General features: G+C 40.5%; 7 protein-coding genes and 1 non-coding gene across 8 annotated transcripts; 3 read left to right on the top strand and 5 right to left on the bottom strand.

Moving 5' to 3' along the window:
* Positions 1 to 3486: 3486 nt before the first annotated feature.
* On the top strand, positions 3487 to 4437 carry LOC101604128 (olfactory receptor 2AG2-like). The gene has a single exon (XM_004650708.2). The coding sequence runs from the start codon at positions 3487 to 3489 to the stop codon at positions 4435 to 4437; it is 951 nt and encodes a 316-aa protein (XP_004650765.1).
* Positions 4438 to 10496: 6059 nt separating this feature from the next.
* Positions 10497 to 11447, bottom strand: LOC101603256 (olfactory receptor 2AG1-like). Its single transcript, XM_004650707.3, has one exon. It carries the CDS (start codon positions 11445 to 11447, stop codon positions 10497 to 10499), a length of 951 nt encoding a protein of 316 aa, XP_004650764.3.
* A 9474-nt stretch (positions 11448 to 20921) lies between these two features.
* LOC101604421 (olfactory receptor 2AG1-like) lies at positions 20922 to 21872 on the bottom strand. The gene has a single exon (XM_004650709.2). It carries the CDS (start codon positions 21870 to 21872, stop codon positions 20922 to 20924), a length of 951 nt encoding a protein of 316 aa, XP_004650766.2.
* A 14517-nt stretch (positions 21873 to 36389) lies between these two features.
* Positions 36390 to 37340, bottom strand: LOC101604706 (olfactory receptor 2AG1-like). Its single transcript, XM_004650710.2, has one exon. It carries the CDS (start codon positions 37338 to 37340, stop codon positions 36390 to 36392), a length of 951 nt encoding a protein of 316 aa, XP_004650767.1.
* A 9884-nt stretch (positions 37341 to 47224) lies between these two features.
* Positions 47225 to 48175, bottom strand: LOC101604989 (olfactory receptor 2AG1-like). Its single transcript, XM_004650711.3, has one exon. The coding sequence runs from the start codon at positions 48173 to 48175 to the stop codon at positions 47225 to 47227; it is 951 nt and encodes a 316-aa protein (XP_004650768.2).
* Positions 48176 to 57751: 9576 nt separating this feature from the next.
* Positions 57752 to 58702, top strand: LOC101610090 (olfactory receptor 2AG2). Its single transcript, XM_004650913.2, has one exon. It carries the CDS (start codon positions 57752 to 57754, stop codon positions 58700 to 58702), a length of 951 nt encoding a protein of 316 aa, XP_004650970.1.
* Positions 58703 to 64786: 6084 nt separating this feature from the next.
* Positions 64787 to 65710, bottom strand: LOC101605278 (olfactory receptor 2D3-like). The gene has a single exon (XM_004650712.2). It carries the CDS (start codon positions 65708 to 65710, stop codon positions 64787 to 64789), a length of 924 nt encoding a protein of 307 aa, XP_004650769.2.
* Positions 65711 to 68605: 2895 nt separating this feature from the next.
* On the top strand, positions 68606 to 68712 carry LOC123459644. Its single transcript, XR_006636403.1, has one exon. It is a non-coding gene; the product is annotated as a U6 spliceosomal RNA (small nuclear RNA).
* Positions 68713 to 71776: the final 3064 nt, after the last annotated feature.

The following is a 71776-nucleotide window of genomic DNA, read 5'->3' as shown; positions in this document are numbered from 1 at the left end:
CCCTGACCGTTTCCATGATGTATAGCACAGCCCTTGTGTTTGTCTCAGCCTCTGTGGACAGCTTGGGGTGTGAGGCTTCCATTACCATCAGCAGTCCTCTGTAAATGGACTTTCCTTCTGCCATCTCCGTGATTGCCAGGCCTTTCTCCTAAGCATGTAGAGGTGATGGACGATGAACAGATAAGGAAGGGACACGTGAGTCTTTCTTAAGGAAGGGCAGGTAAGTAGGATGTAGGGTACCGGTCACACCACTTTACTTCAGCCCTGATATGTTCTCCCCTTTGATACTGTCAAAACCTTGGCACTGCAGTACAGAGCCATGTGATCTGCTAATTACTTACTTCTTATTTTTTAAATCCATCATCTTTATTTTTTAAATTTTTTTGTTTATATTTATTTATTTATTTATTTATTTATTTATTTATTTGAGAGAAAGAGGCGATAGATAGAGAATGGGTGCACCAGGGCTTCCAGCCACTGCAAATGAACTCCAGATGCATGCACCACCTTGTGCATCTGGCTTACATGGGTCCTGGGGAATAGAGCCTCGAACTAGGGTCCTTAGGCTTCACAGGCAAGCACTTAACCACTAAGCCATTTCTCCAGCCCTCTACCCATCTTTAATTCAACCAACTCAAGAGCATTTGCAGTCACTTATTTTCCCCTGTATTCAAAATTGGCCTTGAACTTGTCTGTTTGCTGCCAATAAGAAAGTCTTCTAGTCATTGTTTTTGACTATAGCTTTGTAACCATGACACAAGGGGATGACAGTCAAATCCCCATGAATGATGAGAATTTTCTTAAAGACGGTATTTCCTTAGCTGGTTCTTTGCACAGAGTTCACGGTAGAGAAAGGAGAGGCAGAGCATCTGTGTACTGTATCTAGAGTTCCACCTCAGAGGTGCTCTCTCACCTCTCTCATTTGGTTACGGTTTGACATTTTAGACTGAACGGCTCCTGTATCCTCTGCCTCCAGCTTGCATACTGCTTCCTCAAGCAATCATTCCTGAAACCTACACGAACATGCTCATAGTGTGTGGTATTTTTATTCCCCTATCAATCATCAGTATTTGGTGGTATGGGTATTCAAATGGAGTTTCTCACATCTCTGAAAATGCTGTACAATCAAGAATGACACCTGTTACATTGCAGGTATGTAGTAAGTTTTGACTAAGTGAATGAAGGAAGTAGATCATATGGAACTTCCAACCTCGAGTTTTCATGATCCCACCAAAAAAGCCCCAACTCTAATAGCTGGAGTGGTCATGTTAGTGGAAAAAATGGAAATGACAGAGAAGCATAAATACAGTGGTGTAATATCCTCATGTCTGCTGAAGGGAAACTCACGTCTTCAAACCAGATGTGAAAGACTGATAGAGAGCAGGCTACATGCATGTTTACTGCCCCTTCTCATCCTATGTCCATCCCTCCTCAACCGCTTCATTAGTGCTGACCTCCAGATCCAGGGCTCGGTAGAATCAGCATCATTTCTGGCATCGCCATGCTTCGTGATGTAGAGAAATCAACACTCCAGGCGTAGAAAGCTGCTCTGAGTCACCCTCAGTGGCATCGCCCTGGGGCTTTCCTATGATGCCTCCTTTTGTGAATCTCACCTTTTTAATAATATACCCTACCAAAACAGAAACAATTTCTATGGCCACACTAGTCCCATCAATTTGATTTCCCTTGCTTTCTCCTGAGTATATATCTTATTTTTTTAACTGTTAAATAAGCAAACTCCTTTTTCACTGCTGCTATCAGTTAGCCACTAAAACATGTAAGTCACCAAAAAACTTCACATAACCACTCAAATTGTCCCAAAATTCCTTTTCCTCTCTAGCAGAGTGGCAGTGCTCCCAACTGAGGGTAATGATAGTTGAAGATAAGGCATCAAGTGGCTCACAAGCCCAGAGTTTCCTCTGTTGAAGAAACCATGAAAAAAAAGTACCAGAAGTCATCAAACACATTTGGAGAAATGTAAGGGAAAATGACAAAAGCTCTCAAATACAATTTTAAAAATGAATCAAGTCTCATGGATCAGAGCTGAGAATAACTGGCCTTCTAAATTAGATACCTATATAACTCCCTCCAAGGCTCAGTGACCATTGTGAAAGGGGGAGCAGGAAGGATGAGAGAGCTATAGGACAGGTTGAAGTGCTGTCGTCAAAATAGGACATGGCCATTGCATTCATGGGCTCACAACAGCTGTGGGCACCTACACAAGACATGTTCAATATTAAACACTGTCATGGGCAGTGGAAAAGGGCATGAGAACCCCATTCCTATCTGAGGAGTTGTTGGCAGTTAAGAGTTTCTGGAAAGTGGGGGAGACCTTTTCTTCAGTGGTATAGTCACTGGTAACTTGCATGTGTTGTACCAAAAAGCCTCCTACCATTGCTCATGCAAAGCAACTCTAATTAAATTCAATAAGTCTCTCCTGCTGCCCCCCCACCCCACAAACCCCAAAGTAGGAAATAAATTAGCTTGGAAAAAGAAGGTACTGGTGTGTAGAAAATTAATGGGAGGGCTGGAGAGATGGCTTAGCGGTTAAGCGCTTGCCTGTGAAGCCTAAGAACCCCGGTTCGAGGCTCGGTTCCCCAGGTCCCACGTTAGCCAGATGCACAAGGGGGCGCACGCATCTGGAGTTCGTTTGCAGAGGCTGGAAGCCCTGGTGCGCCCATTCTCTCTCTCTCCTTCTACCTGTCTTTCTCTCTGTGTCTGTCGCTCTCAAATAAATAAATAAATAAATAAATAAATAAATAAATAAATAAATAAAAAAGAAAATTAATGGGAGACATTATGTTTAAAATGCATTCTATACATGTATAATAATATTAATGAATTAAAAACTGAATTGAAATCTCAAATTTATTTTAAGTATAAAAACTGCTAGATATTAAACCAATGTTCCATGTCTTTATTTCATATGAGAGAAGAGTGAAAGAGAGAGAGAGAGAGAAACTTTCATCTGGCTTATGTGCTATTGTTCCTTACATGAAGGAAATTCTCCATGATGAGCAATTTTTTTTAAATTTTTTATTTATTTATTTGAGAGCAACAGACACAGAGAGAGAGACAGATAGAGGGAGAGAGAGAGAGAATGGGCGCGCCAGGGCCTCCAGCCTCTGCAAACGAACTCCAGACGTGTGCGCCCCCTTGTGCATCTGGCTAACGTGGGACCTGGGGAACCGAGCCTCGAACCGGGGTCCTTAGGCTTTATAGGCAAGCGTTTAACAGCTAAGCCATCTCTCCAGCCCGATGAGCAATTTTTGACATGCTCTGTTACCCATGTTTTATCAAAATTCATCTAAAAAGTCATATAGCCAAACCTCATATGACATAGCTAACATCAGGAACAGAAATTTCATGGGATCCCTCCTGGATACTCTTCCATGGCCTGAGGCAATTCAAAGGTAGGTAGAATTCCCCCTAAATGCTTTCACTGAGAATCTGTCTATTCCTAGGCAAGTAAAGAAGCTACAAAGAATGGAGCTCTGGAACTCCTCCTGGGCCAGTGGCTTCATCTTGGTGGGGATTCTGAATGGCAGTGGCTCTCCTGAGCTGCTCTGTGCCACAGTCACAGCCCTGTACCTGTTGGCCCTGACCAGCAATGGACTGCTGCTCCTGGTCATCACAATGGATGCCCGGCTCCATGTGCCCATGTACCTCCTGCTCAGGCAGCTCTCTCTCATGGACCTCCTCTTCACTTCGGTCGTCACTCCCAAGGCTGTCGTGGATTTTCTGCTCAGAGACGACACCATCTCCTTTGGGGGCTGTGCCCTTCAGATGGCCCTGGCACTGATGCTGGGTAGTGCAGAGGACCTTCTTCTTGCCTTCATGGCCTATGACAGGTATGTGGCCATTTGTCATCCTCTGAACTATATGATCTACATGAGTCCAAGGGTCTGCTGGCTCATGGTGACAATGTCATGGACACTGGCATCTCTGACTGCAGTCAGTCACACCATGTACACCATGCACTTCCCTTTCTGCATGTCCCGGAAAATCAGACACCTGCTTTGTGAGATCCTGCCTTTGCTGAAACTGTCCTGTGAAGACACTTCCAAATATGAGTTCATGGTTTATGTGACAGGCGTGACATTCCTTTTGCTTCCCCTCTCTGCCATCATTGCCTCATACACTTTAATTCTGTTCAGTGTGCTCCACATGCCCTCAAATGAAGGAAGGAAGAAAGCCTTTGTCACCTGCTGCTCCCACCTGACTGTGGTTGGGATGTTTTACGGGGCAGCCACATTCATGTACGTCCTGCCCAGCAACTTTCACAATCCCAAGCAAGACAATATCATCTCGGTTTTCTACACAATTGTCACCCCAGCTTTGAACCCCCTCATCTACAGCCTGAGGAATAAGGAAGTTATTGGAGCTTTGAGGAGGGTCCTGGGGAGATATATTCTACCAGCACATCCTATTCTTTAAGAAGGAAGCATGGCTTGCTTCTCATTATTCCTTCTCTAAGGAAATTGCTATATTCAGCCATTCTTTGTGAAAAGTGTGTGTGTGTGGTGTGCTTGTATATATGCATACTTGTTCATATGTGGTATGGGCGTGTGTACATACAATGGTCAACATACATAGGTAGACTAGAAGTTACAGTCAGTTGACTTCCTAAATTGCTCTTCCACTTTTTTTTGATTTTTTAAAATTTATTTTAAATTATTTATTTATTTATTTATTTATTTGAGAGGATGAGAGACAGACAGAGAGGGAGGAAGAGAACGGGCACGTCAGGGCCTCGAGCCCCTGCAAACATGCTCCAGATGCATGTGCCACCATGTGCGTCTGGATTATGTGGGTTCTAAAGAATCAAATCTGGGTTCTTGGGCTTCGCAGGCAAACACCGTAATTGTTAAGCCGTCTCTCTAACCCTTTATTTGCATGGATGCAGGGTCTCACTGAATCTGGAACTCAACAATTCAGCTAGACTAGTGTGGTAAATTAACTTGCCTTTGTTTCCCTAGCACAGATATTAGAGGTGCATGCCACCTCTTGGTTCTTAGGATCTGAATGCAGGTCATGCTCATATGGCAAGTCCTTTGCCCACTGAGCAATCTCTTCCTCCATAGCTATTATTTTATGTCATGCTCTGACAGAGTCTACATATACTTTAAAATTTTGCCTTTTATTTTCTGCAGCTGTGTGTATAAATACTTAAACATGAACTCACTTAGCAACATACTGACCTGATTGTCAGCGTCCCACATCAAAATAGGTTAGGAGAAGAGAAAGCTTTGAATGAATGGATGTCTTAGGCTCACGTTCTGATCAGGCACCGTCCTGCCGCATTACCAAATAGCCGGGTTAGGGGATTACTTTCCATCTCGATGTCATGCAGCTGTGTGAAACAGCATCATTTTTGGTCTAAATACTCTGGTAGCCTCTGAGCATAGAAGATTACTCCCTGAATCTAGATTATTAATTACTAATGAGGAGAAGCATGGAATGAAAAACATGTGTTCTTTTTGAATAAAGTGGTTGGTGGGGAAAACAGTAGATGAGTGAACACGTGTGTATTCTTGTTCTGAGGACAAGGCCACATTCATGCCACAAAGCATACTCATGTTCCCATGGTTGGCATAGTTAAAAGTGGAGCCTGGCAGTACTAGTTGGAAGATTTTTATGCATCATTTTGAACTGGTGCAGAACATTGCAAATTGAAAAAGAATGAAAAGTGCCCAGGTTAAACAGAGCACTGAAAGTACAGTGATACTGAGAGAAAGCTGGTGTGTATACTGTTTGTTCCAGTTTTTTAATGTAGCCTTTCAGGTGATACACAGAGGAGTTTTGAAAACCAAACAATTGCAAGCCACTTATATGCTTCAAGTGAGTGTGTGGATGTTCCTGTATCCATAGGAAAATAGGAGTAAAATACATAATTTACTCTCTAACCCTAGTAGACTCCATTTTATTGTATCATTTATATTATGTGGAGTTTTAAAGAAAAGGGAGAACCTTAATTTGAGTGTACAAAATCTCCAAAACTTTGACTCATGTAGATAGGTTTATTATTGATAATAATGCTTAGAACATGGAAACTCTTTTGATCTTTATTGAGGTAATTTTAAATTGCTTGGTTCATAAGACTAAACCATAATATTATAGATCAAACTATTTAGATCAAGTTCCCTAAAATCCAGGGCTGGAGAGATGGCTTAGTTAGCAGTTAAGGTGTTTGCCTGCAAAGTCAAAGGACCCATGTTTGATTCCCCAGGACCCATGGAAAGAGAAATGCACAAGGTGGCATATGTGTCTGGAGTTTGTTTGCAGCAGTTAAAGGCCCTGAAGCACCCATTATCTCAATCTCTATCTTTTTCCCTCTCTTAAATAAATAAATAAATAAGTAAATTTTAAAAACAGAAATTCGGGTATTTAGAAAGAAAAAATACCTATAACATTTTCCTTTTTTCTTTGGAATTTACATAAATATCATTCTGTATTTACATATAACTGTAACTTTAAATTTGGTGAAGCTTGTTCATAGTTACAATGATATTTTAGAGCTTCAATAGAGAAGAGGGGATCATATTCCCTGAGTTTAAATCCTGACCCTATTTATCATCTGTGCATCTTTGAACAATAATCTATATGTTTTTCTACCTCAGCTTGCTGACATCCTAAAATGATGATTGCTATGAGCTTAACATAATGATATTTTGAGATTGATTGAGTACGATAATGTCAGACATTTAGACCACAGTCATGTAAAAGGTACTGAAAAAATATTGGCTATCATATGAGTGAATAGTAGAATCTTTGAAACAGTTGTTATTTTACTGTATTTTTCAGAATAGAAATATTATAATCATCATGATATACAATAGAGGTAGAAAGAAAAGATTTTCTAACAAATTGTACTCTATTTCTCTATCTTTTTTCCTCTGTTTTCCTATGTCTCTTCTTAGATAAGTTCAATAAATTGTTCCTACATAATTATTTGTCAATTGAAAAGAACATTATGGGGTTGGGGATATTGCTTAGTGTTTAAAGGCATTTGTTTGCAAAGTACTGAGCCTGCTGGCTGGGGTTCAATTCCCCAGCTCCCATGTAAAGGCAGATACAAGTGACCAATCTGTGATCACCATGCCCAAGATGATGGGAAACAGAACCATCAAAAGCTGCAGGGCCAGCCTCTCTGAAGTTCCTTTGCAGACTGGCATTGCACCTGTCCATGCAGTATGTTACATGCATAAATATAAATGAATAAAAATTAATTAAAACAGTAAAACATTCAAGGCAAGTCATCTTAGTTTACACAAGGAAAGTTAAATAAAATTAAAATAAAGGGATTAAAAACAGAAAAGAAAGGAAAAACAAATAAAGAAGGGTAAGATGAACTTGAAAGGGCAGGGATAGGAAGAAAAAAAGGGAGGGTGATAAGGATGATAGGTATAGTAATACACAATATCCCTTCTCTACGAGTCCATACAATATTACAAGTAAGCAAATATCCACATATCAGAATAAAACAATGGAACATATATACAAGCAAACATGACGACTCTGAGACAATGTTAGTTTACCACATATCTTTGAACACGTTTATATATTCTAAGAACATTTCTAGGAGCTGTAGATAGAGACATGAAATATAAAGTCTTGGGCTAGAAGGTTGGTTCAGGTTAAGGACACTTGCTTGCAAAGCTTGATGGCCTGTGTTTGATTCCCCAGTAACCATGTAAAACCAGATGCACAAAGTGGTACATGCATCTGGAGTTCATTTGTAGTGACAGGAGGCCCTGATATGCCCATTCTCTCCCATCTATTATCTATCTATCTATCTATCTATCTATCTATCTATCTATCTATCTATCTATCTATGTATATATACATACCTATATCTATTTATCTATCTCAACTTGCAAATACATAAGTAAACAATGTAAAAAATATGGAGTCTTCATGGAGTTTGTAACATATGCTTAATTTCTAAATATAAAAATTTCTGAAATTCAAAAAAGCACATTTATGGGATAAAAAGTATGAGTATGTTGTTATTTGTATTGGTAAATATTGAACCCAGGGCCTTTATATATACTAGGCAAGTGTTTGGTCATTGTTTTATGTACACAGCTCAAATGATTTTTTTTTGAGTATGTATATAGCTGAAAAAAACAGAGACATGTGAAGCAAAAAGATCTATATTGAAAGGTGCCTTGAATCCAAGACTGAAGAACTGCCCAGCATGTAAGTAACAAAGCTGAAGATTGGAGGATTTGTGGGAACGGCCACAGGAAATGAAGAAATGGGAAAAGCAGCTGGTCTGGGAGACTGTCATACTTGCGTCGGGGTTTGCCCTTTGTAGCATATAGACCATGGTTTCCTTATGTTGGGTAGCAAATTCTTTCAAATTAGAAGCAGTAAACAACTAATGCCAGCTTTATCACAGGTAGCTGGACTCAAGATTAGGCCTGATAACCTTTCCCCAAGGAAGGAAGGGCATAGGGAATATCATCGGACCACCATCTGAATCCTCAGGTGCCCACTGTGCCAGCGGTATGCAATGGTCTGGTGGCTTCAGAGCAAGATAACTATACAGAGAGTGAAAGATCTAGGGATAGCCAGCTCCATCCAAGCAGCTATGGAGAGGTGGTCCTCCATGTTGGTCTGAAGCTTCTCAATGGTAAGGCTGCTTTGGAGTCTCCATGATTCATAAATAGCTTCTCATCCTAAGGCTGAGGGAGGAACATCCACTGCGGGGAAGCCTAACATGGGGATCCCCACCTAAGAAGCCATGGGGAGGTCATCATCCATGCTGAGCTGAGCCTTCGCAGTGTCATGATGCTTTAGAGCCATGCCCATGTTCCTGTGTAATCTTTAACCTGCTCAGTAAGTAATCCCAGTCAACCCATTACCAAAATTAGCTTTCTTGCAATCCTGCTTTGGTCTGTCATCTGAGCCCTATCTGGGGTTAATAAATGTGTGTTGATGTCTCCCCAGAGCAAACGTTTCACCTCTGTCACTGTGTACTAAAGGTAAGAAAACCTACATAAAGGTAGCTACTTCCAAAACGAGTGCCTGCATGAAGAAGTGGAAGAAAATTCACCTAAATTAGCAGAAAATATTTCTAGAAAAGGAGATTTTACAAAAACCACCCACTTCTAGCCTACGGACTTGTATTATCTTTTTAAAAGAACTTCCTTTTACTTATTGTACTGTGTACATGAAACATTAAAAATTTATATACTTATTTATATATTAATGGTCTACCATGTTGTTTTTCCATAAGAGCATCTACTATGTGATATTTGAGTAAGAATACATTTATTTCCTCAAATAAGTATCATTTCTTTGTGGTGAAAATTCTCTTAACCTTTTGAATATTCTCTGCATTATTGCTATTGACAGTCTCACTAGTGAGCAACAGTACCTAGAACCCCTTGCTCGTATCTACCCTTAGCTCATGGTCAGCGTTGCCTTATTCTTTTCCTTCATTCCCAACTGTCCGCAAGCTCTGGTTAACCACTTTTCTATTTTCAACTTCCATATAAACAGTTTAAATTTTTTAGTGTTATGAACAAAGCAGTTGTAATGCTACTTTATTGAAGCACAATAAAATAGGGAAAATAATCAGCCAATTTCCACCAACAATAATAACCCTCAAACAGTGCAGATGTATAAACATGCAAGTGTACACACACACACACACACACACACACACACACACACACTCATAATCCAAGCAATGATATCCATAAAGACTAACACTTGAAAAGACATGAAGAGCTAAGATGACATAAATGTCTTCAAAATGGACTATAAGACAAAAATGCCATAGTCAATATTACATTTTTGCAAGACTAGTTGGTTAAAAATTTGTGAAAAATCTCAAGGCTTCTCTCCCACTGAAATCTGGGACTTGCTTATAGCACCCACTAGAAACTATTTTCTCTGGTTGTTAAGTTGGTCCAGTTAGGACTAAACAACTAAGGGGTTATTGTCAACTTGGTAATACCAATAGAACCTCTTACCTAAGCCTCTACTTTGGAAAATGAAGAATAATAATTTTAAAAAATGGGAACAGAGGCTGGAGAGATGGCTTGTCAGTTAAGGTGCTTGCCTTAAATGCCAAAGGAGCCAGGTTCAACTCCCCAGGACCACATAACCCAGATGCACAAAGGGGCACATGCATCTGGAGTTCACTTGCAGTGGCTGTAGGCCCTGGCACACCCATTCTCTCTCTCTCTCTCTCTCTCTCTCTCTCTCTCTCTCTCTCTCTCTCTCTATCTCTATCTCTCTCTCATAAATAAATAAAAATAGAATATTTGTAAAAAGAGTAAGAATAATTATTAATTATAGATAGCGTGAATTATATATATAAAATCTCCAGAGAATTTAAGTTTAAGAGCATTTGCAAGGATAGCTCTATTCCAATTATACTGAATACTCCAAAGACTTAAAGTGACTACTTCATTTATGAGAGAAATCCTGTGATTTTGAAGAAGAATTACTTTTAGAAGGTGGCTGGCAATTAGAACTACCTAGGAGGTTGAGTGTGCTGTCAACAAGCATTTTCCAATGACCCTCCTAAAAGCACCCAGGATTTCCTTATTCCTCAGGCTGTAGATGAGGGGGTTCAAAGCTGGAGTGACAATTGTGTAGAAAACAGACATGATATTGTCTTCCTTGGGATTGTGGAAGGAACTGGGCAGGACGTACATGAATGTGGCAGCCCCATAGTACATCCCAACCACAGTCAGGTGGGAAGAACAAGTGACAAGGGCTTTTTTCTTGCCCTCATTTGAGGGCATGTGGAGCACAGTGAAGAGAATTAGCGTATAAGAGGCCAATATGGCAGCAAGAGGAGGAATTAGAAATCCAACACCCATCAAATAAACCATGAGTTCGTATGTGGAGGTGTCTGCGCAGGCCAGCTTCAACAGGGGCGGGATCTCACAGAACAGGTGCTTGACCTTCCTGGAGCCGCAGAAGGGATAGTGCATGGTGTATATGGTATACACAAGGGCACTCAGGGCTCCCACGATCCACGTGATGCCCACCATGAGCCAGCAGACCCTCGGACTCATGAAGATCATGTAGTTCAGAGGATGACAGATGGCCACATACCTGTCATAGGCCATGAAGGCAAGAAGAAGGTCCTCTGCACCACCCAGTGTCAGTTCCAAGAACATCTGTAAGGCACAGCCCCCAAAGGAGATGGTGTCATCTTTGAGCAGAAAATCCATGACTGCCTTGGGGGTGATGACCGATGTGAGGAGGAGGTCCATGAGAGAGAGCTGCCCGAGAAGAATGTACATGGGCACGTGGAGCCGGGCATCCATGGTGATGACCAGGAGCAGCAGTCCATTGCTGGTCAGGGCCAGCAGGTACAGCACTGTGACTGTGGCACAGAGCAGCTCAGGAGAGCCACTGCCATTCAGAATCCCTACCAAGATGAAGCCACTGGCCCAGGTGGAGTTCTGGAGCTCCATTACTTATGGTTTCTTTACTTGCCTAGAAACAGAGGAAAACAGATGGCTCAGTAAAATTTAGTTAATTTAGAACATTGTTTTGTAACATCAAAGGTACCTATGTATACCCAACATGACTCCATAGGATATCTTTGCCATCATTAAACAAATTTTAATCTTGATTTGTAAATTTCTGACTCAAATATGTCTTGATTAAAAGTTCCATCTAAAGAGTAAAGAGGTACCACAGCCATAGCTAAACATTAAGAGATTACCTCATGAAAATGTTTTAGTACAGCAAACCTGAACCAGTGTCATTCAAGAAATATTATATTTTCACTCTTAAAATTAAAGATCTAGTCTGACATGCATGTAATTTAATGTAACATTTGCCTTAAATATCAAGTTAGTTTTTTGCATAGACATGTTTTTAACATAAAGTTCCAAACTGATAGAGATATGAATTTTTAAAAGTTTTTTCCCATATATTCTTGTTTATTTCTTTGCCTTGACAATCAGGAACAAGGGAAAATAGGGTACCTATACATGATGTATCCATATGTAATATGTTGTTAATAACAACAATAATAAGTGTTCCTGGGCTGGAGAGATGGTTTAGTGGTTAAGGTGCTTGCATGCAAAGCCTCAGTATCCAGGTTCGATTCCCCAGGTCCCACATAAGCCAGATGCACAAGATGCTGTCCAGAATTCATTTGCAGTGGCTAGAGGCCCTGGTGAGCCCATTCGCGTGCTCTCTCTCTCTCTCTCTCTCTCTCTCTCTCTCTCTCTCTCTCTCTCTCTTTCTCTCTCATAAGTAAACATGTAAAAACTAATAAGTGTTCTTACTATATAGCCCAGGGTCCACTCAAATTTATGATCTTCCCACCTCAACCTCCCGGGTGCTAGGATTTCAGACATGTACTCTTCTGTCTTTTCTGTTTTTCCACATTTATTAAATCTTCATTTGTTTTATGTACTCAAGGCTACATATACAAGTCTCAATGGAAGAGCACACATTGGTCTATTCCATTTACCTCTGCTGGTCGGTCTCAAATCTCCATGAGCCCAGTAGAGGATTATAGATTGAAACTAGACAATATTGTGTTTGAGAGAAATGTTGCATTTAGAACTAAACCTTATGTGTCACTGTAAACATGGTTGTTGGATTTACCGTATTATGATTTAATGCATACCTGAGGAGAAACAGAAATATAACAGTTTCTAATCAGTTCTTAAGTGGTTCTCTAAGGGAATACATTCATTCTCTGTGTGTCAGGTATAAAGACGCATTATCATAAGCCACTGACATGCATGGGGTCTGCAGACAGATATGCCCAACAGGCAGTAGGTGCCCAGGCCTAGATTATAGCAAAGAATTTTATCCATTCAAACTGATTCTTTTTCAACTGTCAAAAAATCAAAACAGTGAGATTGAGAAAGTCAGTGGTCATCAGAGCCCAAAGCACTACAGAATTTGACGGACAGAGAAATTTAGGTGTTCAGAGCTTACTTTGAACTCTTAGTGTTTAACTGAACATCCGTAAAGGCTTTATATACCCATAAAAAGAAAGCAGATATCTTACTGGAAATGGTGAAAAGCCCAGCTCCTGGTCACCCCAGATCTCAAAGAGGTTGCTTGAGAACTAAAGATATTACAGTACCACCAGAGAAGGAAGATGGGGTTTTCTTTAGCAGTGTACAACTGGCTTAAGTTTTCTAACTTGGCAAAAGATGCAAGGAGTCCACCTAGCGCCAGGTGACAGGACCGTCCTGCTTCTTCCTCTCATCTGCAGATGAGCTCTGGAGATGGCAGGGGACAGTCCGGCAGCTGACAGCCTTGGGGTAGCTTTCTATGGAGCAAGAGCATGGCTCTCCGTTCTCATGCCTGAGAAGAATTGGTAGAGACTGCTACTGCCAGACAGGTTTCATGGAGGGGCCTCTACTTGGACGCAGTTTTCAGAGTGCAGATGATAAGGCTGCTTTATTAAAACTGTCATCTGGGAGCAAAAGTGCATAAAAGAAATGGAAATCAAAAGAGATGCCCAAAAGCCCTATTATGTCCTGCCTCAATGTCCCTTGAGCCAGTACTAAGCCAAGAACCACCTAATCCTGCAGCAAGCTACTCTGTCTTCTGATCCCCTGACATCCTCTCCCAACTTTCTCTTCTGCATATGTTAAGAGGGACTTATCTCTCAGCTGAAGTGGCCTCTCTTGGATATGTTGCTCCAGGAATAAGATGCTAATGAATCCTCTTGGGTATGTTCCCTGCTCTGGTTTCCCTGAGCACTTCTGTTGGCAAATGAGGTCTGTAGCCAGGGAAAGGTCTCTCTCTCTCTCTCTCTCTCTCTCTCTCTCTCTCTCTCTCTCCCTCCCTCCCTCCCTCCCTCCCTCCCTCCCTCCCTCTCTCTCTTGAAGGCAGGAGCCAAACTCTGTAGGGTCCCATGTGCTGGGATTACCATCCCACACAACCACAACCACATATGGCTAGCTTAGGTTTCTACTTAACCCCAAAGGAGAGCTGACTCATTTCAAAATTCATAATTGAAAAATCTGCAGAGGTTCCTTGTGTGGCCAGCACTCTCTGTGCCTCAGAGCATGAGGTGGGGCTCCCAGCTCCTGAAGGATGCTGCCTCCCTTATTTATGGCCCTCTTGACCTCGACTAGTTCTAATTCCATATGACCTTTATGTGTAGTAAGTCCATGTGAGATCTTCCCTTCCTTGAAGCCTGGCCACCCAGAACAGCTGATGTGGGTGATCATGTTTGGTGACACTGTTGTCTGCCAGGTATGCTTTGAAAGAAACACACAGCTCAATTGTACAACATTTGAATTGGAAATTTTAAAGACATCCATATAGAACTAGAGTTGTGGGTTAAATATTAATTAAAATCTTTTAAATGTTCTCAGTCATTAAAACTGTTTATCAACTATGTAATTATGCTGAAATGCCAATGGATTATCCATGGACAAGAGACAGAGGCCTTCAAAGATACTGAGCAATGGAGGCTGATTAGATGGTTATGTGGTTAGAGGGAGAACTTGCAAACATGAGGTTCTATGTTTGGAACCCCAGAACTCAAGTAAAATCCAGGTGTGGTGGTGAGCACATGTAATTCCAACACTTCAGAAAATCCAGGTCTAGCTGGTGTAGCCAAAATAGTGAGCTCCAGATCCCAAGACAGAACTTGTCTCAAAGTATAAGATGGAGACCAACAGAGGAAGGACCCCTGTTGAATGACCTCCATCCTCAGTGTGCATTAACACACATGTTCTCACACTTGTACATGATCATGTCCACACACATGTGAACATGCATACACATTCTTTGTACATACATGCACATGAACAAAGATGCAAAAGAAACAATACTGCATACCTAGCATCTCTAGGCACACACAGCTGAATGATCATTAATAAATGAAGATATGTTAGAAGGTAAAAGAAGTTACTTTCAAAGACTCCCAATAGAATAGCTTCAGCAAGAAGAGTGAGGCGTCACTGACACGTACAATGCAGAGAGCCTCAGTAAGCCCAACAGTGGGTTAAGTGTGCAAACTGGCAAGGCTAACTCCTAAAACTTAGAAATATTTTTAAAAAGAATAAAACCACAAAAGTGACAACTTGGGACTATTTTATGCACACTTAATGAAGGCTACAGTACCAGAATGTTAACAGCTTCATATTCATATCACTCCCCTCTGGGGAGATGACTCTGGATGGACCACTTGTTGCTCAAACTGCATAGCCATGTTCAGATCCCTACCACCCACACAAAAGCTTGAAACCATGACAGACTTCTGTAATTCAGAGCGCTGACAGCAAGGGGGCAGCAGTGAACAAGAATGGACAGGAGGCCTTGTGTCAAACGAGGGAGAAGGTGAGGTCCAATGCAAACAAACACAGTTTTCCCTTCACACACACACACACACACACAAAATCATGGCACCTAGGTTCCCATGTTCACACACATGAATATGCGCACACAACGTGGTTGTTTTGAAGGCAGCATTCACTTTATTCATTTTTAAAATAAGGCACAATTTAAATGTAGTAAAATCGATCCTTTTTATTTAATGTTTTAGTTTTATTTACTTATTTGAGAGAGAGAGAGAGACAGGAATGAGCACACAGGGCCTCCAGCCATTACAAACAAATTCCAGATGTGTGTGCCCCCTTGTGCATCTGGCTTACATGGGTCCTAGAGAACCGAACCTAGTTCCTTTGGCGTTACAGGCAAGCACCTTAACTGTAAGCCATCTCTCCAGTCCCAATCCCTTTTAAGAATATGTATTTTCAAGTTCTAAGAAATAAAATCATACAATAAGCACCCTTTAATCAACATCCTTTCCCTCACCCAGTCCCCTGCCATATATCTCGTCTCTTTCCCAGAACAATATATAAATTTTACCACATTATAAGTTTAGCTTCTTATATTTAGTGTCACTGTTTGAGATGCATCTGTTTCCTTGCGTGTCTTGGTACTTTCCCATTAGCTGCAGAAGAGAATATAGTTGTATGGATATACCATAGTCTGCTTTTCCTTCCACATTCAGTGGATATTTACATTGTTTCATTTGGGTGATTGTGAAAAAGTCCAGTATAAATATTCATGAGCAAAAGTTATCTATCTTCTTGCACAATGACCCAGTAGGAAACTGCTTAGTTACAAAGGAAGAATAAGTTTAAGTTTATGACAGATTGCCCAATTATTTTGTAGCTTGCAGGATCCGCTTGCTTGGGCACACTGTCAGTGGAGTCTTTTCAGTTGCTCTCTGATTGAAAATGATGCCATCTCAGTGGTAGGAAAGTCACTCGTGGTACTAACACCAAGTCAAAAGCCTATGGTTTAGAAGGTCATAGACCACAGAGGAAACCTTATGTTCTCTGACTAAATGAGAGGTTATACACATCAAACTGTCGTCTAGTTGTATAGATGTATGCCATTTGGTCAATGCTGCTCTTAATTTACTCTTAGTTAAAGAATCTACTTTTTTACAGATGGCAATGAACTCTATGTTTACCCAAGACCTATCAGAATGACAGGAGAAATCCGAGGGCCTGATTGGAGGCAAGTTGTCTGAATCATGTCCTCAAGGGCCCAGGAAGCATTGTAGAAAACAGACAAATTAAATATGAGAGCTTCTGTCATGGCTAGCCAGAGAACCTTCTCCAGAGAGATGGTGGTAGAAACTGAGGAGAGTCAAAACTTGGGTATATTGATTTAATTCTATTTTTTATCATTGACAGACATCATTTTATGGTAAACCAGGAGTATTGAAAATTAGTCTTTGTTCACCTAAGTTATCTCCTAAGTTGCTAGGACACAATGTTGTCAACAATTATTTATGGGAGGAAGGGTTCATTTTAATTTATACTTCCAGGTGGGGAAGCCATGGCAGCAGGCGCCTGAGGCAGCTGGCCATGGTCAGCACAGTGAGGAAGCAGAGCACTCACTGAATGCACAGCCAGCTTGCTCCTTTTTATACTGTCCAGGACTCCAGCCCACAGGATGACAATGTCCTCAGTTAAGGTGGTCCTTCCCACCTTAACTAACCTACTTGACATAATCCAACACAGATGTGCGCACAGCACCCACCTACTCTCAGTGGACCTCACAGGACATGGTAGGTTCCATCAACTTAGTTTGCAAACAACATAAACCATCATATGTATTGGGAATTAACACAATATAGTACATACTTGTCTATGCATAAGACTTTCTGAACAGGATGCCAATAACCCAAGAAATAACCGAAGGGACTGATAAATAGGATTTCATGAAATTAACGAGCTTATGTACAGACAGGGAAACAAGAAACTAAAAGAGACAGGCTATTTCGCCACGTCCTTACCAGCATTTCTTGTTAGTTTCTGTTGTTGTTGTTGTTTTAAATATTTTTACATATTTGGGAGAGACAAAAAGAGGGAGTGAGAGAGTATGGGTATGCAGTGGCCTCCAGCCACTACAAACAAATTCCAAATGCATGTGCAACTTTGTGCATCTGGCTTTACGTGGGTGCTGGGGAATTGATCCCAGACTGACAGGCTTGGCAATCAAGTGCCTTTAACAGCAGAGGCATCTCTCCAGCAACAGTTTTCTTGATGATACCTATTCTGACTGAGGTAAGATGCTATCTAAAACTATTTTAATTTGTATTTCCCTGATATCTTGTCATGCTGAACCTTTTTAGAAATATCTATTGGAGCCGGTCGTGGTGGCACATGCCTTTAACTCCAGCACTCAGGACGCAGAGGTAGGATGATTGCCATAAGTTCTAGACCACCTTGAGATTACAGAGTGAATTCCAAGTCAGCCTGGGCTAGAGTGAGATCCTACCTCAAAAAACAAAAGAAACAAATCTATTTGTTATTTGTGTCTCTTCTTTTATGAACTGTTTGTTCATTTCATCACCCCACACAGTAGTACTGAGAACAAAGTCAGAATCCCATGGATCTGATGGCCAGAGACTCTAGAGTGAAGACCCCACTAGTCTTTCACGAAGAGGAGAGGCTACATCTGTGGTGGTTTGATTCAGGTGTCCCCCATAAACTTGGGTGTTCTGAATGCTAGGTTCCCAGCTGATGGATATTTGGGAATTAATGCCTCCTGGAGGGAGTGTATTGTTGGCGGCGGGCTTATGGGCTTTATAGCCAGTTTCCCCTTGCCAGTGTTTGGCACACCCTCCTGTTGCTGTGTCCCACCTTATGTTGGACAGGGGGTGATGTCCACCCTCTGCTCATGCCATCGTTTTCCCCTGCCATTGTGGAGCTTCCCCTTGAGCCTGTAAGCCAAAATAAATCTCTTTTTCCAGAAGCTGCTCTTGGTTGGGTGATTTCTAACAGCAATGCGAACTGGGCTGCAACAACATCCATCAGAATAAATAACTATACTTATCCCTTTTAACCCATGCTCACCTCACTTTGAATTGGAGAATATGTTTCTATAGTTTGGTTGTTATTGCTTTTTTTGGTTGCAGTTGGCAGAAAAACCTGGGAGAACAAAGATCCATCAATACAATAAGAAATGATAGCTGACTGCCTAGCACGAGATAAGCCACCTCTAGCACCTCTGCTAGGGTCCAGGAGAAATTACAGAGGAATTGGCAATTTAAACATGAGTTCTGCTTTCACTGCTAATCTGATGACCAGCTCCAGGGAGACAGACACTGAGGACACTCAAGACTCACCAAAGCAGAAATCCAGGGGTTGCAGAGCTCAAACCAAAGACTCAGGGAACATTGTAGAAGAGGGGACAGAAAGACTGTAAGAGCCACATGGTGGGAAGAAGAACCCTGAGACATCCCCTTTCCTCTTCCTCCCCCCAACAGAGACTGACTGATGCATTCATAACACATGGTGCATACCAATAACTCTACTGAAAATGGCCCTGAGTGGAAAAGATATGACTATAACCTAATGGGGATGTGACCAACACACTCTGTTCATACTGTTAAGTTCATAAATAAATTATTTAAAAGCATAAATTTTATATATTAATGATACATCATATTGTGTTTACAAACATGTGTTCATTTTATAATATTTTATTTCATTTTATTAGAGAGAGATAGGAAAGAGGCAGAGAAAAGAGGAGAAGAGAAGAGAAGAGAAGAGAAGAGAAGAGAAGAGAAAAGAAAAGAAAAGAAAAGAAAAGAAAAGAAAAGAAAAGAAAAGAAAAGAAATGAAAGGCTAGGGCCTCCAGTCACTGCAAATGAACTCCAGATGCATGCGCCACTTAGAGTATCTGGATTACGTGGATACTGGGGTATCAAACCTGGGTCCTCAGGCTTCATAGGCAAATGCCTTAACCACTAAGTCATCTCTCCAGCCCTCATTTGATATTATTTTAATAAGATTGAATATGTTTAACTCCTTGAAGATTTAACATTTATTTGTGGTAAAAAGTTTCAAATTTTTTTTTCAAATCTTTCAAAATGTATTCTGTATTACTGTTATCTGCAGTCCCCTTACGGTGCACTAGTATGCCCAAGCCATTTGGCCTATCTAACCTTAAGTCAGCACCCATTGGTCAATAATTTCCTACACATTCCCTCAGCCCCAACTATCCTCAGCTTCTGGTAACCACTACTTCTTGTTTAATATCTATGTCGTTAACTTATTTTGGTGTCATAAACAAAGCAGTTATAATGCTACTTTAATTTAACTTTAAAATGGGAAAATAATTAGCAAGTTTCCATAAAAAGCAATACACGTTAAATAATGCGGTTCTGTATACACACACATACATACACACAATCTAAGCAATGATATCTGTTGTAGCATTCTGAAAGACCAACACATGGAAAGATGTGAAAAGCTAACATCATGCAAATCTCTACCAGATAGGATATTACAATAGTATGCCATTGTTGATAGCACTTTTTAGCAAGATTAGTTAGTTTAAAATTTGTGCAAATTTTTTTTATTGTGGAAAAAAAAAGGTTTATTTTGGCTAACAAACTCACGGGGAAGCTCCATAATGGCAGGGGAAAAGCATAGCATGAGCAGAGGGTGGATGTTACCTCCTGGACAACATCAGGTGTGCCAAACACTGGCAAGGGAAAGCTGGCTATAATATCCATAGCCCCCCCGCCTCAATCCCTTCTACAATACACTGTCTCAGGGGGGTGTTAATTCCCATATCTCCATCAGGTGGAACACCTAAGTATATGGGGGACACCTGAGTCAAACCACCACATTTTGCCCCTGCCCCCATAAACTGATAACCATCAATGATGTAAAATGCAATGTATTCAGTCCATCTTTAAATGTCCCATAATTTTAATCAATCCTAATGATGTTCAAACATTCCCATAGACCAAGATCTTTTAACTGAGCCATAATACCAAAAAAATAAAAACTCCCCAAACCTATGATGACACAGAATAGACATTCACACTACAAATTTCAACGTTCCTCTCACGCTGATATCTGAGACTCATTTTACCCAAATGAAAATTTTCTTTTGTTGTTAAGATTGTCCAATATGGGCCAAGAAGCTAAAGGGTCCTATCCAAGTTGGAAATACCTTTCAGAACATCTTATTTGAACAGCTTAATTAAAAAATGAAGAGCGACTTTTTTTAAATGAGTGAAAACAATTTTAAATAGTGTCAAACATATGTATAAAACATGATTTAGGGCTGGAGGGATGGCTTAGCAGTTAAGGTGTTTGCCTACAAAGCCAAAGGTCGCTGGTTCAATTCCTCAGGACCCAGGTAAGCCAGATGCACAAGGTGACTCATGTGTCTGGAGTTTATTTGCAGTGGCTAGAGGCCCTGGTGCACCCATTCTCTCCATCTCTCTCTCTCTATCTCTCTCTGACTCTCTCGAATAAATAAAGCTTAAAAGCATGATTTAAGGAGCAATTTAAAAGAATAGTTATGTTCTCATATTGCCCAATAACCTCAAGGATTTACAATAAGTAATTCATTGTTAGAATTCCTGTGATTTGAGGAAGAATTACTTTTAGAAGGTGGCTGGCAATTAGAACTACCTAGGAGGTTGAGTGTGTTGTCAACATACATTTTCCAATGACCCTCCTAAAAGCACCAAGAACTTCCTTATTCCTAAGGCTGTAGATGAGGGGGTTCAAAGCTGGGGTGACAATTGTGTAGAAAACAGACATGATATTGTCTTCCTTGGGATTGTGGAAGGAACTGGGCAGGACATAAATGAATGTAGCTGTCCCATAGTACATCCCAACCACAGTCAGGTGGGAAGAACAAGTGACAAGGGCTTTTTTCTTGCCCTCATTTGAGGGCATGTGGAGCACAGTGAAGAGAATTAGTGTATAAGAGGCCAAGATGGCAGCAAGAGGAGGAATTAGAAATCCAACACCCATCAAATAAACCATGAGTTCGTATGTGGAGGTGTCTGCGCAGGCCAGCTTCAACAGGGGCGGGATCTCACAGAACAGGTGCTTGACCTTCCTGGAGCCGCAGAAGGGATAGTGCATGGTGTATATGGTATACACAAGGGCACTCAGGGCTCCCACGATCCACGTGATGCCCACCATGAGCCAGCAGACCCTCGGACTCATGAAGATCATGTAGTTCAGAGGATGACAGATGGCCACATACCTGTCATAGGCCATGAAGGCAAGAAGAAGGTCCTCTGCACCACCCAGCGTCAGTTCCAAGAACATCTGAAGGGCACAGCCCCCAAAGGAGATGGTGTCGTCTCTGAGCAGAAAATCCATGACTGCCTTGGGGGTGATGACCGATGTGAGGAGGAGGTCCATGAGAGAGAGCTGCCCGAGAAGAATGTACATGGGCACGTGGAGCCGGGCATCCATTGTGATGACCAGGAGCAGCAGTCCATTGCTGGTCAGGGCCAGCAGGTACAGGGCTGTGACTGTGGCACAGAGCAGCTCAGGAGAGCCACTGCCATTCAGAATCCCCACCAAGATGAAGCCACTGGCCCAGGTGGAGTTCTGGAGCTCCATTTTGTGAACTTTGTTACTTCTCTGAAACAAATGGCACAGTAAAGTTTAGTGACAGTGCACTATTGCTTCATAACATCTTACCATGTCCAACATGAGCCCAGTAAGATAATGTGTTTCCCACTTATAAAATTGCTTCCTAATTTCCAAATGTCTGACCTTTAATTATATATTGATAAAAAAAAAAAGTGATCCTTCCTTGGCATACAGCAATGGGGGGTAACCAACTGCTCTTGATTTGGCTAACTGATCTGCTCAGTGGAACAGAACCCATAGCCAAAGCTGGGAAACAAGTCAGAACCCTATCCAAAATATAAGCCTGCTTTCCATTATCAAGCTCCCACCAATTGTGGGCTACAAGAGGGCCCACAGGTATTAAATTCTCTCCAAAGTAATAATGGCTATCCCATCTATCTGGTGCTGACTTTACTCTCTGTTGGAGAATTGGCTTCTCTTTCTGAGATGGATGCAGATCCTGAGGAGAGAACAGCCCATCGCACTTCACCAGGGCCCCAGCTGAAACCAACAGCGACTGGAGAAATGAGCAAGAGTGTTGCTTTCTTGGTGAACCTGGTACCAGCACAAGGGTGAAGGAGATAGACACAGAGAGCACTGAACTCCTATCAAACAAGAGATCCAGAGACACAGAAGCTCTCAAGACCTCATCACTGAAGTAGACCTAAAATGAACCCAACATGGATGGCTCAGGGAAATTTGTGGAAGAGGGGGCAGAAAGATTGTTAGAGCCACAAGTTGGGTCATTATGCACAGAGACATTGTCTCCTACCCATAACTGATGGCTAACCCCACAATGCACGACCCATACTCCCCAATGAGGGGGGTCCCTGCAGAAAGGGGAGGACTGGGAGGAGGCTAACGATGGTACCAACGTGACTGTGTACATAGCTAATAAATAATGATCCCTCTTAATTATAGAGATATGACTAAGAGGTTGCTTCATGAAAATGTTTCATGACACTAAATCAGAACAATTATCATTCAAGATATTTTAAATTATTTCCCTTAAGAATTAAGAGCCATTCAGATATGTATGCAATTTAATGTGACATTTTCTTATTGTCTACAACAAAAAAGGTAATTTTCTGCATAAACATGTTTTAAATATGATATTCTCAACAGATATAGAGATATAAATTTTTAACAAGTTTCTTTTTCTATGTTTTCTTCTTTGTTTGTTCCTTTGCTTGAGAAGGACTCTTTTTCTACTTAGCCCAGGCTCTACTCAGATTCACGATCCTCCTGCATCAGTCTGCCAAGTGCTGGGATTTCACACTTCCCAGCTTTCTCTCTACACTTAAGTGCAAATTTATTTTTTGGACTCCAGACTACAGATACAAGTCTCAATGGAAGAGCACAAGTTTATCTACTTCAGTTACCTCTATTTCTCAACTCAACATTCTCCTTGAGCCCAAGAAAGGATTATAGACAAAAAGTAGGCAACAGAGAGTTTGAGAAAGTGTTACTTTTAGATAAAGCTAAACCTATCTGGTAATTGTTAATATTGTTTGTATATTTGTTTTACCATATAATGATGCAGTGCATGTCTGGGCAGACACGGAAATGCAACAAGTGAGGAACCTTCAGAAAAATGAGTCTGTGAGTATTTATGCAGCAAATGAACAAAACAAAGAGCCATTTTGTGTTATAATCTCCATCCTTCCTTTGGCCCTCATGATCACTTTCCTGCTGCATGCCAGGAGCACAGGGGCCTTGAGCTTCCCTTGTAGAAAACTGCTCTTGGTACATGGTGCTCTGTTTATGGAGAAGCTAACGCAGACAGGCAAGGGTGAGTGTACACGAGGCAGTGCTGTGCGCCATGGACCAAAACAGATAAAGCCAGCTCACAGCATGAAATTAAAGAGGTGAACGCTGAACATTCCAGAAAACATTAATCCCGCCGTGTCATATGTACATGTACATAAACATGGTGTTCCTTCCCATTGTATTCGTCTGGTGTCGATATCACCATAACAATTAAAATATATGGGAACATGCAACAAGTTTATTGTCAGTTTATTGTCATATTTTTACATGGTCTTTTAAAATATTTATTTATTTATTTGAGAGAGTGAAAGAGAGAGAGGAAAATACAGAGAATGGGCACACTAGGGGCCTCTAGCCACTGTAAACAAACTCCAGACACATGTACCTCCTTGGGTATCTGACTTTCAAGGGTACTGGGGAATTGAACCTAGGTCCTTACACTTTGCAGCAAGTACCTTAGCCATCTCTCCAGCCCTTCATGGTCTTTTAAATAAAAATGTAGTATTAGAAGCCAGTGACATCCACAGAGTCTAAAGACAGCTATTAATATTCTTTCCAGGAAGAAGGCATTGAAGTCTAGGCTACAGCACAGATAATTTTGTCAGTGTTAACTGAATATCTTTTCATAGTCAACAAATAAAAACAGGGAAATTCCATGGTCAATGGAGGCCAAACCATCAGAGAAGCTTATAGTCACAGTAGTTTAGATGCTAAGCCTTTGCTATGGACTGTTAGTTTTTGATTTAACATGGACAAATGCAGTGTATTTCCAAAAGAAGAGGGACACGGTTCCCTTACCTCAGGTGTTGGAAGCCTAGATTTCTGCTCACCACAGCTTCCTTAGGGATTTCTTGAGTTCTGAAGATATTATTACAGAAGCAGGGAGGGAAGAAGAGGTTTTGTTTACCAGTACTCAACGGGCTAAGTCATCAAGGTTGGTGAGGGATATCAGATGTATAGCTAAAGCCAGAAGGGATGGCTCTGCTCTTCCTTCCTCTCATCTGCGGATGTGCTCTGGAGGTGGCAGGGGCACGGCCAGGCAGCTGGCAGTCTCTGGCTAGCTTCCTCTGGAACACAAAGATGAATTTCCTAATCTAGCACCTGAGCAGAATGGGTAGAAACGGCTTCTGCTGGACAGGTTTCAGGAGGGACCTTTAGCTTGGCAGCAGCTTTCAGAGTGCATTCTTGCCTGCAGACGACCAGGCTGCTTTATTAATACTGCCATCTGGGTGCAAAGACCAGAGCTTCATGTACGAAGTGGAAATGAAAAGAGACGCCCAAAGGCCCTGTTGTGCTCCACCTAAATGTCCCTGGGGTTAGCACTAAGCCAAGAACCACCTAGTCCTGCAGTAAGCTGCTCTGTCTTCTGATCCCATGACCTCCTCTCCCTGCTTTCTCCTCTGCATATCCTCAAAGGGACTTATCTCTCAGCTGAAGTGGCCTCTCTTGGAAATGCTGCTCCAGGAATAAGATGCTAATGAATCCTCTTGGGTGAGTTCCCTCCTCTGCTTTGCTAGAGCTTTTCTGTTGGCAAATGAGGTCTGAAGCCAGAGGAAAGACTCTCTCTCCCCCTTCAAGGAAGGATCCAAACTGCTTAGGCTCCTGTGTACTGCAACTATCATCACACAGAACCACAACCACACATGGATTTGAGGCTCGATTCCCCAGGACCCACGTTAGCCAGATGCACAAGGAGGCTCACACGTCTGGAGTTACTTAGCAGTGGCTGGAAGCCCTAGCGCGCCCATTCTCTCTCTCTCTCTCCTCTCTGTGTCTCTTTCTATCTCTGTCACACTCAAATAAATAAATTTTTTGAAAAAGCCACAAAGGTAACAGCTTGGGACTATTTTATGCACACTTAGTGAAGCATACAGGAAAAGAATGTTAAAAGCTTCATATTCATATAATTTCCCTCTGGGGAGATGACTCTGGATGGACCACTTATTGCTCAAACTGCATAGCCACCCCCACAAAAACTTGAAACCATGACAGACTTCTGTAATTCAGAGCACTGACGGCAAGGGGGCAGCAGTGAACAACAATGGACAGGAGGCCTTTGGTCAAACAAGGGAGGAGAGGTCCAATGCAAACACACACCAAGTTTTCCCTTGAGAAACACACACACACACACACACATACACACGCATTCACACACGCACAAGCACACACACACAACTACATAAATATGCACATACAATGTGTTTTTTGTTTGAAGGCAGCATCACGTTATTCATTTTTTATATAAGGCACAATTTAAATGCCATAAAATCAATCCTTTTTGAAAATATATCTTTTCAAGTTCTAAGAAATAAATTCATGCAATAATCACCAAGGATTCTTTATCACCCTTTAATCAGCATCCTTTCCCTCACCCAGTCCCCCCTGCCATGTATCTCGTCTCCTTTCCAGAAAAACATATACATTTTACCACATTGTAAGTTTAGCTTCTTATATTTAGTGTTGCTGTTTGAGATTCATCTGTTTCCTTGTGTGTCTTTGTCCTTTCCCATAAGCTACAGAACAGAATATAGTTGTGTGGATATACCATAGTCTGTTTTTCCTTCCACATTCAGTGGACATTTACATTGTTTCATTTGGGTGATTGTGAAAAAGTCCAGTATAAATATTCATGAGCAAAGATTATCTATTTTCTTACATAATGACCCAGTAGGAAACTGCTTAGTTGCAAAGGAAGAGTATGCTTAAGTTTATGACAGATTGCCCAATTATTTTGTAGCTTTCAGGATCCACTTGCTTGGGCACACTGTCAGTGGAGTTTTTTCAGTTGCTCTCTGACTGAAAATGATGCCATCTCAGTGGGAGGAAAGTCACACGTGGTACTAACACCAAGTCAAAAGCCTATGGTTTAGAAGGTCATAGACCACAGAGGAAACCTTATGTTCCCTGACTAAATGGAGAGGTTATACACATCAAACTGTCTTTTAGTTGTATACATGTATGCCATTTGGTCAATGTTGCCCTAATTTACTCTTGGTTAAAGAATCTACTTTTTTAGGGGAAACCCTCCAACATATTGGTCTTGGCAAAGAATTCCTGAATACAACCCCAATTGCTCAGGCAATAAAACCACAGATTAATCACTGGGACCTCATGAAATTACAAAGATTTTGCACTGCAAAGGACACAGTGAAAAAAACAAAGAGGCAACCTACAGATTGGGAAAAAATATTCACCAGATATATATCTGATAGAGGATTAATATCTAGGATATACAACGAACACAAAAAGTTAAATAATAAGGAATCAAACAAGCCAATCAAAAAATGGGTTATGGAGCTAAATAGAGCATTCTCAAAGGAATAAATACAAATGGCATATAAGCATCTAAAAAATGTTCTACGTCACTAGTCATCAGGGAAATGCAGATTAAAACTACATTGAGATTCCATCTCACTCCTGTCAGATTGGCCACCATCATGAAAACAAATGATCATAAATGTTGGCGGGGATGTGGAAAAACAGGAACCCTTCTACACTGCTGGTGGGAATGCAATCTGGTCCAGCCATTGTGGAAATCAGTGTGGAGGTTCCTAAAACAACTAAAGATTGATCTACCATATGACCCAGCTATAGCACTCCTAGGCATATATCCGAAGGAATCATCTCATTTCCTTAGAAGTATGTGCTCAACCATGTTTATTGCTGCTCAATTTATAATAGCTGGGAAATGGAACCAGCCTAGATGTCCCTCAACTGATGAGTGGATAATGAAGATGTGGCACGTTTATACAATGGAGTTCTACTCAGTGGTAAAGAAAAATGAAGTTATGAAATTTGCAGAAAAATGTATGGACCTGGAAAGGATTATACTAAGTGAGGTAACCCAGGCCCAGAAAGCCAAGCGCCACATGTTCTCTCTCATATGTGGATCCTAGCTACAGATGACTAGGCTTCTGCGTGAGAATGAAAATACTTAGTAGTAGAGGCCAGTAAGTTAAAAAGGAGACATAAAGGGAAGAGAAAGGAAGGGAGGAGGGTACTTAATAGGTTGATATTGTATATATGTAAGTACAATGATTGTGATGTGGAGGTAATATGATGGAGAATGGGATTTCAAAGGAGAAAGTGGGGGGGAGGGAATTAACATGGGATTTTTTTATAATCATGGAAAATACTAATAAAAATTCAAAAAAAATAAATAAATAAAAAAGAATCTACTTTTTTACAGATGGCAATGAATCCTATGTTTACCCAAGACCTATCAGAATGACAGGAGAAAGCTGAGGGCCTGATTGGAGACAAGTCATCTGTATTATGTCCTCCCAGGCCCAGGAAGCATTGTAGAAAACAGACAAATTAAATATGAGAGCTTCTCTCATGGCTAGCCAGAGAACTTTCTCCGGAGAAGGCGGTAGAAACTGAGAAGACTCAAAACCGCGGTACATTGCCTGAATTCTACTCTTGTTTTTCCTTATTTTTTTATTAATTATATTTGTATTCAGTGAATATTGTCAAGTTTTTACCATTGTTAGCCTCTTTCCTGTCCTCCCCGCCCCTTGCCCCTCCTTGTTGAGGTACATAGGTCATGCATTGTGGAGTTAGTCCTCAGTTATGGGTAGGAGGAAATGTCTCTGCGTGTCATGACCCAGTGTGGCTCTGACATTCTTTCTGCCACCTCTTTCACAAAATTTCCCTGAGCCACGTTGTGTTCATTTTAGGCCTGCTTCAGTGATGAAGTCTTGGGAGCCTCTGTGTCTTGGGATCTCTGATTTGGTCGGAGTTGATTTTTCTCTGTGTCGATCTCCTTCAACCTAGTGCTGGTACCAGGTTCACCACGAAAACAGCACCCTTGCTTGTTTTGTCAATTATACTTAGTTTCAGCTGGGGCCCTTTTGAGGTATGATGGGGTGGTTCTCTCCTTAGGATCTGCATATATCTGAAAAAGAGAAGCAGATTCTCCAACGGAGAGTAAGTTAGCACCCAGAAAATTGAGATAACAATTACTTTTTTGATAGAGAGTTTGATAGTTGTAGGCCTTCTTGTACCCCATGATTGATGGTAGCTTGAGATTGGAGAGTGGGCTTATGTTTGGGTATGGTTCTGACTTGTTTCCCAGCTCCAGCTATGGGTCTCATACCACTGAGGGGATCAGTTAGCCAAATAAAGAGCAGTTGGTTCCCCACCATGGCTGTGTGCCACAGTTGCACTTGTGTGGGCATCACATCAGTTATTTGTTGCTAATTAGGTTAGACAATGAGTTGCTTGGACAGATATCGGTCATTTCCCCCAGTCGCCCATGTAGCACCTTCTGGCACTAGACACACTGACTGTCTGGGGACTGACTCTCTTGCAGCTTCCAGCCATGCTGTTCCATTTTATGTGTTAGCTGCATATGGAGTCTTCAGCAATAGGGTCTTACCACTGGCCTTTGGTGGGTCATCAAATACTCTGACAGAAGTCTGTCATTGTTTTGGGAAACCTTGTAGGTTTCTCTGATCAAAGGCTCATTGTGGATGGTAGCCCCAAGCTGGTAGTGGGGGTTACAGGTCAGTGCCCACTAAGAAATTGAGGAAAAACATAACTAATATACAAGAGTTAGAGAGGAGAGAGAGGGGGGGGAAAAGGGGAGAGGGAGGGAGGGAAGATGTAGAAGATTTAGGTTAGTCTTGATCCTACCCTTTCCAGTGTCTTGTGGTTCAGGTGTTTCCTGTAAGGGTCTAGTGAAAGTTCAGCCATTTGGTCTGTCTTTTAGGAGGTAGAATTTTATGGTACCATTGCCATTTGGGTCCAGATTACTGTTTTCCACCCTTCGATGCCCTCCCCGCCCTCCCCATTCATCCTATTGTCTAGTCCATGAGGTGCTTGCTGGGTATGTAAGGTATCTTGGATAGATTCAGGTTAGGTGTTGTAGATGAGTGAGACTATGTGTTGATTTTTTTTTCTGTGATTGGGTAAGTTCACTGAGAATGATCTCTGCTTGTTTCTTATTCCCATTTGATTAGAATATTGTTTTCCTGCCTTTCACCCTGAGGAGGTGTCTGTCTTTAGTGGTGAAGTGGTTTTCTTGAAGACAACAGATTGAGAGATATAATTTTATTATCTATCCTGTTAGCTTGTGGCTCTTGATGGGTGAATTAAGGCCATTAATATTTAGGGTAATGACTATGAGGTTTGATTTGATTCCTGCCATATTGTGTTGGTATATGTGGTTTGGTGTTTTCATGGACTTTGAAGTATTTTGTGCCTTCTTTGAGTCTGGTTATTGTGATCTTGTAGGCATTTGAGGTTGATTATTTCTGTGTGGAGATTTTCCTGAAATACTCTCTGTAAGTTTGGTTTTGTGTTCATATAATTGTAAAGCTGAGTTCTGTCATGGAAAGTTTTTCTTTCACCATCTATTATGAGGGATACTTTTGCTGGATAAAGTAGTTTGGGTTGGAAACCATAGGGACTTTGCAGTATTCCATTCCAGGCCCTTTTGGCTTTCAAGGTTTCCATTGACAGGACTGAAGTAATTCTGATGGGGTTACCTTTAAAAGTGATGTGCTATTTTTCCCTAGCTGCTTTTAGGTTTTTCTCTTTGGTGTCAATGTATAGAGTCTTAATGACAATATATCTTGGAGAGTTTCTCTTTTGGTTCAATCTGTTTGGAATTATGTTAGGTTCTTGTATCTTGATGGGCCTTTTTTTTTGAGAGAGAGTGGGGAAGTTTTCTTTGATGATTTTGTTAAATAAGTTCTCCATGCCTTTGGTCTGAATCTCTTCCCCTTCTGGTATTTCCATGATCTGGATGTTAGGAAATTTGAGGGTATCCCACAATTCCCTCATCTTCTGTTCAAAGAAATTTTTGAACTTATTGAAAATTTTGAACCCTTGAACTGTTTCTTCTGTCTTGTCTTCCAGATCAGAGAATGTATCCTCCACATGGCTGACTCTATCCTTGAGAGCAGCTAAAGAGTTTTGGGCTTCTTCAATTAGGTTTTAATTTTCGACTACTTTTCTATGTATAGTTTCCATCCCTCTATCAAGCTCTCTTGTCATATCATTTTCTGATTTTCTTGATGCTTCTTGGAATTCATCCTTGCATTTCCTTATGGCTTCATTTAGCATCGCTAATTGAGGTCCTATTTTTTTTTCACTCTCCTTCAGATCTTTTAACTGTCTTTGAACTCCTTCCCTTTTCTTATCTATTAGGTCTAGTCTAGTGATGGCAGCATCCACACAAATATTGATCCTTTATTGCTTTTCTTTCTTTCTTTCTTTCTTTCTTTCTTTCTTTCTTTCTTTCTTTTTGTTGTTTACACTTAAGTAGTTATTTATTCCCAAGTTAATATCTTTGAGCTTCTGCTATGTAACAGACATTTTGGTAAGCCCTATTCATTATCAGATCTTTATATATATATATATATATATATATATATATATATATATATATATAAATTTTATTTATTTATTTGAGAGCGACAGACACAGAGAGAAAGACAGATAGAGGGAGAGAGAGAATGGGCGCACCAGGGCTTCCAGCCTCTGCAAACGAACTCCAGACGCATGTGCCCCCTTGTGCATCTGGCTAACATGGGACCTGGGGAACCGAGCCTCAAACCGGGGTCCTTAGGCTTCACAGGCAAGCGTTTAACCGCTAAGCCATCTCTCCAGCCCTCATCAGATCTTTTTTTAAAATTTTTTATTAATTAGTTTTGTATTCAGCAAATACAGTCAGTTTGGTACCATTTCATCAGTGACCTACCTCCTCCCCATTGGCCCCTCCTTGTTGAGGTACATGGGTCATGCATTGTGGAGTTAGCCCACAGTTATGGGTAGGATAAATGTCTCTGCATGTCATGACCCATCATGTGGCTCTGACATTCTTACAAGTTCTACCTGTAGCTTGGTCAGGGATGCATTGCTCATAGATTCATTTTGGTGTTCTGATCCTAATGTCTCTTCTACGTTTTGATTAGAGACATTCATTGTAGGACTGGGTGGATTTACTTGCATTTGATTTTTCATGTTATTTCTTTTGCACTGCGGTCTGCCCATCACAGTGTATGGGCAGGGAGAGTAGGACTGTGGTCTTGATGGGCGGAGGAAGTGGTGCTTCTTGGGGGAGCTGGCCTGAGCTAGCAGGTGGGCAAGCTGGTGGCAGAGTGATCCTGAGCTAACTAGTGAGTGGGCGGATCATCCTGAGCTCACTCGCAGTGGGAAGCCGGAGCAGCCTGAGGTAGTATGCAAAAACAGCCTGAGCTCATGCATGGCAGGACACTGGGGACAGGCAGATGGATGGGCACCCAGCAGATGGGGAATTGGGCCTGAGCTGGCACAGGCGGACAGGCAGAGTGATCCTAAGCTTGCACGGGCAAGTGGAATGGGCCTGAGCTTGTGCCCGTACAGACAAGCAGCCAGAGCAGTAAGTGGAAAAATGGGCAGAGCAGGCTAAGCTGACACATGTGGCAGGCAGATGGAAGAATGGAGCCCGCCCAAGGTCACATGTGGGCAGGGGTAGCAGGGCATTGCCCCTGCCCAGGAGGCAAGTGGAACTATGCTGGCCTCGGTCCCCTTTCCTACAGTAATGCAGGAATATCCTGAGGCTTGGACTATGGCTATGGCAGCTGCTTAGGGAGGGGGGTGTTGGAGGACTGGTAGGCTACCTGCAAGGGAGGGAATAAATTATTCCCTTTTTTTCCCCCTCTGCACCCTCCCACTGGTGATCTGTTAGAGGCTGCTCTCCCTAAAAGACCCAGTGAACACTTAATGCCTTGTCTTTTCCCGGGGAGGTGTGGTGTAGTTGGGTGGTCACCATCTTGACTGGAAGTCTGTCACCTTAATTCTATTCTATATGATTGACACACATCATCATTTTATAGTTACCCAGGAGTATTGAAGATTTGTCTTTGTTCATCTAATTTATCTCTTAAGTTCTTATTGCTAGGACACAATGTTGTCAACAATTATTTATGGGAGGAAGAGTTCATTTTAATTTACACTTCCATTTGGGGCAGCCATGGCAGCAGGCGCCTGAGGCAGCTGGTCATGGTCAGCACAGTGAGGAAGCAGAGCACTCACTGAAGGCACAGCCAGCTCACTCCTTTTTATACTGTCCAGGACCCCAGCCCACAGGATGACAATGTCCTCAGTTAAGGTGGTCCTTCCCACCTTAATTAATCTAATTAACATAATCCAACACAAATGTGCACAGAGGCTAAACTAGTCTAAAGAATCCTTTACAAGTCATTCTGTGTTCTAGCAAGTTAGTTTCCAAACAATATAAACCATCATGTATTTTGTGAATAAAAACCAATATAGTGCATGCTCGTCTGTGCAGAAGACTTTCTGAAAAGGATGCCAATAACCCAAGAAATAACAGAAGGGACTGATAAATAGGATTTCATGACGTTAATAACGTTATGTACAGGCAGGGAAACAAGAGACTAAAAAAGGCTATTTCTCCACGTCCTTACCAGCATTTCTTGTTAGTTTCTGTTGTTATTTTAAATATTTTTTATTTATTTGAGAAAGACAGAAAAAGGGAGAGAAAGAGTATGGGCATGCATCGGCCTCCAGCCACTGCAAACAAACTCCAAATGCATGTGCAACTTTGTGCATCTGGCTTTACGTGGGTACTGGTGCCACGGACTGACTCTCGGGGAGATCAGGACCGAGGGAGAACAAGGGCGAAGGCTCAAGGAGAACTCGGGATTCAGCGAGGAAATGACAGACAGACACACTCTAAGTTGAATATGCTGCTGCAATTTACTAAAGGTTTCATGAAGGTTTTATACAGATTGAACAAGGAAACTTAGCAAGCCAACAAGTGATCTCAGAAATCATTAATCTAAACAATCTTAAGTATTGTTTTATTCTAAGTACCCATGTAATATTTATCAGGCAGGAAATGTACCCATTTTTTTTTAAGGAGGACATCTCGCATTACTGACCACAGCTTTACATGAATAGAAGCTTGGGGTAAGGGATGTAAGGTGAACAATAGGTTATTTATTTCTTATAAACCGAGCAGAGAGCCATCTCTTTCCACTTATTAGATTATTTATATAATCCTCATATTTATTATAAAAGTGGTTCTATCCAAAAGACCACCAATATTTTAAGGCTGGTTTAATGCTTTCCAGGAATTCTTTTCTTTCTTATCTAGAGTATAAGCACCAAGGCTTACGTGTCCTTGCTAAGCGTTCCATAAATGGAAGAGAATGCCATAGCCTCCTTTTCCCTTCATAACTTACCCATCTGTCACCAAATTCATCATATCCTCCCTCATAAGGGAGTGGATCTAGGTATTTTCCAGCTCTGGGAGTCCACCTTGGTGGAGTCCACCATCTGCCTTTGATCAAGTACTGAACATACCCCCCAGGAAGCGTTCTGGTGGGAATGCCCAACTTTTGTAACTTCTTTTTTGCAGAATCGTCATGCTTCTTATGAACATAACCGATTAACATTTCTACTTTCACTTTCTCGGGATCAGTATTGTCTTCAGTCATCATAAGTTGTTTCTACTCTACACCATCTAAAAACTGTCCTAGAGTTAATTTTTTATTCCTAGTAGAGTTATACAATTCCTCCATTGTCCTAATCATAGGAGGGGCACATTCAATACTCAAATTGTTCCTTGTACTTTGATTGTGTGCATGATTACCAGTAAGCGTAGCGTAGAACTAGCTGTTCTTTGACAAACAGCCAGAAGAAAGCAGAAAAGAAAGAAAGCACAGAAAATAGCCCACTGGCGCCAGCAATTAGGTCGTCATGACTTCTTATAGGCAGCAGGAACCATGACAGCAGCTGACTGCCAAGGGGTCACCGGGGGCATCCCTCCGAGGAGCGCTGGCCCTCCGTCCTCAGCTCTCTACCAGTGTAGAGGCATCTTTGCTACACAGGCGAGGTCGCCGTGGACGTAGCATACTGGGGAATAGATCCCAGAGTGTCAGGCTTGGCAAGCAAGTGCCTTTAATCACAGAGCCATATCTCCAGGACTAGTTTTCTTGATGATGCCTATTCTAACTGAGGTAAGATTTTATCTCAAAGTATTTTCATTTGTGTTTCCCTCATATCTTGTGATACTGAACATTTAAAAAAATATATATATCTATTGGCTATTTGTGTCTCTACTTTTATGAACTGTTTGTTCATTTCACTACCCCATACATAGTACTGAGAACAAAGTCAGAGTCTCATGGATATGATGGCCAGAGACTCCAAAGTAAATATCCCACTAGTCTTTGACTAAGAAGAGAGGCTACATCCATCAAAATAACTATACTAGGGCTGGAGAGATGGCTTAATGGTTAAGCGCTTGCCTGTGAAGCCTAAGGACCCCGGTTCGAGGCTCGGTTCCCCAGGTCCCACGTTAGCCAGATGCACAAGGGGGCGCACGCGTCTGGAGTTCGTTTGCAGAGGCTGGAAGCCCTGGCGCGCCCATTCTCTCTCTCCCTCTATCTGTCTTTCTCTCTGTGTCTGTCACTCTCAAATAAATAAATAATAATAATAAATAACTATACTTATCCCTTTTAACCCATGCTCACCTCACTTTGAATTGGAGAATATGTTTCTATAGTTTGGTTGTTATTGCTTTTTTTGGTTGCAGTTGGCAGAAAAACCTGGGAGAACAAAGATCCATCAATACAATAAGAAATGATAGCTGACTGCCTAGCACAAGATAAGCCACCTCTAGCACCTCTGCTAGGGTCCAGGAGAAATTACAGAGGAATTGGCAATTTAAACATGAGTTCTGCTTTCACTGCTAATCTGATGACCAGCTCCAGGGAGAAGACAACACACACTGAGGACACTCAAAACTCACCAAAAATGAAATAATTTTTTAAAAACGTAAAAATTTATATATTAATGGTATAGCATGTTGTGTCTGCAAACATGCATTCATTTTTTAATATTAGTTTATTTATAATATTAGTTTATTTCATTTGAGAGTGAGAGACAGAGCGACAGTCAGAAAAAGAGAGAGAGAGAGGAGAGAAGAGAAGAGAAGAGAAGAGAAGAGAAGAGAAGAGAAGAGAAGAGAAGAGAAGAGAAGAGAAGAGGCATGCCAAGACCTCCAGTCACTGCAAATGAACTACAGATGAATGTGCCCCCTAGTGTATCTGGATTATGTGGGTACCAAGAAGTCCAACCAGGGTCCTTAGGCTTCATAGACTTCACCACTAAGTCATCTCTCCAGCTTTCATTGTATATTATTTTGATAAGATTGAATATGTTTAAGTCCTCAAATATTTAACATTTATTTGTGATAAAAAGTTTCAAAATTCTTCTTTCAAATCTTTCAAAATGCACTCTGCATTACTGTTATCTGCAGTCACCTCACTGTGCACTAGTACACCAGAATCCCTTGATGTATGGAACCTTAACTCAATGCCTCCTGGTTAGTATTTTCCTATATATCCCCCTTAACACCCAACTATCCTCAGCTTCTGATAGCCACTATTACACTTTTAATATCTATGTCAACTTTAACTTATTTTAGTGTTGTAAACAAAGCTGTTATAATGCTATTTCATTTTACCATTAAAATGAGAAAATAATTAGCAACCCCTTAAGTAGTATAGTTGTATATACACACACATATACAAACAAGATCTAAACAATGATATGTGTTATAGCATCCTTAAAGACTCATACTTAGAAAGATATAAGAAATAAATTCCCATATTACCCAATAACCTCAAGGATTTACTATGAGTAATGAATTGATGGGAGAAATCCTGTGACTTTAAAGAATTACTTTAGAAGGTGGCTGGCAATTAGTACTACCTAGGAGGTTGAGTGTATTGTCAACATACATTTTCCAATGACCTTCTTAAAAGCACCAAGAACTTCCTTATTCCTCAGGCTGTAGATGAGGGGGTTCAAAGCTGGAGTGACAATTGTGTAGAAAACAGACATGATATTGTCTTCCTTGGGATTGTGGAAGGAACTGGGCAGGACATACATGAATGTTACAGTCCCATAGTACAACCCAACCACAGTCAGGTGGGAAGAACAAGTGACAAGGGCTTTTTTCTTGCCCTCATTTGAGGGCATGTGGAGCACAGTGAAGAGAATTAGCGTATAAGAGGCCAAGATGGCAGCAAGAGGAGGAATTAGAAATCCAACACCCATCAAATAAACCATGAGTTCATATGTGGAGGTGTCTGCGCAGGCCAGCTTCAACAGGGGCGGGATCTCACAGAACAGGTGCTTGACCTTCCTGGAGCCGCAGAAGGGATAGTGCATGGTGTATATGGTATACACAAGGGCACTCAGGGCTCCCACGATCCACGTGATGCCCACCATGAGCCAGCAGACCCTCGGACTCATGAAGATCATGTAGTTCAGAGGATGACAAATGGCCACATACCTGTCATAGGCCATGAAGGCAAGAAGAAGGTCCTCTGCACCACCCAGTGTCAGTTCCAAGAACATCTGAAGGGCACAGCCCCCAAAGGAGATGGTGTCGTCTCTGAGCAGAAAATCCATGATTGCCTTGGGGGTGATGACCGATGTGAGGAGGAGGTCCATGAGAGAGAGCTGCCCGAGAAGAATGTACATGGGCACGTGGAGCCGGGCATCCATGGTGATGACCAGGAGCAGCAGTCCATTGCTGGTCAGGGCCAGCAGGTACAGGGCTGTGACTGTGGCACAGAGCAGCTCAGGAGAGCCACTGCCATTCAGAATCCCCACCAAGATGAAGCCACTGGCCCAGGTGGAGTTCTGGAGCTCCATTTTGTGAACTTTGTTACTTCTCTGAAACAAATGGCACAGTAAATTTAGTGACAAATGACTGTTGCTTTATAACATATCATGCACAACATGATTCCAGTAAGATAATATCTTACCCACTGATAAAATTACTTCATGATTTCCAAATGTCTGACCTTTAATTATATATTGATAAAAAGATCCCTCTAGGGCTGGAGAAATGGCTTAGTGGTTCAGGTGCTTGCCTGCAAAGCCAAAGGATCTCGGTTCAATTCCCTAGGGCTCACATAAGCCAGATGCACAAGGTGGCACATGCATCTGGAGTTCATTTGCAGTGGCTGGAGGCTTTGGCACACCATTCTCTCTCTCTCTCTCTCTTTCTCTCTCTTTCTTACTCTTCCTTATTCTCTCTCTCAAACAAATAAATAAAAATGAAATATTGAAAAATCCCCCTAAACTGTAAAGAGGTATGACCAAGAGGTTGCTTCATGAAAATATTTCATGACATTGAATCTGAAGAATTATCATTCAATAAATATTAACTTATCTACCTTAAGAATAAATTACAGCCATTCAGACATGCATGCAATTTAGTGTAACATTTGCCTATTGGCTTCAACAAGATGATTCTTTGCATAGACATGTTTTAAATATGAAATTCCCAACTAGTGTAGAGATATAAATATTTAGAAATTTCTTTTTCTATGTTTTCTTGTATGTTTGTTCCTTTGTCTTGAGAAGGACTCTTTCTATGTATCCCAGGCTCTACTCAGATTCATGATCCTGAAACATCATTCTGCCAAGGGCTGGGATCTCACATTGCCCAGCATTTTCTCTACATTTATAAAGGCCACATTTGTTTGTTGAACTCCAGGCTACAGATACAAGTGTCAATGAAAGAGCACAAGTTTGTCTATTTCAGTTACTTTCATTAATCAGTCCAACATTCCCCAAGAGCCCAAGAGAGGATTATAGACAAAAACTAGGCAACAGAATGTTTGAGAAAGTGTTGGTTTATGTTAAAACTAAGCCTTTAGGATAATTGTTAATATTGATTGTATACTTGCTTTCCCATATAATGACGCAATGCATGCCTGTGCAGTGCAGGCATTTTTTTTTTAAACAGTGTTAACTGATTATCTGTTCATTGTCAACAAATAAAAACAGGGAAATTCCATGATCATTGGAGGCCAAACCATCAGAGAATCTTATAGTCACAGTAACTTAAATGCTAAGCCTTTGCTATGGACTGTTAGTTTTTGATTTAACATGGACAGATGCAGTGTATTTCTCAAAAAGGGGGACACAGTTCCCTTAACTCAGGTGTTAGGATCCTGGATTTCTGCTCACCACAGCTTCCTTAGGGATTTCTTGAGTTCTGAAGATCTTATTACAGAAGCAGGGAGGGAAGAAGAGGTTTTGTTTACCAGTACTCAACGGGCTAAGTCATCAAGGTTGGTGAGGGATATCAGATGTATAGCTCAAGCCAGAAGGGATGGCTCTTCTCTTCCTTCCTCTCATCTGCGGATGTGCTCTGGAGGTGGCAGGGGCACGGCCAGGCAGCTGGCAGTCTCTGGCTAGCTTCCTCTGGAACACAAAGATGAATTTCCTAATCTAGCACCTGAGCAGAATGGGTAGAAACGGCTTCTGCTGGACAGGCTTCAGGAGGGACCTTTAGCTTGGCAGCAGCTTTCAGAGTGCATTCTTGCCTGCAGACGACCAGGCTGCTTTATTAATACTGCCATCTGGGTGCAAAGACCAGAGCTTCATGTACGAAGTGGAAATGAAAAGAGATGCCCAAAGGCCCTGTTGTGCCCCACCTAAATGTCCCTGGGGTTAGCACTAAGCCAAGAACCACCTAGTCCTGCAGTAAGCTGCTCTGTCTTCTGATCCCATGACCTCCTCTCCCTGCTTTCTCCTCTGCATATCCTCAGAGGGACTATCTCTCAGCTGAAGTGGCCTCTCTTGGAAATGCTGCTCCAGGAATAAGATGCTAATGAATCCTCTTGGGTGAGTTCCCTCCTCTGCTTTGCTAGAGCTTTTCTGTTGGCAAATGAGGTCTGAAGCCAGAGGAAAGACTCTCTCTCCCCCTTCAAGGAAGGATCCAAACTGCTTAGGCTCCCGTGTACTGCAACTATCATCACACACAACCACAACCACACATGGAAAGTCTAGGTTTCTCCTTAAACCTAAGGGAGGCAAGACTCATTTCCAAATTCCTAACTGAAAAGACCTGCAGAGGTTCCTTATGTGGCCAGCCTCCTCTGTGCCTCTGAGCATGAGGTGGAGTTCCCAGCTCCTGAGGGATGCTGCTTCCCTTATTTATGGCCCTCTTGGCCTAGACTAGGTCTAATTCATATGACCCGTATGTGTAGCAAGTCCATGGGATCTTCCCTTCCTTGAACTCTGACAACCCAATACAGGTTATGTGGGTGATCACATTTGGTGACACTGTTGTCTGCCAGCCATGTTTTTGAAAAGAGACACACAGCTCAATTTTTCAAGTATTGAGTGGAAAATTAAAAATAAATCCACATAGTACTAGAATTTTGGAGACTCAATTAAAAATAGATTATTAAATTATTATTTTTCCTTAAAAACCTTTTTTTTTTTTTTTGGTTTTTTGAGGTAGGGTCTCACTCTGGCTCAGGCTGACCTGGAATTCACTATGGAATCTCAGGGTGGCCTTGAACTCTCGGTGATCCTCCTACCTCTGCCTCCCGAGTGCTGGGATTAAAGGCGTGCGCCACCACGCCCGGCTTTAAAAACCTTTTTATTAAAAAAATTTGTTAAAGGAGGCTGAAGAGATAGATGGCTAAGCTGTTAAGTTGTTTGCCTGTGATGCCTAAGAATCCAGTTTCAATTCCCCAGTACCCACATAAGCTAGCTGCACAAGATGGCGCATGTTTCTAGAGTTGTTGGCAGTGGATAGAGGACCTGGTGTGCCCATTCTCTTTCCCATTTTCTCTCTCTCTTTCTTTCTCTCTATCTGCCTTTTTTCTATCTCTCTCAAATAAATAAAATACTTTTTAATCCTTTTTATTGGGCTGGAGAGATGGCTTAGTGGTTAAGCACTTGCCTGTGAAGACTAAGGACCCCGGTTTGAGGCTCAAATCCCCAGGACCCACGTTAGCCAGATGCACAAGGGGACAAACAGGTCTGGAGTTCGTTTGCAGTGGCTGGAAACACTGGCGCACCCATTATCTCTCTTTCTCTCTCTCTCTCTCTCTGCCTCTTTCTCTCTCTGTCAAATAAATAAATAAAAATAAACAAATTTTTAAATCCTTTTTTTGACAATTTCTATACATACAGACAATATAATCATAATCCCATTCCATAACCCTCCTGTTTTCCTCTCCTAATCCTCCTCCACTGAACCCCTTCTTTTTAACTGGCCTCTCTTCTGTTTTTATGTCCCCATTTTTTACCCACCTATCATGCAGGTCTTATCTAGGTAGCACTAGCCCCTGTGAGGTCACAATTACCATGGCCCCCTTGTATCTGGTTACAAAGCACTCCTCTCCTTCCTTTGACTCTTACAATTCTTTTTTGTTTGTTTGTTTTGTTTTGTTTTGTTTTTCGAGGTAGAGTCTGGCCCAGACTGACCTGGGATTCACTACGTAGTCTCACGGTGACCTCAAACTCACAGCAATCTTCCTACCTCTGCCTCCCGAGTGCTGGGATTAAAGGCGTGCACCGCCATGCCCAGTGAATCTTACATTCTTTCCACCATCTCCTCCACAATGGTCCCTGAACCATGGAGAGTATAACAGAGATGTCTCACTTAGTGTTGTAACTTCTCAGCACTTTGGTGACTTTTTGAGTTTCCTCAGTGGTCACCACCATCTGAAAAGAGAAGCTTCTCTGATCAGGAGGGAGACGCTGCTCATGTTTTCAGATTTGGATTTGTAGCAGGGTGTGTGCAGGGAAATTTTTACCTTCCAGCTGTTCTCAAGAGTGCAGTGTTTTTACTCTTGAGTGATGTTGCTGTTCTCTTTTAAAATAACCACCACAAAATTAAATATCTTGGAATATCCCTAACCACGTAAATGAAAGAGCTATATAACAGAAACCTAAAAACCCTGAAGAAAGAAATGGAAGAGGGTAGAAGATGGAAAGACCTCCCATGCTCACAGATCAGAATAATTAATATGGTGAAAAAAAGCAATTTACAGATTCAACACAATTCTAATCAAAATTCTAGCAGCAATTTTTAAATGTAAAAACATGTTTATTCACAATCCTTGATAAGTTACCATTCCTTCAGAAAATTCTTGATGAACAAAAAGCCAAGAAAAATTACAACAGTAGCTTATGCCAAACTGAAAATATACATCTGATGTATACAAACTTTAAAGAAACATTATCACAGGCAATGTGAATATAGAGAACCTTTAAAATATTTCCAGTGACACAATGCAATTTAAATTATGTTAAGACAGATATAAATAATAGCATTGCCTAATGTATATTTACATAATAAAGTATGTTAATTTCCATGAGATTGGAATATGACAAAAACTACAGATGTCATGTCTAGCAGCTCATACATGGAAAGGGCCACATGACTTTTTTAAATACAGCAAGAACTTTAAGTTACTATTTATATCTGGACCTTTCTAATTTTTTGAGACCATGCACTGTCATTGTTGGAAGAGAGAGAGAGAAAAGAAGGAAAACCCAAATATAGCAGGATTCAATTTGCTTTCTAGAATCATACTCAACCCTCAGCAAAATTAAGAAATGTACACAGGAAATGTTTTATATCCCTAGCCATGTATACTAACTGGTCAACAAAGAGAAATAAATAAATAATTAAAAAAGAAACTCCTTTTGTGACTTTTTTCTATGAAGAGAAACTGAACAAACTGAGACAATAAGTGAAAGTGATGGATGGGTTTCTGGGAAGTGCTTATGATGGAACAAAGGAATGCATTTGTTTTTTTGTGTGTGTGATTATCATCCAAGAAAATGGAAGAAAGAGTTTCAGGACAAAATGATTGTGCAGTAGGAAAATTTGGAGGACATCAGTACCATTGAGCCCCAGGGTACTGGTGAAGGTTAGCAGTTGATAGGCAGTGAAATGATGGAAAACAGTATAAATCATTAGGGAGAGATGCAGGTGGGTGGGAGGCATGAAGAGTTCTGTGGCTGAATGTTCCGTTTTAAGTGAAGAGTGGACAAGATGTGACCAAAGATGACAAATATTAATCCTAAGTGGACATAAGTAGGTTTAGAACTGGAACAGCCTATTTTCTTCTGATAAGCAAGGTTGACTCTTATAAAAAGCCCATATTACAAATTATTTTGTAAGGTGATTGTACTCATGATCCCATTGCCAGTGGATTTTTAAAAAATAGAGAATAAGATTAAATATCTCCAGAAAGAATGAAGAGGGGAATGAAGAGGAGAAAGATGTTAGAACTGAGAAGTTAGCCTATATAGAGATGATCTGTTACTATCTACCAGTAGTTTAAGATACACTCCAACAAACTAAAAATAAAGAAGAATGTAGAACAAATAAATGGGAACTGGGAGGATTTTTAGAAATGTTTTAGGAAAGAAACAACCGAAGGAAAAGTCAAGTCTTGCAGTTTTATTAACTGTTTATTCATGTATGGATTTGGGGGTGTGTATGCAGATGGGCCCTCACCAGGGTCTCTTGCTACCACAAACTCCAGTCACATGGGCCACTTTGCATCTGCCTTTATGTAGTGTCTAGAGAGCCAACCCTGGGCTAGCAGGCTTTCCAAGAAAATGCCTTCAACCTCTGAGCCACTTCCCCAGTCCCAAGCCGTACCAGTTTGTACATACTCAAATAAATTAGAAATTTATTCCAAATTAAAATATAAATGAACATACAAAAATAAAAATTGACACTTAAGTAAACCATGGAAATGTTATCCTAACAGTAAAATCATCTGAAGAAAACATGAGTATCTTTAACCATGCAGACATTTTTAACTTCCCTGCTTAAAAATCCATACCATAGATATTAAAATGACAAATTTGAAAAGAAGCTATTGCCATGGATATAATAAAATACCATGTCCTCAAACTTGAACTTATAAAAGAGTATAAATATGCAAATGGAAAATTATGCAGGTTTTTGCATGAAATGTTTAATATTTTTGGAAAATCAATTTGTCCTTTAGTATCAAGAATAAGAGGTTGATTTTAAACCTTGACTTGCATAAAGACATTCATAAAAATTTTCTTAAGGGAAAACATTGGTCTCATACCTAAGAGACTGACATTCTTATTAATATAAGCACACAAAAACATTAATTATTCAATAGTGATGAAACAGCTAGCTACACTACCAACATTAACATAATATACCACCACTTAGAATTTCCAATCATGTAATAGTTAAGTTTTATGACATAACCCATATTTCAAATATCTCACTAAGTATCCTGCAGTTATGTAACAGTCCTCACAACATGAAAAAAATCTTTTTTTAAGACATATATATTTTTTTATTGACAACTTCTATACTTACAGACAACAAACCATGGTATTTCCCTCCCCTCCCTCACTTTCCCCTTCATAACTCTGCTCTCCATCATGTCCCCTCCCTCTCTCCATTAGTCTCTCTTTTAATTTGATGTCATCATCTTTTTTTCCTATTATGAGGGTCTTGTGTAGGTATTCTTAGGCACTGTGAGGTTTTGGATATCGAGGCCAATTTCTGTCCAGACAGTTTTATGTAAGGAGTGGTACCTTTCCTTTGGCTCTCACATGAAAAAAATCATTTTTGTCTCTGAACTTATTACTTACAGAATTGTGAAACAGACCATGTTCAGAGTTGTATAAGAAACTAAGCTGCATTGACTTTGGACCCCTGTGTTGTGACAAGTGACCAGAGGCTCTTCTCGATTGCTCTACGCTATCGTCGTACACTGTAGAGGAAAATACATGTCACTGTGGACCAACAGGTAGTAAAATTGTCTATTTGAAGATATGAATTCAGCACAACTAATGCCTGCATTAAAAAAAATTAGAAGAAAATTCATGCAAATGTGTAGTTTATTTCTGGATAAGGAGATTTTTGCCTTCTTCTAGCATACTAATATTTATTAATGTTTAAAAAGAATATTTTTATACTTATTTCAAATGGTACATAAAAACATTAAGTTTTATATATTAATGGTGTACCATGTTTTATTTCCATATATGTATGTATTGTATAATATTTAAATCAAATTAAATATTAAATCAAATTAAAAAATTAAATATATTTATCTCCTCAGATATTTATCTTTGTAGTGAAAATTATCAAACTTCTAACTTTTCAAAAATTACTATGGAGGGAGGGGATTACCATGGGATATATTTTATAATCATGGAAAATGTTAATAAAAATTTAAAAAAATAAAAATAAAAATTTGCTATGCATTATTGTTTTGTACCATAACAACAGGGTGATAGCACACCAGCGCCTACTGCTCCTATCCAGCCATAACTCACAGCCCACCGATCAGTACAGTACGCCCTCATTCTTCTCCCTCACCCCCAACTCTCCTCAGCCTCTGGTAATCCTGTTCTATTTTCAACTTCTAGATGATCAACTTAAAATTCTTTCAGTGTTATAAACAAAGCAGTTAGGTTATATTATTTAGGCTTAATAAAAACAGGAAGCATGTTAGCACATTTTAACAAACAATAATAACATTCAAATATTATAGATGTGCACACACACACAAACACACACACACACAAACACACACACACATGTGCGTGTGCATGCACAATCCAAGTAAAGACATCTTTTTGAGCATCCATAACGGTTGTTACTTGGAAAGAAGGAAAGACTGAACATGCTTCAAAATTCTACAAACTGGAATTCCTATGGTTAATATCATTTTTTTTAGCAAGACTAGTGGGTTTAAAATTTGTGCAAATGTCAAGAATCTGAGCCTTAATTAGTGTACCTTCTTGAAATTATTTTTTTTTCTGTTGGATAAATTGGTCCAATATGGACTAAGAAGTGAAGGAGTCAGGTCCAAATTGAGGATACCTTTTAAAATCTCTAATCTAAGCAGCTGCATTGGAAAATGGGGACTAATTTTTTTCTTTCTTTTTTTTATCAATGTTTTGTATTCAGCAAAGACAGTTTGGTACCATTATTAGGCTCATCTGTGACCTACCCCCTCCCCCTGGCCTCTCCTTGTTGAGGTATATGGGTCATGCATTGCAGAGTTAGCCCACAGTTATGGGTAGGATAAATGTCTCTGCATATCATGACCCAACATGGGGCTCTGACATTCTTTCTGCCCCTCTTCCGCAAAATTTTTCTGAGCCATTTTTGGTCTGCTTCGGTGATGAGGTGTTGGGGGCCTCTGGATCTCTGGCTCTCTGATTTGGTAGGAGTTTATTTTTCTCTGTGTTGATCTCCTTCACCCTTGTGCTGATATCTGGTTCACCAGGAAAACAGCACCCTTGCTTGTTTTGCCAATTTTCCTTAGTTTCAGCCGGGGCCCTTTTGAGGTATGATGGGGTGGCTCTCTTCTTAGGATCTACATCTATCTGAAAAGGAGCAGATTCTCCAACAGAGAGTAAGTTAGCACCAGGACAAATGAGATAACCCTTACTTTTTTAATAGAGAATTTAATAGGTATAGGCCCTCTTGTAGCCCACTATTGATGGTAGCTTGATAATGGAGAGTGGGCTTATGTTTGGATATGGTTCTGACTTGTTTCCCATCTCCAGTTATGGGTCTGGTACCACTGATGGGATCAGTTGGCCATATCAAAAGCAGTTGGTTCCCCCCTCCATGGCTGTGTGCCACTATTGCACTTGTGTGGGCATCACAACAGGTTATTTGCTGCTAAGTAGGTTAGATGCTTGAACAGATATTCGTCATTTTCCCCCAGTCACCCATGTAGCACCCTCTGGCATTAGACACGCTGACTGTTTGGGGACTGACTCTCTTCCAGCTTCTAGCCATGCCATTCCATTTTACGTGTTGACCACATACAGTGTCTTCATAAGTAGGGTCTTACCACTAACCTTTGGTGGGTCATCAAGTACTCAGACAGAAATCTGTCTTTCTTTTAGGAAACCTTGTAGGTCTCTCTGATCAAAAGCTCATTGTGGATGATAGCCACATGCTGGCACTGGGAGTTACAGGTCAGTGCCCTCTAAGAAAAGGAAGAAAAAGATAACTAATATACAAGAATTAGAGGGAAGAGGGGGGGAAAGGGAGGGAGGGAAGCTGTAGAATAATAAGGTTGGCCTTCATCATGCCCTCTCCAGTGTCTTGTGGTTCAGTTGTTCCCTCTAAGGGCCTGTTGAAAGTTCAGCCATTTCGTCTGCCTTTTAGGGAGTAGAATTTATATTTAAAGGGAGTACGGATAATTTTAAGGAGTATGAATCAGGTCTATAAAATACCACATGAGATTTAAAGAACATTTAACAAGGATATTTACGTTCCCATACTTCTTTATACTTTGAAGATTTCACCATCCATATTTTATTCATCGGAGACATACTTTGATTTGAGGAGGAATTAATTTTAAAACATAGCTATTCGTACTACCTAAAATGGTGGCTCAGTTAAGGCTTTTGTTTGTAAGGGCTTACAACCTGGGTTGAATTGACCAGTGCCAACAGAAAGCCAAATGCACAAAGCTTGTGTCTGGAATTCATTTGCAGTGGCAAGAGGCTCTAGTATGCCTATTCATTTCTCTTCTCTTCTCTTCTCTTCTCTTCTCTTCTCTTCTCTTCTCTTCTCTTCTCTTCTCTTCTCTTCTCTTTTCTTCTCTTCTCTTCTCGTCTCTTATTTCTCCTCTCCTACCCTTTCCTCTGCTCTCTTGCTCTCCTGCCCTCTCTCTCTCTTTCTCTCTCCTCTCCTCTTACACCTAGCAAATAAATAAATAAATATTTTTAAAAGAAAGAACTGCCTACAATGTAGATTGTGTTGTCAACATGCATTTTCCAAGGACCCGTTTCAAAGCCCCAAGAACTTCCTTATTCCTCAGGCTGTAGATGAGGGGGTTCATAGCTGGAGTGACAATTGTATAGAAAACAGAGATGATATTGTCTTGCTTGGGATTGTGAAAGGAGCTGGGCAGGACATACATAAATGTGGCAGCCCCATAAAACATCCCAACCACAGTCAGGTGTGAAGAACAGGTAACAAGGGCTTTCTTCCTTCCTTCATTTGAGGGCATGTGGAGCACAGTGAACAGAATTAGTGTGTAGGAGGCCAATATAGCAGCAAGAGGGGGCATTAGGAAAGTCACACCCATCACATAAACCATGAGTTCATATCGGGAGGTGTCTGCACAGGCTAGTTTCAGCAAGGGAGGGATCTCACAAAGCAGGTGCTCGATTTTCCTAGCATTGCAGAAGGGATAATGCATGGTGTACATGGTGTACCCCAGAGCACTCAAAGATGCCAGAATCCATGACATTGTCACCATGAGCCAGCAGACCCTCGGACTCATGAAGATCATATAGTTCAGAGGATGACAAATGGCCACATACCTGTCATAGGCCATGAAGGCAAGAAGAAGGTCCTCTGCACCACCCAGTGTCAGTGCCAGGAACATCTGAAGGGCACAGCCCCCAAAGGAGATGGTGTCGTCTCTGAGCAGAAAATCCACGACAGCCTTGGGAGTGACGACCGAAGTGAAGAGGAGGTCCATGAGAGAGAGCTGCCTGAGCAGGAGGTACATGGGCACGTGGAGCCGGGCATCCATTGTGATGACCAGGAGCAGCAGTCCATTGCTGGTCAGGGCCAGCAGGTACAGGGCTGTGACTGTGGCACAGAGCAGCTCAGGAGAGCCACTGCCATTCAGAATCCCCACCAAGATGAAGCCACTGGCCCAGGTGGAGTTCCAGAGCTCCATTCCTTGTAGCTTCTTTACTTGCCTAGGAACAGAGGAAAACAGTTGGCTCAGTGGATCTAAAGAATACAGGCCCCAATTTCTGTAACTAAATGCCCTGGGCATCAGCATGAGGCCAGTAAAATAACATCTTCCCACTTATATCCCAAATTTCTTACACGTAATTATATCTTGATAAAAAATCAATTTAAATAGAAAATGTGAACCAAAGCAAGAGCTACACATCAAGAGATCGCCTCAGGAAAGCATTATTCAGTACATTAAACCCAAATAACTGTCATTTCTGAAACACTAAATTGTCTCTCATAATACTCAGGGACAATTCAGAAGCCAAGCATGGTGGTGCACACCTTTAATTCCAGCACTTGGGAAGCTGAAGTAGGAGGAGAGTTTGAGGCCTCCCTGAGACTACTACATGGTGAATTCTAGATCAGCTGGGCTAGAGTGAGACCCTACCTTGAAAAACCAAATAAGAGAGAGAAAGAAAGAGAGAAGTATTCAGAAATGCATGCACTTTAAAGTAATGTTATTTAGTTTTTTGCATAGATGTTTTGAATATGAAATTCCCAGCTGGCACACAAATATATTTTCAATAAAGGTGCTTTTCTCATATTTTACCATTTGCTTGTTTTTTTTAAAAAAAAAATGCTCTTTCTTTGTATCCCAGTGTTTTCTCATACTTCTAAGCTTCCTGCCACAGCCTCTCAAGTGCTGGCATTGCAGACATGGACCATCCTGCCCACCCTTTTCTCTATATTCATTTGTTTGTTTCACTTAATGCTACAGACACAAGTGTCATTGGAAAAGCACAAGTCTGGCTGTGCCAGTTACATCTGTTAGTCAGCCCCATAATCTCCATGAGTCTGTAAGGATTCTAGATTGAAACTAGGCATTATTGTGTTTTAGAATATGTTGCTTCAAAATAATTTTTATTCATTTCAGAAAGAGAAAGAAGTAAACAGAGAGAGAGAGTGGGCATATTAGGGCCTTCAGCCACTGAAAAGGAACTCCAGATACATGCACCATGTTGTGCATCTGGCTTACATGGGTACTGAAGATTCAAATCTGGGTTCTTAGGCTTAAAAGGCAAGTGACTTAATGGCTAAGCCATCTCTTCAGCCCAGTAATGTGTTGCTTTTAGAGTTACATTATTAGAATCAAAGTAAGTATGTTTATTGTGTTTCTGTGTGTGTGTGTGTGATTTTACTACATAATAATGCAGTGCACAGAAATGTAATAGATGAGGCACCTTCCAGAAAAATGAGCCTGTATTTGTTTGCATAAAATGAACAAAGGGAGCAAGAGAAGAGCTATTTTGTTTTATAGTTAGCTCCAGTACTCCTATCACCAACTCATCCTGTAAGTCCAGAGCACTTGCACTAGAAAGAAGGAACATGGGGATGGGGAAGAAGATGGTACCTGGTACCAAACTCAAGGAAATGCCAACAGAGGCAGGGGTCTAAGAATGGCAGGAGAAGTGCTGTGACTCATGGACCAAGAAAGATAAAGCTGGCCTTGATCATGAAATTAAATAGGTAAAAATAAAAGAATGAAATGTACTTCTATAAAACATGTATATGATATATGGTAGAGAGGGGGGAAGACTTTGTTAATTCCATTTAACCTTCTTGAGGGACAGTAGTAACCTAACAGTTAAAAGGTACAAAAACATGCAGCATTCTTACACAGACTTTTGGGAGGCAGGCATCATCTATCTGATAGATGTCAAAATGCATCACTAGAGCTGGGCATGGTGAAACACATTTAATCCAAGCACTCAAGAGGCAGAGGCAAGAGGACTGCTGTGAGTTTGAGGCCACCCTGATGCTACATAGTGAATTCCAGGTCAGCCTAGGCTAGAATGAGACCTTACATGAACAATCCAAATATATATATCAGAAGCCACTGATCCCATAAGGTCTAAAGATAGTTTAGATTTCTACCAAGGGCTCTAGAGATTGCTTAGTGGTTAAGGCACGTGCCTATAAAGCAAAAGGACCCAAGTTTGATTCCCTAGGACCCACGTAACCCAGATGAACAAGGTGGTGCATGCATCTGGAGTTTGTTTACAGTGGCTGAAGGCCCTGGCATGCTCTCTCCCTCTCTCTCTGCCGCTTTTATCTCTCAAACAAATTAAATTAAATTAAAATTATTCTTTATCAACTCTAATATTCTTTTAATATTTAAAAAGATATAATAGTTAAAAAACCAGGGAGATTCAATGGGCAATGAAGCTTCAAGCATTAGAGAATCTAACACATGCAGTAGTTCGGGTTTTCAGACACTGCCTAGAAGCTGTGGATTTTGATCAAAAGGCAGTTTTCCTACCTCAGGTGGTGAGAAGCCCAGTCACCTGCAATGCAGCTTCCTTAGGGGTTGCTTAAAGACCAAGGATATTACAGTAACAACAGGGAGGGAAGATGTAGTTTCCTCCAACAGTACTCAACTGGTTAAGTTTTCAACGTTGGCAAAGAATGTCAGGAGTCCATCTAGTGCCAGATGGCATGGCTCTTCAGTTCCTTACTCTCATCTCATTTGCAGATGAGCTCTGGAGATGGCAGGGGACAGCGAGGCAGCTCACAGTCTTTGTGGAGCTTCCTCTGGAGCAAGAGCATGGCTTTCCTGTTCTCACGCCTGAGAAGAATGACTAGAAACTCTTTCTGTCTAGTAGGTTGCATGGTGGGATCTCCTGTAGCTTGACAGCAGATTTTAACCAAATTCTTTGGTCCAAATGTGCAGGCTATTGTATTAATGCTTCCATCTTAGTGCAGAGACCAAAGTGGAGGGAGGAAGTGGAAACCCAAAACGATGGCCAGTGGGCCCTGTTGGGTCCCACCTAATAGTCCCTGAGGCTAGAGCTAAGCTGCAACCTACCTAGTCCTGGAATAGGCTGATGTCCTCTGATCCCAGGACCGCCTTATTATACTTTCGCTTCTGTATATCTCAGAGGGACTTATCTACGAGCTGAAATGGCCTCTGTTGGAAACTCTGGTCCAGGAATAGAATGTTAATGAATCCTCTTGGGTGTGTTTCCTGGATTGCTTTCCAAGAGTCTTTCTACTGTTAAACCAAGCCTGAGGCTCAAGGTCTCTGTCTACCTTGAATGCAAGATCCAACTTCATTAGGGTACCAAGTACTGGGATTGAAGCACCTGACTAGTTTAAATTTCTATTTAATCCTAAAGAAAAAAGTGACCCATTTCAAATTTCTAACTAAAAAGACCTGCAGAGCCACCTCCATGTTCCAAAGCATGCGGTGGGGCTTCAGAGTGTGTGTGAAACGCTCCTTCTCTTATTTGCGGTCTTCTCATGTTGTAGTACTGTTTCGAATTTCCTATGTCTGATCTGTGTGTAGTCTGCAGACGTGAGATCTTCTCTTTATTCACCTCTGGCAACCCAGTGCAGCTTAGGTGCATGTTCACGTTTTCGTGTGACTGTTGTCTGCCGGACATACTTAGAGACACAGCTCAATTTCCCAAGTATTGAGTGGGAAATTGAAATGAAATCTACCCAGCACTAGTTATGGAGGGTCAATACTAATTAAAATCTCTTAAACATTTCAGAGTAAAGAAAGAAACCCAACTTATTATTATGTAAAGACATTTGGATGACAATGGCAGCATTGTCAAGAGCAGTGATAGGACACGTGGGTGACATCTTAAACCTCTGAGGAACAGAAACTGGCCAGGTAGCTCAGTGGTAAAGGTGAGGATCTTTATCAGTTGGCATCCATCTTATATTTTGAAACAAAGTCTCATGGAAGCTGGAGCTCATCGTGTTGGCTAGACAGTGAGCCCCAGGGTCCTCTGCAGCACTGGAATTAGCAGTGTGAACTACCTTGCCTGGCTTTTACATGAGTGCTGGGTATGCAGAATCAGGCCCTCATCATTGCACAGCAAGCACTTTACCACTGAGCCGCCTTGCCAGTTTCTGTTTCTCAGATGCACAAGGTGGTGCACGCATCTGGAGTTTGTTTGTAGTGTCTTGAGGCCCTGGCGAGCCCATTCATTTTCTCTCTCTCTCTCTTTCTCTTTCAAAAACAAAACAAGTGAAATAACTGGAAAAATAAAGTGAGTAAGTCAAGCTTTTTAAGAATATGGCTCTTGAAGTTCTGATAAATCTAGTCATGTACTAAACAACAAAGTGAAGTTCATCAACTCCCAAGACACTCGACTACTCATCTATAGTCACCTCCTCCCTTCCCCCAATCTTCCCTGCCAAAGGGTCATCTCTCTTTCCCGTGTGTCACATACACTTTTTAACATATTTTGCAGCTACTTTTTTTTTACTTAGTGTAATATGTTTGAGATTTATCTGTATCCTTGTGTCTCTTTGTCCTTCCCAACATGTTTCCTTGTCTCTCTTTCCCGTGTGTCACACACTTTTTAACATATTTTGCAGCTACTTTTTTTTTACTTAGTGTAATATGTTTGAGATTCATCTGTATCCATGTGTCTCTTGGCCCTTCCCAACATCTGTTTCCTTGTCTGTTGGTTGTTGTAGACATATGGATATACCATAGTCTGTTTATCCATTCAATAGTTAGTGGTCATTTGTGTTGTTTGATTGTAAAAATGAGGCCATTGTGAATATTCGTGAACATAAATTTTCTATTCATAATGATCTAGTAGAGAAACTGCTTAGTTACAAAGGAAGGATATGTTTAAGTTTATGATGTTGCCAAACTCTTTAGTATAAAAAACAAATGATGTCTCTGAGAGAGTGGAATGATGGCTACCAGTAACCAGTGGGGGTGCTGCTGATGTTCATGGAGATGTTGGTCATAGGATACAAATTAATCCGTAGGTCATTGTGGGGATTCAAGAACCCTGACCTTTTGGGTGCTTGCTCTCTTCCTTCCTGGCTATAAGTTGCTTTACTACATACTTTCTGCCTTGACCATAAAACACACCCAGAAGCCAAAAGCAAGGGACCTACCCAATCCTGGGATGGAATATCTTGATAAGTTAATATTCTTGAATATATTGTTATAGTGATAAAAAGCTCTTCTGGAGTATGATGCTTTTAATCATTTTTTAATGATTGACACAAATAGTCATTTTATAGTAAATCAGGAGTACACAAGATGATTCTTTGCTAAAGTAAGTTTTAGGAATTAAAACGATATCACAGCTTTTTATTATATTATTTATTTTGAGAGAGAGATAATTGGTGCACCAGCCACTGCAGTAGAACTTAAGGCACGTGTGCCACCTTGTGCACATGGGTCACCTTTTGCATATGTGCCACCTTGTGCTTCTGGCTTACATGGGTTCTGGAAGCCAAGCCTGGACCCTTAGGCTTTACAGGCAAACATCTTTTCTTTTGTAAAGAACCAGTTGTTTTATTTATTTATTTATTTATTTATTTATTTATTTAAGAGAGAGAGAGGGGCAAAGACAGAGAGAGAGAGAGAGGGAGAGAGAGAATGGGTGCACCAGGGCCTCCAGCCACTGCAAACGAACTCCAGATGCATGTTCCCCTTGTGCATCTGGCTTATGTGGGTCAAACATCTTAACCATTAAGCCATCTCTCTGGCCCAATATTGCAGAGTCTTGTCTATGCATAAGAAAATATTATCAAATCATATGTTAATATACATATACCTTAAACCCATGATTTTGTCTTTTGTCAATAATGCCACAATAAATACTGATGGTATGCTGACTTGGTTCTGTTGGTGTTTATGGAGTGGAATGCATACATCCTGCAGTAGTCCTTTCCTTAGGTTTTTTTTCTTTTTTTTGTTTTGGAGGACTCCATACTGACTCCCTTAGTGTGTCTGCTACCTTACCATCCTGCTAATAATGGTCAAGAGTTTTTTTCCTTATTCATCCTTGCCAGAAATAGGTATTATTTCTTTCATTATAGGCATCTCTATTGGGTGAGATGGAATGGGCTTGATTTGTATTTCACTGATAGTTGAGGATGTTGAAAATTTCCCATACATTTATGATTATTTTTCTTATATATATATATATATATTACTGAAAGAAGAGCTAATATCTGCTGATTCTCAGCAGCCATATGCATCTGGTTATCACACACAGGAAACACAGGGGGGAGGGACACAGTGGCAGCTCTCACAGTGACCATTAGACATTCTCATAACTTGGCAGAAGCTGCTCATGGGTCTGTTGCTGCCTGGGTCAGTTCCTAATGCCATCTCTTTTCAGAAAGCTCCTAGACACAAACTTGTGGGACAGAGGAAGACCTCAGGTCCCAGAACCAATTGAATAGTAAACTGTGCAGAAATGGCAGGCCAGGGAATATGCCTGAGAGGGTTCATTAGCTTCCAGTTTCCAAGAGCAGCGTTTTTCTGGGGAAGAGACTGTGAGCATCCCTCAGGACAAGGCTGGGACTCACTGTTGCCCCAAGGACAGGAAGGATAGGCAACGGTTGGTCTCCTTTGACTAGTCCTACTTCCCCCTTCAATTCCTACTGTATTTATACTATGTGCCCCAGGAAGACAGCGTTATGAAAATCTGCAGAGGATTAAGTGAACTCAAATATTCAGATCAACTGTTGATTGTTTACTTGATGGTAGCCATTTTGACTGAGTGAGGTGGAATTTCAATGTAGTTTTCATTACCATTTCCTTGGTGACTGAGGATACTGACCATTACTTCTCACAAGTCCATACCTTATTGTAGGGCTCAGAAGGGTTTTCTGACAAGGTTATTGGATGAGCAATACTGTGAGGGTTCCAGCACCTGCTTACCTCGGGATTCTAGCCTAGATACCAGCTGATCATTTGCACCCATCTTCTTCCACAGGGAGGACAACAGCTGGAGAAGAAGCGTCTGAGCTTTGATCCTAGAATTGCCACACACACCCCACACACATACACCCAGTACACTCTTCCAGGAGAACCTGCTGCCCTTTCTTCAGCATCCTGAAACTCTTCAACTGCAGCAGGAACCCCAGGACACTTGGCATAGTCTGGAAACTGTATATTTTGATGTTAGAGGTAAGAATTCTGTCTCTGATTTAGGAAATATGTAGAAGCCAAGTGTAAGTCTTGACAAACAGGATTTTCTCCCCACTGTTTCTGTTTCTCAGATTCTATAGTTACTCCGCCTTCAAAGAATATTCATTCCCATCTGTATGCTAGATACAGCAATAAGTTCCACCTTGTACATGTGGAAAGTTGCAATCATTCTTTTACATGGGCCATATCTAAGTCAGTGGGATTCCTGACACTTTGTGCTGGTTAAATGCTCACTGCTTGCCTTTGATACCTCTAGATTGTCCTGGACTCCTAGAGTCCGATGTGGAACCTCAAATGGATAGCTTTTCAAAACAGGTCTAATGTCATTTGAGGTGCCACTCATCTACATGTCTGCTTGCAACTGAAGATAACATAGAAACAAATAATTGAAATCAATAAAAAGTTTACTGAACAATAGTACTAAAAACGTATAGAAAACATGCTCCCACAATTTTAGCTTGATCTTTTCATCTCCTGTGACCACTTCCTGGAGTATAGTAAGGCTTGTGCATCCATGTCAACCTCACCTTGCAGCCCTTGGTTAAGGTCACCCACCATCTCACCAGCAATTTCTAGAAACCTCTGGTGTTAGGTGGCAAGTGTTCAGGAGGACAACCCTGTAGTGTCTTTCTATGTGCCAACCTTCACGATGCCATCTTTTGTCTCATTTTTATTATGTCTGGGTTTTTTTGCTTACCAGATCCTATTCATGCTCTTCCTATAACTTATATGCCACTTCCTCAGGGAATTCTTTCCTGAAATCTCATTTTTCTATGCTCCAGTATGTGAGATTTTTATTCATCTACCAATCATCAGTATTATATGACGTAGGTGTTTAGTGATGCTGTTTTCACATTTATGCAGTTATCCTGGAATCAAATGCATTACCTTGATTCATTGATACACTGTAGGCCCTTAGTAAGTTTTTGCTGAGTGAATGAAACGAGTTGGATCATCCAGGGTTCCAATGACAGCTATTTATGATCCTGTCACTTAAAGGTCTCAGTCTGAGGTGAATAGAGAGAAGGTACTCTGAGCATAGAAGCAACAGGTATAGACAATACGAGGAACTATAACAAATGTGGTGCCATATATATGTTCTCTCTTCTCTTCTGGGGTACCTCCTATTTCTTCCACCCAATTATAAAGAATCTTCATTCATAAAAGAAGATTCTGTGAGTGCTTTCTCTCCACCCAGACTTCATGTCCATTTTCTTCCAACTCTTTAAAAAGAAATCACAGGGCTGGAGAGATTGCCTAGTGGTTAAGGCATGGTTAAGACGCTTGCCTGCAGGGGCTAACAACCCAAGTCTTATTCCCCAGAACGCACATAAAGCCAGATGCATAGAGTGGCACTTGCGTCTGGAATTCATTTGCAGCAACTGGAGGTCCTAGTGCACTTATTTTCTCTGTCTCTCTTCTCTCTCTGTTTGCAAAAAAATAAGCAAAAATATTTTTTAAATATTATATGCTTATAGGTTTGGGCAGGAAAGCATTCTTACTCCTACTGCTAAAATTTGTGAAGGGGAAGAAACTAATATTCATGCTCAGAATATTTTTATAAATCTCAGGGTATTTCCTACAATGACTTGCTTTTGTAATTCAACCCTTGTATTATATACTATGAACACAAATAGCTGATGTGCCCCTGTGAATCCTATTTCTGCTTACTCATGCCTGCTTATCATTGCCTTCAAATAGGTAAATAGCTTCTGTACTGTTTCTACCAATTGATCTGTAAGATCTATCTCATCCCACCACTATGTTCAGTCCAGACTTCTTTTTCCTTCAGCAAAGTAGTAATATTCCCATCAAGAAGATGAGGGTATTTGAAGAGATCAAGTGATCTAAGGACCCAGAGATTCCTCTGATAACAAAGTTATCAAGAGCCAACAAGACCAGAAAGAGAAGACAGACTTCAGGTTAAAAATTCAAGGGCTCAAAGGATTGCTTAGTGGTTAAGGTGCTTGCCTGCAAAGCCAAAGGACCCGATTCAGTTCCCCAGTACCCACAGAAAGCCAGATGCACAAGGTGGCATATGTGTCTAGAGTTGGTATGCAGTGGCTACAGACCCTGACATGACCATTCTCTATCTCATTTGGCTTTCTCTCTCTCTCTCTCTCTCTCTCTCTCTCTCTCTCTCTCTCTCTCTCTCTCTTTCATACATAAATTTTAAGTCAAGGTTCTTTGTGAATCAAACTTTAAAATACGATTTGTAATCACAAGTTGACTTTAAGCAGAAGCAGAATTTAAATGAATGTCCAATATGTTTGATAATATGAATGAAGACAAGTGTAAATCAATCTGCAAAGTTGTGTGTATTCTACTTAATACTTTGCAAAAAAGAAATTCTCAATCAAAATCCCCAACTTGTTTGTTACCCATTCAGTTGATGCACATCATTCAACTGAAGCCTCATAATAGAAATCTGAAGTCACACTTAGCTAAGAAAAGGGGGAAGAAAAAGTTTATGGAATCCCTACTGGACACTACAGGGACCTGGGAAAATTCAAAAGCAGTTTGAACTGCCTTAGAGAAACATCTACTGAAAATTAATTTGTTTCTAGGCAAGCAAAGAAGGTACAAGGAATGGAGCTCTGGAACTCCACCTGGGCCAGTGGCTTCATCTTGGTGGGGATTCTGAATGGCAGTGGCTCTCCTGAGCTGCTCTGTGCCACAGTCACAGCCCTGTACCTGCTGGCCCTGACCAGCAATGGACTGCTGCTCCTGGTCATCACAATGGATGCCCGGCTCCACGTGCCCATGTACCTCCTGCTCAGGCAGCTCTCTCTCATTGACCTCCTCTTCACTTCGGTCGTCACTCCCAAGGCTGTCGTGGATTTTCTGCTCAGAGACGACACCATCTCCTTTGGGGGCTGTGCCCTTCAGATGGCCCTGGCACTGACACTGGGTGGTGCAGAGGACCTTCTTCTTGCCTTCATGGCCTATGACAGGTATGTGGCCATTTGTCATCCTCTGAACTATATGATCTTCATGAGTCCGAGGGTCTGCTGGCTCATGGTGACAATGTCATGGACACTGGCATCTCTGAGTGCCCTAGGGCATACCATGTTCACCATGCACTTCCCTTTCTGCATGTCATGGGAAATCAGACACCTGCTTTGTGAGATCCCTCCCTTGCTGAAGCTGGCCTGTGCAGACACTTCCCGATATGAGCTCTTGGTTTACGTGACAGGTGTGACATTCCTCTTACTTCCACTTTCTGCCATCATTACATCCTACATACGAATTCTGTTCACTGTGCTCCACATGCCCTCAAATGAAGGAAGGAAGAAAGCCCTTGTCACCTGCTCTTCCCACCTGACTGTGGTTGGGATGTTTTACGGGGCTGCAACATTCATGTACGTCCTGCCCAGCAACTTTCACAATACCAAGCAAGACAATATCATCTCTGTTTTCTATACAATTGTCACCCCAGCTTTGAACCCTCTCATCTATAGCCTGAGGAATAAGGAGGTCATTGGAGCTTTGAGAAGGGTCCTGGGAAGATATATTCTGCCAGCACACCCCAGTCTTTAGGGAATGTGTTCTAGTGTCAATTGCTGACTGAATTAGTGAATACACCTTTAAGTTTTCCTTTGCATTTTATATATGTAGGCAATGTGTATAGACACACTAAGCTGAACTCACCTATTACATTTCACCTTGGTCTTGGAAGCCCCACATTAGAAATGGATTAGGAGAAGAGAAAGAGTTGATTGGATGTTTTAGCCTCATTCTATTGTCAGGTATCCTCTTCACTCATTACTAAGCAGGGATGGTAAGAGATTAACTTTCCATGTCCACATCACACAGCAGTGTCCCTGTCTGTCAGACAGCACTAGTTATGGACTGAGTAACCTCCAGCAGCCTCCAAGCATCACAGGGCTCCTTTGATCTGAATTCTATTGTTCTGGATGTGGCCATATGGCATGTATGGTGGCATGTGATTGTTGTGTATGATGCATGTACATATTGTACAGATATGCATGCCTCGTGTGTGCATGCAGAGGACAGAGGACAATGTGGACTATCTTCCTCTTATTGCTTATCCACGTATTTCCTTGAGATGTAATCTCTCCCTGAAGCTGGAGCTGGATTTTTAGCCAGACCATGCTGATTCAGGAACCCTAGCAATTCTGCTGTCTCCTCTCTCCATGGGACTGAGGTCACAGGCCTGCACATCCAAGTGTTTATGTGAGTGCTGAGGAAAAGCTCAGAGAATCAAGATCCTTGGGCTTGCACTTCTTATTCACACAGAGCAATATACTTACAAAAAAAATATATTTGAATTCCTATTTATTCAGTTACAAAATGTGGGCAAAAATTAATAGAGATGTGGTTGCATGTGTAGTCCAGATCTGAAGAGAAATATAAGAACAGCGCCCATGTTGATAGTGGAAGGGGTTATAGAAAAGGAGTGTGGAAACTTTCACAAGTCTTTTCAAAATTTAGCATTTTTAAAAGAGATCAATAAAGTACCATTGAAAGCTTTCTCACACAGAGAAAAGAGAAAAGATTCAATAAACAATAAGAAGTATCTGTTTCACATATTGTTTATTTTTAAATGGAACTACCTAATTGTGCTTGGAAAAATCATAATTTCTAGGATCATATATACTTGAGGTAAGCATATGCGTATCACTGTATGCACAGAAATTATAAAATATGAAATTGACTTTCTTTTAGTCCAAATTTGCTTTGTTCTTTCACATATCATTTATTGGTTTAGGAAAATTTATAATTAAAGGTAGAAATATATATATATATGTTTAGTACAGAAGCTACAAAGTATATCAGCTTATGTGTATGCCATTATTGTTGATAATACTGCTGTGTAAAAATGTGCAAATTCTTCCTTTGCCAAAGTAATTTTAAGCTAATTATTCTATGAAATTAAGCCATACTAAAAAGCTATAGCCAATTAAACTAAGTTCCTTATAAAAAACCAATAAAATGCAGAAATTTAGATAGAAACTAAAATCATTCATAATCTTTTCCTTTTGTTTTTCTTATGCATCTAGATATTGGGCTGAATTTATATATAAATGATAATTAAATCCTTACTATTAAAAGTTGGTGGATCGTGTTCCCTGCTATATTTTATGTTATTTATGCTATTTTAAAGCATGGGTGGGGAGGGAGAGAATTAGAATCTCTTAGTTTAAGTCTTTGCCTCCTCTTAATCAGCTATGCATCTTTGGACACAGACTTGCAAGTTTTTGCTTCATTCTGCTCAGTGGTGATGATTATATGCTTCATCTTATGATGTTTTCAAGAAGGTCAGATAATAAGTATCTGGCATTTATTCCATAGTATGGTAAATTATGCATCAAACATGTTGACAATTACATAAATGAATAATAAAGAATCATGAGAAACTTTATATGATCATTTCATTTATAGTATAAAGTATGATGTGTTGTATGTATAAAATGCAGACCTTCAAAATGAAGATAATTAATTGCTTTATATCATGCACCTATTTTTATGATAACAGTTAAAATAAATATACATTCACAACTATTTGCAAGTATTTAATTTATTAGCACTATTCGACTCGTCATGGTATACATAGACCTCTTGAGTTGTTCCTCCTGTCTCAAATTCATATAAAGACAGATGCTTAGCATGAGTATCTGTGTCTGTGGTGAGAAGGGGGGAGACAGGCACATCCTGAAGCTCTCAGGCCAGCTATCCACAAGAGAGACTGTCTCAAAATTAGCAATAGCAAGGACTGGCACCTGGGGTTGCCCTTTGACTGCCACATAGGTCTATGGCATGTACACACCTACATTCACACACAGGATACACGGAGAGAGAGACAGACAGAGAGAGAGAGAGAGAGAGAGAGAAATAGCTTTGCACATTGTGGTAGTTTTGATTGGCAGTTTCCATTCTTCCAGCTATGAATTTCTCAGCTAGCTTTACTCCCTTCCAACCTGTAAGCTCTCTGCTGAGAAATCCAATGTCAGTCAAATGGTCAGTATCCACATGTATTGTTTTGTTTTCTCCTGCTGTTTTGAGAATACTTTGTGTCCTGGACTTTTGAGAGCCTGATTTTAGGTTTGGGGATGGACTATATTTAACTGATTACATCATGGTGTGGACATGGTTTAGCTGGTTATGACTGGTATTGGTTGATTTTGTTTACCTGGATATTTGTGTCTTTTAGGGTTGGAAATTTTGTTATTATCTCTTTAAATAAGCTTTCTGATCACTTTGTTTCCTCTTCTGAGAAAAGTGCTTCCTAGTCTATCCATTTTTCCTATCCTGTCATTGACTATTCCTGATTGTCCCTTGGATATTGATGTGGGTGTTTTTTCCACCTAGCAGCCCTGCTTGTACTTCTCTAGACTTGACTGAGCTCTGCCCTTCATGTGACTTGGTATTTACTGTTTTTTTTTTCTTTAAATTCTCTTTATCATACAGGAATGCCCAGTATTCTGATACTGTAACACAATATTGTCATATATATTTGAAAAGTGTGCATTCAAATTGTTAAAAAAACAAACTCTGAAACCCTTCACACACACAAAAAAAAACTCACCTCATAATGCTTTAAGTAAACTGATAATTGTGTGTTGGGCTGTGTTCGTATCTTCCTTCAGCCATCTGTTGTGGGTTGGTGGGTAGATGTGAAAACTAAACTTGTCATTTGTCTTTCCACCTACATAAAGTGATGAATATCACCTCTACTCACTGAGTCATCAAAAGCACTACTTCTCAAATCATTTTTGGTAATATGAAGCTGTTTTTGTTTTGTTTTCTGATTTATTTTGTCTTTAAACTCAGTGTCCTATTGCACATGACTGCCACGGGCTACCATCAAATCACTCACTACGTAAGTTTTAGCATCCAGATTGATTCCTTGTCTTTTAACAAGACAAGTCCATTTATCATATAGTTGAGTATCATAGCAATATCAAATCGTTGTAAATATTTCTACCTATTTGATATTGGTTTCTGTATTTATCATATCTGAATTGGTATCAACCTATCCTTAGAACCATGCCAGTCTTCACACTGCACTTTCCAAGATAATAATTCCAAACATACCAGCCTCCATTCCCCTCCTATTTATTTGTTGAGGTGGTTTTTCTTTATTAGTTATGTACATACTCAGAGTGTAAAAATCCCAGGATGGTACCATCCTTACCCTCATCCCTGCCCCCCTGTTTATTTTTTAATACATTTTAAATTTAATGGGCATTTTGTTTTAAACTCTTGTTCCTGCTTCTTTCTGGTCTTCCCTGTTATGTTGCTTCAGTTCAATCACTTTCATCTGTTGGATAGTCTATTAGAAAAATTGTTCACTTAGGGATTTTTTTCATCTATGCAGACAATGTGCTATTGAAAAAAACTGCAATAATTTCCAAGGGTCTCAAAGTTACATAAGGGTTATGGGATGGTTAATCTTGATTACTAACTTGACAGAATCTAGGATTAGCAAAGACACATGCCTAACTGGGCCCATGAAGGCTGTCTTCAGTAAGGATTAACTGGAACAGGGGGAAACACTCCCTCAGAACCAGTGGAACATTGAACTAGGTCCAGATATCAAGAGTTCTGAGGAAAAAGCAGGACTGCCTACCTGCCTTTGCTTCTTGCTTGGTATGTGAAGATGCCCTCCAAATTTTTTCTCCCCTACCAACCTACTTTTGTTGCCACATCTGCCATCTTCCAGTGGCAGCAGACTCCAGCTCTTTTGGTCTTCCAACATGGAAAGAAGACCAGTGAATCTCCAGGAATCTTCCAAGCCTTTAGGGACAGCTTGAGACAGTTAAAACATGCAGCTTCAAGGGTGGAGCACCTACAACGTTCACAGTGTCTCCAGCTTACTGATGGCCATGTTTAGACAACCCTCTCCTCAGCACCTATCATGTAAACCAATGTAGAAAATCCCTTTATGTGTTTATAAAATCAGTTCTTTTCCTCTAGATAGCACTACCTACCACAGGTAATTTAGTAGTTTTGGACAAGAAGATGTCAGTAAAGTGGACCTGTATCATTCCTAGTGAAGGTGGTTGGGAGCCATTGTAAACTCCCTGTGTTCTTTAATCCCTATGATGGATGCATCATGTTGACGTTGTAGAATCAGAGTCCTAATATGGAAGTTTCTAGATCTTAGATCATTTGAAAATTCACCTGGATTTAAATGTTGATGAATTAAATCAATAAAACCTCTAGAGGAAAACAATATGCAGTACAGCTTAGTCTATATTAATACAATCACATTTTCCATATAGCATTCAAAGGCTTTTTAAAGCATACCTGAATTTATCATTCCCATGCTTTTAAAAAATATCTTGTCTGCCAGGCGTGGTGGCACACACCTTTAATCCCAGCACTTGGGAGGTGGAGGTAGGAGGATTGCCATGAGTTGGAGACTGAGACTCCATAGTGAATTCCAGGTCAGCCTGGGCTAGAGTGAGAACCTACCTCAAAAAACCAAATACATATGTGTGTGTGTGTGTGTGTGTGTGTGTGTGTGTGTGTGTGTCTTGCCAAAAAAAATTAAAATTAAAATTAAAAAAATCTTGTCATTTTTATAATATCCAAAAGTCTTTGCACATACATGTGTGCTGAATAATAAAAAAAAATTATATAAAAACTTCTCCAGCTATACTGAAATACTTGTTTCTCTTTATGCCTTATCCATCCTGGATATGCTGTCCCTACTTGTCTGAGATATAGTTTTACATTCCAGTTCCATCCAACCAGTGTTTATTTCTCAGCAAGATTCTCCACAGCAGCATAAGTAGCCTCTCATGACCACTGTCCAGCAAGTTGATTGGTTCATATCATGTCCTGTCACTAATCCTAACAAAATTGTTTTAGCATTATTCACACTCACATGTGATGGTATGATCACAATTTCCTGAACTTGTATGCTCTAGACATCTGTGGTTTCACAAAGCTGTTTATGTGATTTCTGGGGATTGAACTTGACTGAGTGGTTTCTCGGGTCTCCTCAGGCCCTCATGCTTGCACAGGAAGTACTCTTAACCACGAAGCCATCTCTCCAGTCTAGACTTTACTTTTGATAGTTGCAGTATTTTTCATTACTTATGTACACAGTGTGTATACAGCCATGTTGGTACCATCGTTAGCCTCTTCCCTATCCTCCTCCCCCAACAGGGACCCTCCTCACTAGGGATTTTGGGTCGTGCATTGTAGGGTTAGCCATCAGCTATAGGTAAGAGGCAATGTCTCTGCACATAACGTGGCTCTAACATTCTTTCTGCCCCCTCTTCCACAAATTTCTGTGAGCCACGTTGGGTTCCTTTTAGGTCTTCTTCAGTGATGAGGTCTTGGGAGCCTCTGTGTCTCTGGATATCTGATTTGGTAGGAGTAGAGTGTTCTCTGTGTCTACCTCCTTCATCCTTGTGCTGGTACCTTTTCTATTGAACTTCTAAAATTTTTATACCTATATGGTATCTTGTAAGTAGATTTCCAGATCTTTCAAGCAAGGCAACTAGTTGTACTAAACTTGTGAAGTATGAGAACATAGAATAGGAAATCAAGCAAAGGAAGGAAAAATGAAAATATTAGTGCTAGTTTACCAATCACAATGTTCTGAATACCTTTTCAATGTCATAAATTACTGGGGCAGGATGCACATTATCTTACAGCCAACTTCCTGAGAGCCCCCTTCACATCTTTGTTTCTGAGGCTATAAATGATGGGGTTCAACATGGAAGTCATAACTGAATATAACACAGATATGACCTTATCCTTTTCACTCATTGTCTTGGAATTAGGTCTCATGTAGGCAAATATTCCAGAGCCATAGTAGAGAACTACAACAGTGAGATGGGAGCCACACGTGGAGAAGACCTTGAGTCTCCCCTCCCCAGATTTCATCTGTATCACAGTGGAGATAATATACCAGTAGGAGACAAGGATGAGGGAGACCGGAGCTAACAGAATAATCACACCCACTAAAAAGAGGGCCATCTCAGCATTGTAGGTGTCAGCTGAAGCCAGCTTTAGGAGTGCAGGTGGTTCACAGAAGTAGTGATTAATTATATTCTGTCCCTGGTAAGGGATATACAATGTAAAGGCACTATCCACTGAACATGCAAATGCCCCACTTATCCAGGAAACTATGGCCATGTGGACACAAACCCTTTGGGTCATGATGGTGGAGTAGTGCAGCGGCTTGCAGACAGCCACATACCGGTCATAGGACATCACAGCCAGCAGGGCACACTCTGTGCATCCTGCAAGAAGGAAGACCACTATCTGCACTGAACATCCCGCAAAGGAAATGGTTTTCTTTTTCACCAGGAAGTGGACCAACATCTGGGGCACAATGCTCGTAGAGAAACAGAGGTCAGCCAAGGATAAATTTTTGAGAAAAAAGTACATGGGTGTGTGAAGCCGAGAGTCAGTTTGGATAAGGATTATGATCAACAGGTTTCCAAACAGAGAAAGAAGGTAGATGAGCAGAAAAACACAGAACAATAAGATTTGTATTTTGGGGTCCTGTGAAAGTCCCAGCAAGATAAATTCAGCCACGTAACTTTGGTTCTCGCCTCCCATGGATGTTTATTCTTGTTCACCTGCCATTGAAAGAGAGAACAGGTCTTTTTCACTACTTGCTAAGCAATCACACTGCTAACAAGTGTACCTTCTTGTCTGTTGGCTTTCATCTGTCCCCCCCATGTGCTGGTCAACACTATGATGTTTATTATTAATTTCAGCTTTGTACATGTGGTTTTATTGATGTTGTTTGCTACTTTTTTGAGGCAGGGTCTCACTAAGTAACTCAGGCCTTGAACTTGTGATTCTCTTGTTTCAACCTCCCAAGTACTGGGATTACAGGTGCTCACAACCACGCTTATCTTGTGCATTTTTGTGAAGCACATTTTTTTCCTTGTCTGTTCTACTTGGTAGGCTGGATTTATTATGCTCTACAGTGTTTTGGCATAGTAAAATTACTATGTAGCTATAATAAAAGAATTATCTTCAATTCAATTTCATTGCTCTTGAGAAATACTTTATTTACCTGGATTACCTATCTAAGCACAAAGCAAACTGGTTCAATTAATAAAAAATCTTTTGTGTCTTGATTTCAAAACATATAACAGTATATCAAGACACAAATGTCATGACACATATGTCCATGTTATAGCAGAATGTCCAACTTGGGATTTGGAGATGAATCAATAAATCATGTATATATTAGTTCTAGCTTTTTCCATAGTTTTTTGTACATTACCTAAAATCCATAGCAGGGCTGGCTATAGATGAGTTTCTCTCCAAATATTCCGGTATATCCTCCTTAGCACCATCCCCCATCTTCAGTGTCAGCTTTGTCCTAGGAGCTTTCAGGACTGCATGCTTTCCTTCTCACCTCTAACAAGAAAAATAGTTTCCTTCTAATAACACCTAATACCACTAACATAAAGTCTAATGTATGAAATAAGATTCCCTTAAATGCATGTGTATATATAAAAAAGCAGATCAGGAAATTTTCAGTAAAAGGAAAAGGAAATAAAGAAAATCAACAATCATCTTATTTAGCTAAACATTGTCTGCTTTAATAGATGATCAATTCTAGATTGTGCATAGCCCAGAGAATACCATGACAAAAAGCTCAACTTTTACAAAAGGTACAACAAACTGTAGAAAATATGATAGCAAACAATGTAGATAGTATACAGAAGTCTGTTAAATGAGAAATTCATGGCAACTAAGTGGGATTTTATCCAGTACTATATGTATCATTGAACATTTACGGATGAGCCACTTGATAGCATTGGTACAAAAATACAAACATACAGAACAGAATCCAGTTTTAGTAATTGTGGGGTGTGTTGTTGCTACCTGCCTTTCTACTAAAAATTATTCTGAGGGCAATTAAGGAGGTAAGAGACAAAGGTCTTGGAGAACAAAACATTGCAGGGTACCCAACAGTACTATTATTTACCATTATGCATTTGTGGATTCTAAATAGACAACTGATCATCTTATAAACTCAATAGGAAGTGGGGGTTGGAGAGGTAAAAAGCTGAGGAAGTTTGCAACAGTCTTAGAATAAAAGAAGGCAAAAATAAATTAGATCTGAAATCTTATCACATATAAGAGTAAGCACCTCAGGCCTTATCTACAATATCTGATGATGGAATAAGGTATGAACTGGAAATATAAAAAGTGTCTGGTCTAAATGGGCATAATCTCTGCTTTCTGAACTCCTTAACAGAATCAAAATTAGCCTTCTACTGGGGAACATCAAGCTAGCTTTACAGTAGTCTTGCATGATGCTTGTATTCAACAAAATGTAATTTTTATGCACAACATAAGGTAACAGATAAGAGAATCTGGGAGATAGAACAATAATTAACAGAAACAAATGCAAGAAACAAAATGCTGGAGCTATTCAACATAGTGTCTAAAATGCTATGAATAATATATATGCATAATACTGGTCAACAAGCTAGAGAATTTAATCAGAAAATGAAAGATTACTAAAAAGAAAATAATTGTCAAGTCTAAACAATGTAATAATTAAAGTGGGGACACAAAAGATGATTTAACAGCAATTAAACACAGAAAAAGAGTATTGGTAAACAAAAAGATAGGTTGTAAAAAAAATATGAAAAATTAGGAAGGCAAAAAATAGGGAATCAAAAATTTGGGCTGGAGAGATGGCGTAGCAGTTAAGCGCTTGCCTGTGAAGCCTAAGGACCCCGGTTCGAGGCTCGGTTCCCCAGGTCCCATGTTAGCCAGATGCACAAGGGGGCGCACGCATCTGGAGTTCATTTGCAGAGGCTGGAAGCCCTGGCGCGCCCATTCTCTCTCTCTCCCTCTATCTGTCTTTCTCTCTGTGTCTGTTGCTCTCAAACAAATAAATAAATAAATAAAACTAAAAAAAAAAATTTTAAGTTGTCAGGAGAGAGAAAAGTAACATGGGGAAATGAATATTTGAATAGATATAGATAGGTTAAAATTATCATATTTAATTTAAAAAATGCACACTACACATCCAGTAAGGGTAATTAACTTAAATCTCATGATAGCTATATAAATCTAAAAAGCACCACATTTTTCTAATTCTTTTAAAGGTAAGCATGAAAAATGAGAGTTTATTATGACTAAACTACAGAGCATGTTTAAATTTTAAATTACTTTTATTAGAGAGAAAAAAAAATACCCAGTATCTATCCCATATGCTTCTAATCTTAATCTTAGTCTTAGAAAACGCTACAGGAAAAAAAGAGAGAGAGAGAGGAGCTAGTATAAAGCTTAAGATTATCAGAAATCAACCGTCCCCATACGTACAAAACTGTTAAACTTGGTCCTGTGAGATCAAAGCAGTGATAAGGAGAATGATACTTTCTTGCAGATACACATTTAAAAGGGCAAAAGTATAGGAAGCATAAAGGTGAATGCAGGGTCCCTGCAAGACAGAAGGGCATTAAAGGTCCAAGAGGAGTTCTCGCTTTGGCAGCACATATACTAAAATTGGAACAATACAGAGAAGATTAGCATGGCCCCTGCACAAGGATGACATGCAAATTCGTGAAGCATTCCATATTAAAAAAAAAAAAGAAAGAAAAGATCCAAGAGGATATGGTGGAGCCACTCCTCAACAAGCAAAGCTGTCCATCACCTTTATTTTCTCTTCTGTGCTCATCAGTTGTCTGCCTAGCACAGAAACAAACTGGAGAAAAAAGTAAAAGAAATACCCAACTTCTTTCCATCCATGTCAAACTTTTTAAAATAATAAATTTTTTCATGCCTCTCTGATCAACACAACTCTTAAGTGATTTTACATGTATATGATTTTTTGTTTTTTGCCATATTAATGCTTATATATTACTTTGTGATCACGTGTACCTTACATTACCCTCCCTTATCCACCTCAATCTCTCTGTACTTATTCTTCCTATCTCTTACTATTGACTGTGTCACAGAAGAAAATGACCTTTAAACAGCTAAATATATTGATTATATTTTTGGTTTTCTTGTTCTGAGTCACATTTAAAACTTTAGATATTTCTTCACACTATATGCTCACTTGTCTCTCACATTTTTCCCTTCCATGACCTCTCCTCTCCTCTCTCACACTTTTCTTCTGCTCATTTCCCTTTTTGACACTTTCTGAGCCCACACAGGCTATTGCATAAAGTCATCTACTCCTCTTCTGTTAGCATTTAATTATTGGTGACTCTCAGATTTCTACAATCAACTGAGATTTCCCCTGTCTAAAGATTCTGATTCAGGCCGGGCGTGGTGGTGCACGCCTTTAATCCTAGCACTCGGGAGGCAGAGGTAGGAGGATCGCCATGAGTTCAAGGCCACCCTGAGACTACAGAGTTAATTCCAGGTCAGCCTGGACCAGAGTGAGACCCTACCTCGAAAAACCAAAAAAAAAAAAAAAAGATTCTGATTCATGTATGAAACTTCCCACAGAGATTCATTAAAATTTTCTGGACATACTTAAAAAAAAACATAATAGTGATGTCAGTACTGATGCCATAAGTTGTGAAAGGACAGCGCTCGTTTTGAATCTGAGCTCTTAGAATGAGTAAATAGACTTTCTTGATAAGTCCTTCCAGTTCCTACATTTGATAAACCAAGATGTCAGTATCTAATTTCTCCACTTGCTAAAGAAAACAAATCATGTGTATATTTGCTACATAACTTTTAGTAATCTAGAGTACTAGTAAAGGGCTGGAGAGATGGCTTAGAGGTTAAGCGCTTGCCTGTGAAGCCTAAGGACCCCAGTTCAAGGCTCAATTCCCCAGGACCCATGTTAGCCAGATGCACAAGGGGGTGCATGAGTCTGGAGTTCATTTGCCGTGGCTGGAGGCCCTGGCATAACCATTCTCTCTCTCTCTCTCTCTCCCTCTCTCTCTCTCCCTTTCTCTCTCTGTCTGTCACTCTCAAATAAATAAATAAATAAAAAGAAAAGCTTTTAGAAAACTATTAAATAGACATTTACTATTGCACATGAACAACTTCAAATGAAAACAACCAAAAAGAAACATATTATACTAAATCTCAGATTTTTCCTATAATTTATACCCTACGTAAATACTGTGGACATACACATCTATTAAGACAATTTTCTTCACTGCCATAGAAGGTATATTTTCTTCCCTCATTTATTTTCAACTTCTCAGATGATTTAAATGATGAAATTGTATTTGTATCTCTCTCCCTCTCTATGCCTAGTAGATCTCCCACCGATTTTTCAACACAATATATTCTGTTATCTTATCTCCATCATCTTTCTGCTTCCTTTGCTGCTCCATTCAATATATTGACATATAATAGATTTTTTTCCAAAATCCTAATATTATGAGTTCGCCATTTAAACCAGTTCAATAACTCAGTTCTGCGTAGGCTACAGTCAACACACACTCCAGGCCTGAGCATGTTTGCTCGATCAACTAGCTAAACCTCTAGTCACCCACTGCTCTTCTCTATTGTCACCGCCCCTCCCCTCCCCCATGCTTTCACCGAGTCTATTAAGCTGAGGTTTTTTTCCCATTTCTCAGCATCTGAAGGCTTTATATGCATGAATAAACTTTTTATCAAACAATATGTGATCAGTGTCAAGTCACTACATTTTCATTTTATCACCTCTCTGAAGATAAAGATAGGGATTTACTCTCATCATGTAAAATAGGTATGCTGTGTGATAAATGCCAATTAAGAAAATGAATAAACATCTATCCAATGCACACATCAATCATCATATACACACATTTAAACATATTTCATTCTTGTACCCGAACACCAAACCTTACATAACTAAGCATGAGTGAAGTATAAAAGACACAGGGCTGGAGGGATGCCTTCGCAGTCAAAACATTTGTCTATGAAGACTAAGGTTTGATGTCTCTCATAAGCCAGATGCACATAGTTGTGCATGCATCTGAAGTTCATTTGCAGTGACTGGAGGCCCTGGCACTTTCTTCCTTCCTTGCTTCCTTCCATCCATCCATCCGTCCTTCCTTTCTTCCTTCCTTCCTCTATCTCTCTCCCTCTCTCCCCCCACCTGGCAAATAAAAATAAAATAAAATTTTAAAATGGTATAACACCTGTTGGCCTGAGGAATGACAATGAAGCCTGATCATCTAGGTGGGTTCACTTTCTTTGAGTTCAAGAAAGAAGTAATGACTTGGACACACTCTACCTTCCAGATGCCACCAGGGTAAAGTACATACATCCTGGCAAAGATGATACAGCAAGGCACTGGATCTGTTACTAACAAAGCCTCTCAAATAGCTATCATGCCCACAGCCTTCACCATGTGTCACTTTCTAAATGCAAGGATTATCAAGACCAAAATAGCAGGTTTCCCTACAGCGTCCTGTCTACCAGAAATGAGAAAAGTAAAAGGTGATGGGAAGACATTAGCAAAGGCCTGGCGAGTATCTGTTAGGGGTGGAGGTGAGTGTGGTAGACAATTAACCTAGAGGTTATGGCACTCTGTGTAATATGTGTTCCCTGATGATGCCCTGGAGCAGGATTTTTGTACTGAGTTCTATGCAAGGAGGAGAAATGAAAGAAAGAGAAGGGAGGAGAGGAGGGTTAAGAAGAAGAGAGGAAAGGAGAGAAGAGGGAGGAGAGCACAAGAGAGGGAGAAAGGAG

This window comes from Jaculus jaculus, chromosome 3 (genome assembly GCF_020740685.1).
Source record: "Jaculus jaculus isolate mJacJac1 chromosome 3, mJacJac1.mat.Y.cur, whole genome shotgun sequence".
Classification (NCBI taxonomy): Eukaryota; Metazoa; Chordata; class Mammalia; order Rodentia; family Dipodidae; genus Jaculus; species Jaculus jaculus.
The sequence above is the reverse complement of the archived record's forward strand: the minus strand, read 5'-3'. Positions and strand labels throughout refer to the sequence as shown.

Excerpts from the sequence above, each read along its gene's own strand:
- LOC101604128 (XM_004650708.2), top strand. The coding sequence starts at position 3,487 with ATGGAGCTCTGGAACTCCTCCTGGGCCAGTGGCTTCATCTTGGTGGGG.
- LOC101603256 (XM_004650707.3), bottom strand. The coding sequence starts at position 11,447 with ATGGAGCTCCAGAACTCCACCTGGGCCAGTGGCTTCATCTTGGTAGGG.
- LOC101604421 (XM_004650709.2), bottom strand. The coding sequence starts at position 21,872 with ATGGAGCTCCAGAACTCCACCTGGGCCAGTGGCTTCATCTTGGTGGGG.
- LOC101604706 (XM_004650710.2), bottom strand. The coding sequence starts at position 37,340 with ATGGAGCTCCAGAACTCCACCTGGGCCAGTGGCTTCATCTTGGTGGGG.
- LOC101604989 (XM_004650711.3), bottom strand. The coding sequence starts at position 48,175 with ATGGAGCTCTGGAACTCCACCTGGGCCAGTGGCTTCATCTTGGTGGGG.
- LOC101610090 (XM_004650913.2), top strand. The coding sequence starts at position 57,752 with ATGGAGCTCTGGAACTCCACCTGGGCCAGTGGCTTCATCTTGGTGGGG.
- LOC101605278 (XM_004650712.2), bottom strand. The coding sequence starts at position 65,710 with ATGGGAGGCGAGAACCAAAGTTACGTGGCTGAATTTATCTTGCTGGGA.